This window comes from Babylonia areolata, chromosome 15 (genome assembly GCF_041734735.1).
Source record: "Babylonia areolata isolate BAREFJ2019XMU chromosome 15, ASM4173473v1, whole genome shotgun sequence".
NCBI classification, from domain to species: domain Eukaryota; kingdom Metazoa; phylum Mollusca; class Gastropoda; order Neogastropoda; family Buccinidae; genus Babylonia; species Babylonia areolata.
In genome coordinates, this window is record NC_134890.1 from 28,835,792 (window position 1) to 28,907,880 (window position 72,089).

A 72,089-nucleotide genomic window follows, 5' to 3' on the forward strand; every position below is an offset into this window, starting at 1 on the left:
TCTGGCGGAAATGAACGCAAATACAGGGTAGAAAGGAAACAGAATAAGAATAAGAATAACTTTATTATCTCCAACTGGAGAAATTTGGTCAGGTGCATTATCACAACATATACAAGTAAATAACATGGGAAACATAAATGTAAAAGTCAACAACAGCTTTTACGAATATTACGAAGACACAAATGTAAAAAAAAATATCACATACACCGTTTCATACATACATCCACACACTGCAGGTAATAACTGGTATTCTTAATGTAAAAACAGAGAGAATTAAGAAACATTATTTTGAATATAATTATAAGCATAGCCTACTATATTGCACATTGATTATAATAGAAAGGTAAGATAAGAATAAATTGCGGAAAACAACAACCAGATAATCAGCACACACCCGCACCCCCCCCCCCCCCCCCCCCCCCCACACACACACACACACACACGCGCGCGCGCGGTTTACTTGATTAAAAACATATATTCTCAAATAAAAGCACTGAGTTCACATATTCGCTTTTAAAACATTGCAATTAATTATTACATCGTAGACAATTAAGAGGCCATGGTACACACAACAGTCTGTGAGCCTTCATGTCTGCTTCACTGCCAGTGAGACCGAGAAAGCCTGTCAATGAGAAAATTTAATTAATGTATTTGAAGCATAATCAGATCAGCCGTGGGTGATTTTTCCCAGCAACTATGATGCCTGGCTGATGAACTGCCCGTGTTGGTTCACAACCTGCAAAACTGCCGGGACTCAGTGAAGTGGGAAAGTAAATCAGTAATAATGACTGACTGACGGACGTACTTAACGAAAAGAAAAAACAACAACAAAAAAACAAAGAAAGAAAGAAAAAAAGCAAATATAGGGATTAGGCTACCAACTTGAACCTTGGCAAGAGACATGGACCTAGAAAGCGGAGAAAGACGATATCACAGCATTCAGACCAAGAAAATAAAGTTAGTTATGGCTTGACCATTGTTTTTTGACATGGAAAGCTGAACGTCCTTGCCCTTCCCGCAGGCCTGATGCGAAACAAAAAGTATCCCCCAATGTATCGATTAATCCTCGTGCCAACATTGAAATCAAGCAGCCAGACTGGAGCGCGGTGACAGCGGGTGTCCGAGTTTATCCGCCACCATTGGTTTTGCTCTTTTTCAAGGTTGGCTGAATAACTGACCTAGTTAAGCTTCCCAGCGTGATGTTATATTCGCGATCTTATGCGAATATTATCGTTCATGTCATATCTTCCACAGCAGTGCTGATCGAGGCCGTTAGGCTAATAATGTGAAAACGAACGAGCTGGGGCTGTTTTTTGGTCCCGTTCCTTTGATAATCATACACTCGGTTTCAGGTCAACGCAACCTACAACGGTGCAACATGTTGTGACATAATTTTGGGCTGGGTATATATTTTTCTCCAAGCAAATGCAATGCTGCAACTGCCTGAGAGCGCGACTCTGACGCATGACGTCGTCACGTGATATGCATCATGCATATGAAATTATACTGTGCCGAAGGGGGTGTATTGGTCAACACAGAGGGTTTACGGAATGCATGCAAATAAAAGATATGCGTAAAGTTATCAAACATCAAGCCAAATGTTTTTAGTATGATACTCAATTCATTAAGTTCATGTTCTTATTATTAGTCAAGAAAAAGAAGAATTATTTGTATGAAGACCAGCCTGTCTGAATAGCTGACAGACAGTCCTTCCACCCCCATCTGAAACAATGAACCAATCCCAGTTATTCAGGAAGCCTTCGCAGCTTATGGGAACATGAATGGCGGTGGGCGACAAAGATCGCGACTATCTTTAGCGTGACTTATGCACATTATAACACGAAGAACTGTTTGATCAGTGTTGCTTTGGCAAAGGACAAATCAGCATTTCCTCGGCATTGGAGGTACCGATCTATCTGTTTAAGGTGAGTCCAATCTCCAGGTGAAAATCGCATTGTGCAAATTGAAGTTAAGAGAATTTGTACCTCTTGAAACTTAATTTAGGTTGCCCCGACGAAACACGTGCCTTGTTTTTGTTGAGGAGAGAGACATTTTGCCGAGGATGATAGATGATTGAACAAGTCTGTATTACATCGGCAGTATTGTTCATTATTGCTCAAATTAACGCCACAGGGCAGTGTTGCCAAGAGCCAAAAATAGAACAGTCGTCTGCTGCTTAGCGGATGCAGACGCACGATTTCAGTGAAGTATGACGTGTGTGGTTTGGTGTATAACTTCGAAGACTTGGTTCTTACCGGAACGAAGTTGAATCAGTTGAAAGCATATATATATAATTAAACATGATGCAGTTTGCTGGCCAAGTCAGCGTACATGGTCAAAAGAGGTGTGGGATTCCACATTGGCGTACCCTATTTGGAGTTGCATACACAGACCTGCACATGTTTTAGTTGTATATCACATACACAGACAGACACAGACAAACAGACAGACACACAGAGACTCACACACACACACACACACACACACACACACACACACACACACACACACACACACAGATTCTCTATTATTATTATTGTTGTTAAATGCAGTGTTAAATCAGAAGGGCACATGGTAAACTTTTGTCAGTCACTGTTCTCCGCCACATCAAATCTCTGGAGTCACATTTTCAAAGCCATGTGTAAAATCATAAGTGTTGTTGACTTGTAAGCTTGTTTGCACATGTTTTCCTCCATGCTCTCTCCCCCCCCTTCTCTCTCCCAGAGTCCCTCTCTCTGCTCACCCTGTCTCCCCTCTACCTCCCCTTCTTTATATTGCACAACCAACATCCAGTTGCTTTTGATTCTTGTTGGGGTTGGTAGATGCTGCTAATTTTGCAATTCCATATAACACCTTCAAGATCTTGCAGTCCTGACATGGATTACATGTTCTTTTATTGTTTTAATGTGTTTGCTTATTGTGTGCATGTGATTTATACACACAAAGGGGATTAAGGCATTAACATTACTGGGTGTGAACCCAGAATCTTTAGAAAGTCTGAAAGCCATCTTGGCCACATCAGTTGTTGGTCCATCAGAGTTGAATATGACCATGACTTAAGCATCAGATGGAGGATCTGTTACTGTGGGTCTGGAAATGACTGGTGAGGCCACTCCAGGCCTGTAAAGCTTGCCCACATGTGTGACACTTGGATTGGTGCTGCAGTGGAAGTGGAGGAAGCTTGTGCCTTGCATGTACCGCGTTTCTTCAGATCCTCTGCAGTTATCTGTTGTCATGCTGCATGTGCTCCTTCAGTGCTCTTGCTTCGCCAGGTTGGGCAGTCCAGAGCAAGGGATTCCAATCTACTGAGATTGAAGTTGAAGTCTTTGAGGGACACTTGGAGACAGTCTTTGAAGTGTTTCTTCTGCCCCCCAACTAAGCTCTTGCCATGGTTCAGCTCTCCATACAGCAGCTGTTTTGGCAGTCAGTTGTCAGACATCCTGACAACATGGCTAACCCATCTAGCTAGGGCTGTTCAGGACCTCTGTGTCTGGAACTTTGTCCCACTCCTAGCATTGTATGTTGAGAAGTCTGAGGAGGGAGCTCAACTGGAAGTGGTTGACCAGTTTCGCATGTCTACTGCAGACAGTCCAGGTCTTGCTGGTAAACAGAATGAATGAATGAATGAATGAATCTTTATTTTCCAACGGTGAAGATATTAGCACTTTGGCCAACTTACATTATATCTGCCGTTGTTCTAAGAGACACACAAACTTAGCCGTATGAAGAGCACAGGAACAGGATTCAAGATGGCTGCCGGAAAAAGAGGGCGCTAGTCAGGGATACACAGGGGAGGTAACCCACTTAGGGAGGTTATCAGCAGCAGCTACTTCCGTTTTCTCCGCATAGGCGGGTAGTAGTTTGCACAGGACAGGAATGTCAGACGCCTGCTGGAGTCTGTACTAGTGGGTCACGGTAAGTATGTTACTTAAACATAATTTTAGGAAGAAATTTCCGGTATATTATACACATTTAAATGTTGTTATACAATACATGTATACTATAATGTACAAGGGTAACACAGCGTCAAACTGGGAGAAGGGTGGCGAATACCACTGCTTGGTAGACTCAGTGCAAATGTCTGGAACAGAAGAGGCATTAGTCTTGAGACCAAGCTAAAGGTCTACAGAGCAGTAGTTCTCCCCACACTACTGTACGGCTGCGAAACTTGGACAGTGTACCAACGACATGCCAAGAAGCTGAACCACTTCCACACAACATGCCTCAGGAAGCTACTGAACATCAAGTGGCAAGACAGGACCCCAGACACAGAGGTGCTCGCAAAAGCCACCCTTCCCAGCATCTTCACCATCCTGATGCAGTCCCAGCTTCGCTGGGCTGGACACGTGGCGCGCATGCCAGACCATCGGCTGCCCAAAAGGCTCTTCTATGGTGAGCTGCAACAAGGGAAGAGATCACACGGAGGTCAGAAGAAGCGCTTCAGAGATACTCTGAAAGTCTCTCTGAAAGCGTTTGATATCAACCCTGACTCCTGGGAGGAATCTGCAGTGGACCGTAACAAATGGCGCGCTGTTGTGCACAAAGGCGCCAAGTTGTGCGAGGCCAACAGGACTGCTGCAGCTGTTCAGAAGAGGCAGGCCAGAAAGTCACGGGCAAACAAGCTCCCTGACAATGATATGCCTGTCTTTGTCTGCCCCAACTGTCAGCGAACATTTCATGCGCAGATTGGACTATTCAGCCATCTGCGCACTCACAGATAGACTCATGAGCATCCTTCCCCCCACCCCACCACCACCCTCCCCCCATCCCCCATCTGGATGACAACGATGGTCATCATCGATCTCGATGGACACACCACCACTATAATGTACAAGGGTAACACAGCGTCAAACTGGGAGAAGGGTGGCGAATACCACTGCTTGGTAGACCTTCAGCTAGGTGGTAAGGCTGAGTCCTCTCCACTCCCATACATTCTCAAGCAGTCTCCCAAAGGCGACACTGGCTTTAGCAATTCAGTTGCTGATCACAGCATCAATGTGTATCGCTTGTGAAAGAGTATTGCCCAGATATTAGACAGGTAAAGCTGTCAACTGTCTATAACTTCTGTCCCTTTACTGTGATATGTGGTTACTTGTAGGGCTTTCCAGGTATGGGCTGGTTCATAACTTTTGTCTTTTTGGTGCTGATTGTGAGACTAAAGTTGTCGCAGGCTTGTGAGAAGTAGACCATTTCTCGCTGCATTTTCTGTTCTGTGCTGGTATTGAGGGCACAGTCATCAGCAAATAAGTCTCTGATGATGATGAACTACTTTACCTTTGTAATGGCTTGCAGGCACCGGAGGTTGAATAGCCCACTGTCAGTCCTGTATTTGATGTTTATACTATCCTGGCAGGTATGGAAGATGTCATTTAGTGGAGCAGAGAAGACCATGGTAAAGAGTGTAGGGGTGAGAATGCATCCTTGCTTCACACCTTTCATCACTGGGAAGGCTTCAGACTTGTTGCCATCATTCAGGACATTAGCCATCATACCCTCTTAGAACTGCTGTGCAGTTGTGATGAACTCTCTTGCTGGGACAGCCAGACTTTTCCATTATCTTTCACATCAGTACAGCATGACTCGCACAGTATCAGCATGGGAAACAAGCTATATTGCAGAGCTTCAGTTGACAAAATAGCCATGGATTACAATAATTTAGCGTTACAAAACTTTAATCAATAGGGATCACAGTATAAAACTTAAATCAATAGGGATCACAGTAGTCTTCAGTTTTCCTTGTGCTCTTTTTCTTGTTATCAGCACAAATGAAGGCAGTGTAAGGTGAATAAATGGGAGAAGAAAAGGTTGATTATGCAATGATCAAGAGCATAAGAAAATAATATCAGTGTGAATGAACATAACATTTCTAGATCTATAGGCTGACTGTGCTTAACAAGCACCTCTAGTCTTTGTTAAGTTTGTAGAACGATTACTAGGTTAGTGTCTCTGTCTGTTATGCATAACAATTAAAATGGCTGTCTAATCTTCTGTCTACATTAGATTTTCTTTTCTCTCAATTTTTCCCCCTTTGCCCTCTTTTTACTTCTCTCTTTTGTCTCTGTTCTGCCTCCTCTTTCTTTGGCCATGATCCACAAACACAACATCTACCACACTGTAGAGAGGTTAATTTCTCTTTATCCATATTTTGCACCCCCTCACCTCCCACACACATGCACAATGTACACACACACACACACACACACACACACATATATATATATATATATATATGTGTGTGTGTGTGTGTGTGTGTGTGTGTGTGTGTATGATTTATGAGCTCTTATTTTCTTAAAATAATGTATTCTCATTGATACATTTTGACTCAAATTAAAGTGAACCTTTTTTCCTGGACAGAAATTTGTTTGTTGAATTCTGCTGCATCACCAGGCTTGTAGTTGTAGGAACTTCTCACAAGCATGGAAGTGGAGAGAAACTGAACTTGAGATCACTATGCATGACAGCAGGATATAAAATTTAATAGACCAGTATGTGAGTGTTAAACAGGTTTTCCACACACATGTACACACAAAAAAGGAAACTGTAAAGTTATAAAATTGAGAAATGTAAAATTAACAAGTGTAAACTGTATTTGGTGAATGAGCATGAGGATGATAACAATGCTAAGTACTGTGGAGGCCTGTTTCATTTTGGAACTGTGCAACAAGGCGTCCATTCATCAAATTTAAGATGTTGGCTCAAGCTAGGTGTGCTCAAGCTAGGTGTGAGGTCAAAGGTCAAGGTCAGTATTTGACAAAATGAAAAAAAAAGCCCATTGGAATGTCTCATGACGCTTAATCTCATTTTCCTGAAACTTCGGCTATGGTGACAGTAGAAATTAAAAGTCCAGGTCACAATACAGGATATGTTGATAATTCATATTAATTGGAAAAACTTGTGCTGTGAACAGTGCAGTTACAAATATATTTTTTGTGCAAAATCTTCATCAAACTGTGCAGTTTTCGTTTCATTAGTCACTGTCACAACTTATGACAATCACATATGGAATTTTTTTTCGAACTTGCCAGTCCCCATTTACTCTCCGCAACTGGCCTGTCATTTTTGTGTGTGTAGCTCCCGGTTCTACGTTTTCTCGTGTAAATTGTTGTCTTGTTTTTGCGTTCCTGTCACTGTTGAGCAGAGGTTCATGTCAGAGCTCTGTTCTGTCACTGACACTTTTTGAGGCTTTGCGCCAGCGGCCTTCTTAGACGAAGGTCGTGCCTGGTTGGATTGAGGGCTTTTTTGCCCGGTTGGCACCCTCATGTAAAGATCGCTTTTCCTCCGGGTGGCCATGCTCTGTGTTGTGTGCTCCAGCCAGGAGGGTAAGAGTGCCCTGCTGGACATGTGTCCGTGTTCGTTTCCAGCGTCAGGGTAGTAGTACCCGGTTGGCAGTTGGCAGCACTTCCACTTCCCTTCAGCCTGTGGGCCTGGTAGCGTTGGTGCTCCAGTTGCCTGTTGGATTGTGTATTCCCGCTGCCCTCTTCTCATCAGTGTCATTGTTGGCTTACGTACACCCAGTTTCGTCGTCTCCAACTTTCTTCAGTCTTCACCGGCCAAGTCGTCGTTTTCCACTTGTGTTGTGCAGCGCTTGTTTTATTAATTTAGTTATTTATGAAGTGTCCAAAGTTCACTGATAAGTCTCCGAACTGGTTGCTGCTAGACGGCAGTGTCTTCAAGTTTGTGTGGTTTGTTATTTAGTATGTGTGTTTGTTTATTCATCCAGTTGCTCATTATTTCAGTGTAACTTTACTGCTGCTGGGATTGTAGTTATTGTATTATTAATCTTGAACTTTAACTGGAATCAGACATTTGAGGCCTGTGAAGGCCTGTTCGTTGTTCAATTAGATACAGTATACCAGCATGCGTGGCCTAATGATAGCATACTGGATCATAAATACTTGGAGAGTTAGCCCAATGAGCGTCTAACCTAGTCTTGAAAGATGACATGGTTGGGGCAGTCACAACACTGTCTGGCAAACCGTTCCATTTATTAAAGTTTATGTGTGTGATTGAATAAATGTGTGATTGAATAAATGTTTGTGAACTTTGAATTATTTTAGTCTGTGCTTGTGTTGTCAGGGTGTTACTGCTAGGTTGGGTGGGGGTTTCCAGTCCGCTCAATTATAGAGCATGATAGTCACAGTAAGCAAACATCTCTCTAGAGTCTACAGAATCTTCACAATGATGAAGGCGGTAGTCATGGGGAAGAAGAAGAAGAAGAAGAAGAGTGTTAAGGTCAGAGCGCAACATGGCATCATGGAAAAAAAAGGAATTAGAAATATCCAAAATGATGAAGGATGTTAAGAAAAAAGCAAAAAAAAAAAAAAAGCTTTCATCAACTTTTGTACAATAATTGGTTGTGGCCAAAACAGCACTTCGATTTGTTTAAAAGGTCATGGTTAAAGGTCAAGGTTACTGCAGCTAGTGTATAATGAACATGCCCTGTTACAAGTTGAAATGATTTATGATGCCCCAGTTTTTCCATGCTAAAGAGTTTCTGCATTCAGTTAACCAATACTTATCACGTGTGAGACTGGAAAAAGTGCTAAATATGATTACAGAACAGACTGGAAATAGGCACAGAAACAGGTGAATGAGCAATAGATAATGTAGTTTTTTTTGTTTTTGTTTGCTTGTTTGTAAAACTAAAAGAAGAGAAAACTTTGCTCTGTCAATTTTTTTTCTGTGTCAAGATAGAGGAGGGAGCTTTTGACTACAGATCTTACAGTCACTTGCCGCATGAGGAATAAAAGAAGTTATTACTAAGTTGACAAATAAAAATGTATTTTTGGCTCTCTGTATGAAGTCATCATGAAGAAATGATGATACACCCACAGTCCACTCATATAAATCTTCCTCCACATGGCTGTCTGTGCCTTGGGCCTAGTTTCCAGATGGAACAGTTTAATACAGCCTTCCCTTCAGACCTGACATGGAGTTGTGTTGTAAGAAAAGGGGGAGGAGAAGAAAAGGGAAGGGGGTTCCCACTCTCAGGTCTTTGTTCACACACAAAGCCATAGTAGTGGGGAACCAGGGACCTATTCATCCAAACCATTTCACCTTCCTTTCTATTCAGTGGCCTGCATGATTTCAATAGCTCCTTTCTTTCTTTGACCTAGGTTCAAATTCCAATTCCCCTTCGGTCACAGAGTTTGAGGGGATGGGGAATGGTTTTGGAATAAACTTAAATGAGGTTGTGGAGAGTGTTTGTGTGTGTGTGTGTGTGTGTGTGTGTGTGTGTGTGTGTTGTAGTGTGTGTGTGTGTCAGTATGTGTTGCAGATGTAACACTCAAAAATCAGACAATTGTAGAAAAAGTATTTAAAAAAGATGAGGTATACATCTAGATGCAGCAGCCAGTTTGGATTGTGTGTCAACCAGCAAAAAGAACAAAGGGATACTTCAATTGAAATGAGCTGTTTGAAGTTTTATGCACAGTGATTTTGGTTAAAGTTGAATTAATAATATATAATCAAAACAAAGATAATAACAGTAATAACCCAGAGTGCTTGTCATGGAAGAGATACAAAGTACATGCTATAAGTTCAGGATATGTTTAAAAAAAAAAAGAGTAAAAAAAGACCATTGGCAAAGTAACCTCACCCACTGCAAATGCACACAAACACAATTTACAATTAAACACCACACATGCACAATACACATACACATGCTCAGCAATTGATAATGACAAACCCAAATGAATTGGGGGAAACAGAAGAAAATTTATAATTTTACCACATATTTTACGGACAGATATGAACCAGAGTGCTTGATTTGAAGAGGAAAACTTGATTCAAAGAATCAGAGGGTTTTGAAATTAGTGAAATTGTGAATTATTTCTTTTTCAACAAGAACCAGTGCAGGTTCAAAAGGCCAGGAGAAATTTTGTCAGACCTGGGTGCTGGATAATAACATGAACTGTATAAATTACATATTACAGTTGACACTCCTATCTTCTTACTGGAGTTGCTGAAGGAGCTGCCATGAGCTGCCATGTGATGTGGTACAAGTGAGTTGCAGTACTAGTAAATGAGTAATCTAAGCTCTAAGAGAATCAAGCACAGACAAGAGTTTTAGTTGTACCTTTGGGCTGAGGATGTGACAAAGCTAATCTTGCAGACCTTTTAGATAACAGCATCTGCACATGATAAGGAGTTTGCCATTGGAAAGAAAGATTTTGATAAAGAATCACACCATGGTTGCAAACAGAAGCTGAAATATGAATTTTTTAAAACCTGATTTAGACCTGTGATTAAAAAAGGAACAAGGTTACCCTGGTGTTTGGAAACTTTACAGTAGCATTTATTTTAGTTCTTTGTTTTGTTTTGTTGTTGTTTTTTGTTACTAAAAAAAAAGTAGCTGTTTGTTTTGGATTCACAACTGAACATTGGAGATGGGTGTCTGCATTGATGCTATGATGTCCTGCATCCATTCAGGATGAACAGACATAAATTATAAAGAGCTGGATATGACCAGAGTATTTGTGGTGAGCCATGGCATAATGAGACAGGACAAGTGAAGATAGAGGATGGGTCCCACAATATATTCAAGCACTATTGGACATTGAGAACCGCGGACACAAATAAACAGAAGGCAACCAGACCGGAAGTGAATTGTAACAGGAGTGCATCTGAAATGCAGAAAGTGCAAATGAGATGAGTTATAAGAGTAATGGTTTATATCAAAAGCAGTAATCATTCATGGTAGTGAGCAGATCATTAATTACCCTTTTGAAAAAAAGTTTAGGTTGATATGTGTGTGTGTGCGTGCGTGTGTGTGTGTATGTGTGTGTTAAAAAAAAAAAAAAGCCCACCTTCTTAGTCTTGACATGAGATGTGGTATTGAGTTCTGTCAGCTATGAACACTTAATTGGCTCCACACAAGCCTTAATCAAACAGAAGAAAAATCAAACAAAATGGATTTAATTCATCTTAATTCTTAGCCATGTTGTATGTTAAATCTGATGTCTCCATAACTTCCAAATGTCAATTCCAAACAGTTCAGCTCAGCATTTCCTCTGAGAAGTCCATAGCTAAATGGACCTGAAATTTTCAGTGTGCTGGAATGCCAGAAATAACAAACTGATTGGCCTCAAACCTGGACAAAACCCAAATTTGTCAAAGTGCCAGACTTGAACTTGTGAGGAAGAGGAATGTAGGAGGCATAGCGCCCTGACAGACAAGATGAAAATTATGTATTTCTCCATAACCAGGTATGTAAAGAGAAAACAACTGTGGACAATGATATGCAGCCTACTTCTTCACCTCCAGAGTCATCCATGATAATGTTCTGCTCATTGTTCAGGAGTAGGGTTGAGGGCAAGAGGAGTTGAGGGAAGGGTGGGGTGCAGCTGTGAAGAGAAGTGTGTACTCATGCCTGGAGATTGGGAAAGGGCTGAAAGGGCTGAATTGTAAGTGAAAATCTGGGACTGAAGTCCTGACTATGGGAGTTTGTCAAGCTATAGGTGCAAAGCAGGGGGTGGCTTTTATCTGAGCCAGTCTGTGTTTGGCAATTCATGGTTGGGATGAGAAATGGAGGGCAGGTGGTGAGTGTAAGGGTTTTGGGGTAACTGACAACACTTAACATGTGTAACCAGAACAGACGAAGGGGTAATGGTTTAAACGGGAAAGTTGAAAGTTTGAACATTTGTTTTGCTGTACATTATTGACACTGCTCTTTGGAAGTGCTCCAGATTAACCTGCAGTGATAGAAATGGACCAGAAGCAACCGAATTGAACATGTTGAATTAAACAAATCATAGATTTTAAAGGCAAAGCTGTAGAGATGGGGTTGATGTCTGGTGAGAATTCCTAGAAGTTATAGAACACATTCTGCAAAGGTATTTCATCAGGAAATTGCTCATGCAGAAGACTTCTCAAACATTCACAGGACATTCTATTGAAGCACTATCAGTTAAGTTGATGAATTGTCTTTCTGAGTATAGGTGAAGCTGATAAAGCTCAATTTATCAAGATTAAGATAAAAATTATAATAATTTACAGATTTTACTTCAGAAATTTGTATTTGTATTTCTTTTTATCATAACAGATTTCTCTGTGTGAAATTCGGGCTGCTCTCCCCTGGGAGAGTGTCGCTACACTACAGCGCCACCCATTTTTTTGTATTTTTTCCTGCGTGCAGTTTTATTTGTTTTTCCTATCGAAGTGGATTTTTCTACAGAATTTTGCCAGGAACAACCCTTTTGTTGCTGTGGGTTCTTTTACATGCACTAAGTGCATGCTGCACACAGGACCTCGGTTTACCGTCTCATCCGAATGACTAGTGTCCAGGCCACCGTTCAAGGTCAAGGTGAGAAAATATCGACGGCCGAGCCGTGATTTGAACCAGTGCACTCAGATTCTCTCGCTTCCTAGGTGGACGCGTTATCTTTAGGTCATCACTCCACTCAACAATTTGTGTTGGACTGAACATTTTAGAACTGAGTCTGAAATGAAGCTGTTAAGTTTGAATTCAAGCTGTTTTGTAAACTGTTTCAGAATGTAGGTTGAAATCTGAAAAGCAGTTCCCATCACATTTTCATGTTAGGGAAGTGTGAGTGTTCTTCAAATTGTGTTCCACCCTGTCTTCTCTGCTCTCGGGTTGAAGAGTAAAAAGAACACACACACCCAAGCGTGTGGGTCTATCATCTCCACACACATGCCTGCACACATGTATTATATATATATAAATTCATATTATTAGAATAAGATACTCTCAAAGCTCAGCAAATGATTGTATTTTGCAGGATTTTTATGTGGACTTGAAAATTTGACTGATAACAGAAAATTTTGCAGGAAATGAAAAAAGTCTGAAAGACAAACTCACTAAGGGAAAACTTAGCTTCCACTGCAAAGTTTCCAGCTTCAACAACTGTTGCCAAATGATAAAGGAAGCCTTGATACATTTTGACCATGATGACATCAGATTGCTAAGCTTTGCTTCTCCCTTTTCTTTGTTTCTGTCCCTAATAAAGTACAGGAGGAGGTACATCACCACATATGTATATCTGCATATTTATATAAAGACTTGCTGTAGCATGTACTTTTGAGCTCTATGTGCTTGCCATATTGATTTACAATGCATTCAGTACAATGGACAGCTATGCATTTATCTGACGTTCACACAGTCATGATTGTGGTATATGCAGGGTTTATTATTTTTAAATGACATGGCTTGTCAGGCAGGGAAAAGAAAGTATACAAAAAACCCAAAGCCCTCCCGGTCAAAATTTGTGTCATTATTAATGGTTTTCACATTCCTTCATATGTATAAACCACAAGGAAAGGGGACTAACATCTACAGTATTTCTGGATTTGTCCACACCTTTGTGGTGGAAAAACAGCATATATTTTCTGTGATTTTTCTGCGTCAGTATGGCATGGAAGCTTGCTGAGGCTGTAAACTACCCAGGGTGGAATAGGTTAAGAAATACAGAATAAGCAGAAGAGACTGAGAAAAAGACAGTCCAGTGGTTTGTGAGGGTTTAAAAAACTTTTTATATATTTTTTTAAAAAGATATTAAAAAAAGAGCTATATTGATAGAAGCTTTAACACAAAGATTTTTGTTCACCTGGTAATGGACAGGAAAACATTGGTGAAAAGAAAGATATGATTTGTTAATTTTTTCAGAGAGGCTCAAGAGAGTGTCTACCCATATGATTGTTAAAAACACTAAGAAGATGCTGTATCAATAGAGTGTGAAGATTTTTTTTTTTCAGTAAGAGAGAAAAATGTGAGGGAACACAACGCGCCCACACACACACACACACACACACAGTCTCACACAGTGTCCCCCCCCCCACACACACACACATGCACACGCATGCACACAGTGTCACACACACACACACACACACACACACACACACACACACACACACACACACACACAGAGTGACACACACACAGTCACACACACACACACACACACAGAGTGACACACACACATACAGTGACACACACACACACATACAGTCACACACACACACACTTGTATACACATGATTTGTGAGCTCTCAAAATTGGTATCAATAGATTTTGAGTGAATTGTTTTGACCACTCAAAATAATGCATGGTTTTATTTTTCCAGACAGATGTGTGTTGAATTCTGCAACCTCATCATACATCCTTTTCCATTTCCACACAGTGCGCACACAAGCAAACAAATTTTTTTAATGCTCGCACACACATGATTTTTGTACTCGCAGAATTCTTATTGATTCATTTTTAGTAATTATTATAATCACTCAAAATATTTTTAGATATTCTTTTCCCCGTTAGAAATGACTGTCAAATTCTGCTGCCTCAGCCTAAATCCACTTCCATTGCCACACCTTTTCAACATCTGCTATTTTCATATGGTCACTCACTCACTCTCATAACATTAACAGATAGAAACATGGTCAACCTGTTCAGCACTTTCTGCCTGTATGGCCATTTCCACTGGGTTTTTCCCATTCATCAGGCAGTTGCAGACACCTGCTCTCTCGTTCTCTGACCACCATCCATTGACCACTACCCCCACCTTCCTCGCACGCCTTCTCTCTCCTGTCTTGTCTCCCAGTCCTTGCAGACTGAGCAAACCAGCTGACTGACCACTGCAAGGACAGGGAAACAATATGTGTCTGCCACAGTGGTTGAGTGGCCCTGCTGCATCAGGCTTTTTTCCTACCTGCGGGTTCTGGTATGGGGTTCCAGTCCTGGCAGTGTGTGGTGGGGGAAAGGGGTGTGAATGGGCATCTGTGAGTGGATGGGCAGGGAGGGGGTGGGGTGGGTGATGTTTCCAGTCTCCATGACTACCTGCGTTGCACACAGCTAGCCCTGTCTCCCCCTCTCTTTCTCAGTGTCTCTCAGGACCTGTTTCACACTTGATCTCACTGTCTCTCTCTCTGCATTTACAGTTTTCCACCTTTTTAGAAGTGGTAAAATATTTGTGTACTTTCTTAAAGTAGTTATCAGCTTAGTTGTGTACAAGCCATAATTGACTGTCAGGCATTCCTGGATTAGAATGGTTGCTTATTTCATGTCTTTAAAAATGTCAGTGTTGTTGCACTCACAGAATATTCAGAAAACATGACAAAAGTGCATAGTGAAGAGGTTGCATGTCACAAATTGATGTATCCTGTGGGGAGTAATATGTTGAATGAGGTGTATGGAAAAGTGCACAGGCTGTTTGTCAATGGCAGGCGTGCAGCTGTGAGAAAGGGCCCATACAACTACAACATAATAAATGTCTCTGTGAAAGGCAAATCTCCTCAGTGATTCCTACAGTGGTGTGAAAATCTTTTTGTGAATGTGTATTCCCTTCATGTGTACAGGCTTGCAGAAGGTCACTTTAAAATCTGTGTTTGCTGGATGGTTATGGAAAGATATTGCTTGGCATGCAGCGCCATTGGAAGTGAAATATGGCTAACCTGTTTTAGCAGGGTAACAGGATATGTACAGTGTGTGTAATGTATTAGCCTATTCCTTGTCTCAGAAACTGCTGGTGATAAATGTGGGAAACTTGGCTTGCAGTGTGCAAACAATAGGATGAGGGAGTTTGGTGTCAAGACATAGTAACAAGAATAAGAATAATGGGTACTTCCAGCCAGGTACTTATGTATGATATATATATATATATATATATATATATATATCCAGAAAACTGCTCTGGATGCTTTACAAAACACACATAATCCAGATGTACAATGGGTCTAGCAAACTAAGCACACACAGACTGACAGAGGCATACACTGATACAGAACAATGGAATAAAAAAAAAAAAAAAGGCATTTACAACAGAACTGAAGAATAAAACAGGCATACAGAACAGAACTGAAGTAAAACAGGCGTTACAGAACTGAAGAAAAAACGGGCATACATAACAGTACTGAGGAAAGGAATAGGCATACAGAACAGAACTGGGGAAAGAAATGGGCGTACAGAACAGTACAGAGGAAAGAAACAGGCATACAGTATCAGTAGCTCAAGGAGGCGTCACTGCGTTCGGTCAAATCCATATACGCTACACCACATCTGCCAAGCAGATACCTGATCAGCAGCGTAACCCGACACGCTTAGTCAGGCCTCGAGAAAAAAACAACAACAAATAAACAAAAAACAAAAACGGGCATACAGAACAGAGTAAAGAAACATGCTTACAGAACAGAACTGAGGAAAGAAACAGGCATACAGAACAGAGTAAAGAAATAGGCATACAGAACAGAACTGAGTAAAGAAACAGGCTTACAGAACAGAACTGAGTAAAGAAACAGGCTAACAGAACAGAACAGAGTAAAGAAACAGGCATACAGAACAGAACTGAGGAAAGAAACATGCTTACAGAACAGAACTGAGGAAAGAAACATGCTTACAGAACAGGGCAGAGGAAAAGAACCTGTATACAGAACAGAGCAGAGGAAAGGAACATATGCAGAACAGGACTGAGTAGTGAAACAGGCATGCAGAACAGAGGAATAAAATACTTTAAAACAGGCATTCAGAACAGAACAAAGAAATGAAGTAGGCATCCGGAAGTGGATTCCAGGAATAATTTTTAGCTTTTTTTAATTTAATTTTATTTTATTTTATTTTATTTGTAGGATCATTGTCTGTAGACAAAGTAAGAAACAACTTCCACCACGCTTTCCTGGCAGCAAGTACACGAGTAGAGAATCGCTGTATCTCCGTTACTGTGGGGGACACAGAGCAATGCAGGCAGAGCTGTCTTGGGAGCAGTTGAGTTCTCTGTGTGCTCCTCTGTCTTTATGTCTTGGACTCAGAAAGACAGGGACCAGGCTTTATTGATTGCTTCCCTTTTCCATCACATTTTCGCCTGCATCCCTTGAATCATTCTGGTTGAACCAGCATCACCATTACTGAGAGGTAAACTGCACACCACACAACAGATCTTTTTTTCTTTTTTCTTTCTTTGTTTTCTTTGATTCGTTGGCTCATTGACTCAATTTACACAGATACGCCAGTCACATTTGCTGACGGTTTTAATGTCATCATTGTTATTATGTAATCTAGTAATGTCTGCTTCATTAAAAGGTGGGATCTTGTCTGGGTTACAAACTGGTATCTTTTTGTTTTTGTTGTTGTTGTTTTGTTTTTGTTTTTTAACCCTCTGGCTCTGTTCAGAAACTTTTTTCTGTTCTGATAGGTGCTGATGTCAAACTTTACTCAGTCTGTATCTGCAAGGGAAAAAGTACTTGAGAAACTTACTTTTGAAAATGTCAAGGGAAACATCATACTAATATTGTAACAGGAATAGGACATCACTTAGGGATTGTTATTGTGATAAAATAGTGCAACCTAACCCTCACCCCACCTCCCACCTTCCCCATCCCTTTCCATTACAAGGGCTTGTTAGTGTGAACTGATCCTCTGTGTGTCTATTTCTGTCCCTTCTCTCTCTCTCTCTCTCTCTCTCTCTCTCAAATTAGCAAGACGCAAGTGGTAGTGCTAACATGGCCACTTCATTATTGTGCATATATTGGTGGAGAAAAAAGTATTGAACAGGGTCCTTAATGCCAGGGATGAGTGGGAACTGTCAGTTCTGCAGAAAATATTGACCAGCAAGGGCTGTTCAGCCGGGCAGATGACCTTTTCTATTGATTTTAGATTCTGCAGGATGTGGAGGGAGAGGGGAGAAGACCAGACCACCTCAGGGTGCCATGTCATTCGGTTGAGTGAATGTTGGTAGTTATTTTTCACTGGGGAGCATATTTAGCCTGTCAGCATGTGCTGTTTTGAAAGACTTAAGATTGTAGGTTTCAGGTAAGGTGTCCATAAATGCAACCAGGGAAATAGGGGTGGTGGAGGATTATGGCAACACACTGTTTCTATGGAGAGCAGCCGCCACTCGGATAGGGACTTGCATGGACTTGCTGAATTGGACTTGGAGTGATGGATTTTGTTCTCTGTTACATACTTTTTTGAGTTGATGTGACTGAGAAATGATTTTTGTTTGGTGTGATTGTGTGAAAGAATTGTCTGGCATATCAAGTTCATGTGACTGAGAAATGATTTTTGTTTGGTGTGATTGTGTGAAAGAATTGTCTGGCACATTGAGTTTATGAGTGAGATTTTTTTTTTTTTTTTTTTGAAATGTGCTTGTAAGTGACAAGGTGTCAAGCTGTGTCACAAAAGCAATTACTCCGACTTGGAAGTTACAGAATTTGATATGGGCATCCTCTCCGCTCTTCTGGTTCAGGTGATTCCTCATGTTGACATGATATGTTGACAGGCATGTTGAGTCAGGGTTTGTAGACTCCTATGTGGATTCCAGGCAACTTTTTTTTGTGGGAATATTTTGACTAGTTGTAGTGACGGTTAGAGTTAGATTTTTTTTTTCACCATGTGATTCAAGATAATGGAGAACAAGGTTTCTCTCATGGTCTTACTTGGAGTGATCATTAGTAACAAATGAGCAATGAGGACATTCTCTTCACTGGGGAAAACAAAAAACAACAACAACAACAAAAAACAAACAAAAACAAACATGAGAAATGGTGTACGCTTGATATACTTGTGGTTTATGGTTTGTGAGCAGTCGTTCAGTATGTCTCCCTCATAAGTGTGTGTGTGTGCACTTGGACTGGCCCTGTCTGCATTCATTATATATATATATATATATATATATATATATATATATATATATATATATATATATACATGTACATAATTATGTACACGCACGTACATGAACTTGTATACATTTGAAAACATTGCACCTTACACACGCATACATGCATGCACAGGCATACACACACACACACACACACACACACACACACACACACACACACATATTCCAGAAATCTATACACTGTATAACTAGCCGAGACACTCAAACACCATTGCATTAAAAACACATACGATAAGTGTGCACAGTGAGATGGCTTGATTTTATTACTTATATCAATCATGAAAGATTGAGTTTTACAAAAGAGAAAAGTTAAGTGGAGAAGAAGGAATGGTTTAAGGTGAGGTAATAGCATTGACAGATGTTGTCAATATTATTATTATTATGCATCAGTGATCAATCAATCTCCATGTGTATTAACTCGGTTGGAGGGTGGAAAATGCTCAGACACTGCTTCAGGAAATATTTTAATCTCTCATTGCTTTCATGGAGAAAGCTTGCAGCAGGGCTAGGGACATTGCCAGTTGCCGAATTTACTTACAGTTGAGTTACAGCATGACATTAGTTTATACTTAACTTTGTTGAGTGATGAAAGTGCAACTGCAAATGATATTTCTTTGAAATTGTGATTTCTGATAGTGATGAGAATTAATTCCAAAATTGATTCCTACGTTCTCAGTGATCCAGGGCATGAACCTCTACTGTCAGAAACAAAAGTTGTCCAGAAAGAAGCACAGTCAATAAATTGTTTTCCTCAGTGGGTGACCTTGAGCAAAAAACAACAACAGAACAAAAAACCAACAATAACACAACAGAGCACCCAAAATTCCAAGAATGAGTGGATCCGTTGACATGTATCTGTTGATTTATTTTCTCTTCACATAAGCTTGAGTTATTATTTTCAGTTTTTCAGTTATTCCTGAAAAAGAAATGGGTAATTATGACAGGATTGCTTTGCTATTTATTTGTTGGTTGTGGTGTTTCTGAGTGAAGATTGTCCATGTTATTAACAAACCACTTTTAGGTCGGCTTTACTTTTGGATTGGTTTTCATAGTTTGGCTAGCTGTACCATGGAGCTGGTGACATCATTGTTGTAAGAAGTCAAAAAAGGAAGAGAGACCTGTACAAGTACCTTTCTAAAGAGGTAGTGTAGGTTCCACAGGAGGAAAGTTCAGAAGCTTTTGGGTCACAAACCCTTTGTAAATGAAGGAGTCTTGGTCACAGTCCAATGGTAGGTAAAGTGTAAACACAGTATTAAAAAAAAAGAAGAAAAAAGTTGACAGCTGGATCCAGTAAATCAGACCATTCAAAGTGGTGGCAGTGGATCCACATAGTTGTTAGACTTATCATTATATTATTGTCATTGTTGTTGCTATCATCGTAAACAGGTGTAAACACATGAAAAAGTATTGAGGTCTGTTAAGAACAGTGTTGATGTAGTCCATTGGTGGTTTTTTGTTGTTGTGTTTTTTTCTGTCTTCAGATGGTGGACTCCTGGTGGAAGAGACAGACACTTCCCGTCAGTACTGTGGACTAAACATGCTGTCGTCCAGCCGTCAGAGAGAGAAGCCTTTGTAACCACATGTTCCCACAACTGCCCATGCCTGAAGACTGGGCTTGCTGGGCTGTGTCACCTGCTGTGACTGCACCTTTGGAAAGCGACCTGTCTTTTTTCCACGTTCAGTCCCAGTGATAGTACTTAGAGACTGGATCGTGCACCTGCTGAGTGAAGGATACCCCTCGTGTCTTTGTCAAGAGATGGAGATGAGCGACAAAGAACAGTCTGTTGCAGAAACCTTCAGGAAAAAGTCAGTTCTTTTGGTGAGAATTTTGATGTCCTGTTAATTCAGTTAAAGTGTTCCTCGCCCTATGTCCTTCCCAGTGTTAAATCAGTACTACACAAATAGATAATGCCGTACTCTTGTAAGTTGTAATCTTGTATGGACATGTATGCATGGATGAAAACACATGTGCACACAACCTCTTGGATGTGGGCCACAAACTACATAAAGTATTTCCAGTTCCAAACGTGGAATGTGCTCAGCAGAAAATGGTTTCTTCATAAACTTGTGTAACAATGATATAACATAAGTATGACATTATTTTATCTGAAGTGTTGTGTCACCAAATATGATATTTTTGTGGCCTTCAAAGGTCAGAATCGTGAAAACAATCATGTCCTTGTGTGTTAAAACTTATTTCATGTGAACGGGATAAACAGTTGGAATGGCTTTACCATTTCAGTTGTTCTCTGTTGTATCTGAAGGCTGGTCAAAAGGTCCACAGCTTGGTGAGTGTCACCAGGACAACCTTCAGGCAGTTCTGCAGGTTCTGTTTTTTCTTTGTAGTCGATGAAATGAAACAGAAACAGCATTCCTGCATAATGCTGTACCAAGAAATTGATAATACGGAGAAGAAGCTGAATATAACAATTTTAGTTGCACCAAGAGGTTGTTTGTCCACACATGCATGTCAGGCTTTGTGAGCCTCTCCACATAATATGCCTCAAGTGGGAAGTGTAATATGCTGGATACTTGACATGCTGATAAAATCATTGGACATAATTGTGTTCAGTATGTACATCAGAAAATAAAAACACCTCCACCACCACCAACAGAATCACAAACAAAATAAAAAAAAAGATGAAACACAGGCAAACACATTCAAATAGAACACTCCTCCCTCCATCCCACAGCCCTGTTTCTTTACCTTTACCCTTCCTCACTCCCTTAAAACCTTTGTTTTGATCATATCTTATTCTCCCCTCCTGCTGTCTTCTCAGTAGTCACCCCCTTCACCTTCATGCATCATTCATTGTGTCAAAGCTTCTTGCTGCCCTGGAACACATGACATTTTGTGCAGAGCTGGGAATTATTTAAAGAAAAAAAAAGTAAGAAAAAAAGAGTGTACTGTTGAAGGGAAGGAAGCCACTGTACACTAATTTGACACCCTAAAAGTGCTCCACAAAAGTAGGCTTGAATTACAGAGCATCGAGCACTGTGATATGTTTAAAACCACGAGTGGTCAGACCTGTTGGTGAGAAAGGAAAGATAAAAGTGCAGGTTTCCTTAACTCGAGAAGAGGATCAGTTGGAGAGTACAGTGTAATGAAATCACCATGTTCCCATGGGTTGAGGGAGATAAATGGTTTAGAGACTGGAGAGGGGTTCATTTTTTAAATTTTTTATCGCGGATGGTATTTAGCTGTATTGTCAAAGATTGTGAAGAGAGCTAGGTATGCATTCACACATGTTTGTGTTGGTTTGATGGCTAGGATTCCACATCATGTTAACAGTGGTTGATAAGTGGAAGAGATGGTGGTGAGGTTGGAGGTCAAGGGGGAAAGAAGTCATTCCCAGGAGAAGGGGAATTTTTATTAGCTGCAACACTGGAGTCTGACACCCACTGAAACAGAAGAGGTGATGGGCTGAAAACAAGACCAGTTCCTTACAGTGATGGAAGATGAACAATATGCAAAACTGTGTACTAGCATGAAAGTCAAACATGTGTGCAGCTTCAATTGGTGTATATGTGTGATTCTCTGCTAATTATTTTTGTTTGGGATGACTTTTGGTATGGACCTGTTTACTGGGGATTAACTTGATTTATACTTGTGTATTGATTTGATAATTTAAGATAATGCTTACAAATGAATTTGTATTGTTGAAGTCATTTGAACAGTAAGTTTTTGTTATTTCTCAAAGGAAACAAAATACTGTCTAAGAGGGTTGTCAAAAGCAAAAGCAAAAAAAAAAAAAAAAAAAAAAAAGCAGCCAATTTCATAGATGAAATAAGTAAGCCAGCATAGTGTATAATAAAATTCTTCAGGAGTCATTCCACAGTTCTTAAAAGGATTCATTCAACCATTATGTCAAATTTCTTTTTTCAATGTCAACTGATTTCTTATGCAGTCCTTTCAGCCAGCATTGTGTATACTGGTATAGTTTATTGTTTTGATCACCTGCAAGATTGCCATGGTAATCTGTTAGAACTCAACCATGTACTGATGTAGAAGTCAACAGTTGAGAAAAAGCAGTAAAACACATGCTGCATGTGTTAAATAAATAATAGGAGAGGTAGAAATAACCTTTTGTGTTAACAGTTAAAAATATGAAACATTTTAGGAAACCATCAAGTAATGTATCCTTTGAATTATTAAGAGGATTAGTGGCAAGGAAACCCCCTTTTCCCCCATTCTCTATTCTCCCCTATCCTGATTCTGTATCCTATTGATATTTGATACCTGCCACATACTTGAATAAGAGCAAAGGACTTTATGGTCATGCAAGAATGATACTGTATCAGTGTGTTAATGCCTGCACTTTAACCACTCTGTGAAGGAAACCTATTAAGCAAAAGATGCTTGCACACACACACACACACACACACACACACACACACACACACACACACACACATATATATATATATATATATTCAAGTCACAGTGTTTGCCCCTCCTCTTCCAGTCTGCATACCACGCTGAGCACAGTCAAAAAGTGGCGTGACTATTGCAGTGATGTTAATCACAGTACATACCATACTTCACAAGATCTAGGCCAAGAGGGATCTGACTGAAAACAAGGTGACCTAAGTCATTAAACTTACAGCCAAGGGTACACCAGAACCAAGTGCAGTATACATGTCCCCACTGAAGATTATATATCCTGTTAAACACTACATTGTATATATCATATGTATATTTTTTTGTTTCTTATGCACTGCAGATCTTTGGACTACATTTTAAACAAGTCATAAAGGTGGTAAAGTAGACCAGATTATTTTCTGCACAAAATATGAAATAAATTTTTCTTATTTAGTTATTATCATTTCTTTCTTTAAACAGCATTTTGTGTTGTAACTAATTCAGAATAAATCTTATCATTTTAAACCCAGAAACTAAATTATGCTGTGTTACTCTAATGCATAGTTCAGTAATAGTTGCCACTTTGACACTGTCGACACTATCACTATGCTGTTGACAGTCACTATAGACACTGCTGCTGACAGTCACTATACTCAATAGACACTGTGCTGCTGCTGATCAGTTTTGACACTGTTACTGAGTCATAGACACTGTGTAGCTGACAGTTACTATATCACTATTCCCAGCAGTCACTATAAACACTGTGTGCTGGCAATCATAGACACTGCTGCTGACAGTTACCATAGACACTATTCTGTCAACAGTCACTATTGACACTGCTTCTGACAATCATTATCTAGACACTGCAGCCAACAGTCATTATAGACACTGTGCTGCTGACAGTCACTGTAGACACTGTTGCCAACAGTTACTACAGACATTGAGTGACTGAGGTGCTGACAGTCACTGTGGACAGTGTTTTGCTGACAGTCTCCATAGAAACTGGTGCTGACAGTAACCATTGATACAGTGTTGTTGACAGCTACTGAAATCACAGTTGCTTACAGTCTTCAAAGACACTTAACTTATGTTGCCAACATTCCTCCCTTAGTCTGCAGACACTGTTGCCAAGTCACCATTGGCACTGTAGTGTATACATGTGTGTGCAGTGATTGCTTTTGGTGGGAGGAAGGTGGCAGAATGGTTAAGATGATCATCTGCCAATACAGAGAGTTCGTGAGAGTCTTGAGTTCAAATCCCACTCATGCCCTTTCTCCTACGTTTGACTGGAAGATCGAACTCAGCGTCTAGTCGTTCGGATGAGACGATAAACCAAGGTCCCGTATGCAGCATGCACTTGGCGCACTGAAAAAGAACCCATGGCAACGAGAGTGTTGTCTTCTGGCAAAATGATGTTGCAGAAATCCACTGTGATTGGTAAACAGATATAGGCATGCACTCAGAGCCTGACTAAGCACATTGGGTAATGCTGCTGGTCAGGCATCTGCCTAGCAGATGTGGTGTAGCATGTATGGATTTGACCAAACGCAATGTCGCCTCCTTGAGAAATTAAAACTGGAAACTGCTTTTGGTTGAAGTTGCTGATTGCCTTTCTCTCAGGAGCTACTTGCCTCACAGACCTAGATTTAGCATGATTTGTTGATGGTAACAACAGAATTTGGCATAATAGTACTTTTGTTCTCAGAAGACCCATGATCAGTAAATACCCTTTTTTTTTTATCTTGTTTTAAAAAAAAATGTTTTAACCCTTTTATTCAAGATTTTACAAATAAAGTGGCAACAAAAAGGCATACTAGAAAGAAAAAAAAAAGAAAGAAAAATATACACAAAAATTCAGAAGAATACAAATGGAACACTTTTGCATAGCTTGCCATGTAGTTATGTAACCTGTATATCTCATGCATGTCCACATTTGCACACACACACACACACACACACACACACACACACACACACAAACAAACAAACAACCAAAAACAAAACAACAACAAACAAACAACCAAAAACAAAACATACTCACGCATGTATACAAAAAAACAACAAAAAAATTGCATCCAAATCATGCATGAATAATATGTAACCAATGTAAACACACATGCACACACGCACACACTAAAAACAACAAAAAAACAAAAACCATTCATTTCCAGAATTTGGAAAAAGTGAATCTTCATTAATGTGGATGATCTTAAGTTACAGTGTAATACAAATTAATTTTTTTAAATTTTTTTAATTGTATGGCCTGTTTATGCTGTGCAGGATAATTGTTTTGGTCTTGAGAGCTGCTTAGACTCAATAAATAAAGGAGAAATATATACTACTGTATTGTGTACAAGAGCAGATTTATCTTTGGTTGTCTATCAATGGCATGTAGTAAAACCACTTTATTCTAAATGATGTGCGACACATATTTATGAATGACAAATATTTTTCTAAGTTTTACCGTGCCTTAATTTGATGCAGAAAGGTTTCCTGTACTGGTGGTGTGCAATCTATTCTACATTTGTAGATATGAAATATAGCATGCAGGATTAAGAAATCCAGGATATCATCAGATGAAATTATTAAGCAATTACTGAACAGAACCATCTCTTCTGTTAATTTTAAGTTTGAAATATGTTAGCATTTTTCGTCCAAAGTCCGTTCAAAAACTGACCAAAAGGAATTTACAATATTACATCTCCAAAACAGGTGTTCGATATCCTCACTTTCTAAGTGGCAGAAGCTACATGTACCATCTTGCCTAATTTTCATTCTTTTCAGTATTCTGTTTATTGCTATTATCATGTGAACAAACCGAGCCTGAAACCATGGGAGTCTTAACTTCATTAATTTTTTTAACTTTGTGAAATGTAATATCCCAATTTATATCTGTTGGTAACTTATTGCTCCATCTTATGCAACAGTTCAGCTTCGTATAGTTATCATTCATTATTCCATAGTATGCTTTATTTCCTTTACTGACAGAATAAATAATCTGCAATGATTTTTTACTATGAAGACCTTTGAGTTCAATATTTGAGTTTAGAATACAAAGCTTTTGATTCTAAAGCTTTATTTCTTTGTATTCTAAAGTCAAACTTATCGCAGTATTTTTTGATAGCCTGGATACAGCCATGATAAGCAAAGAAATGTGTATTTACATTATATATTGTCTTAAATTGGTTAAAACTGAGGAAGTAGCCATTATTCTGTATAAGGTGGTGGATAAAATAAGTATCCTTTTCTGTCCATCCTTTTAACAATATATGTTTGTTTCCAATCTTAATGTTCTTGTTACGAAAAATAGGTTCACGTACAAGTTCTTTTGCATTTACTATCATCACTTTGCGTTCAAAGACCCCATATGCTACTAAGGCATCAAACACAAAAACGATTTACTTTCTCATTTATAGGTAAACAGTTACCATACGGTTCAAGTTGATTAATCATAGGGAACATGTTTGAGAGGATATTTTTCTAGTTATGACTGGTTTTTCCAAGCTTTCGAATCCAACTAAGTTTCAATCTGTTTATAAATGTTTTTAAGTTAAACATACCTAGACCTCCTTTCTCAAAACTTTTTATAATAGTTTTTCTACTTATACGATCTTGTTTTTTATTCCAAATAAATCTGTAACATAGTTTCTGCAAGTTACAAATGAAAGTATGAGGTGGATTTGGCAAAAGTAACCATAGCTGGATAATTTTAGATAGGATCAAAGATCTTAGTACAGCTATTCTTCCAATCGATGTAATCACTCTCTTAATCCAAACTCTATATAACATTACAATTTCAGAAAATTTCTCATTATAGTTAAGATCTTCATTATCTAAGTTGGCTGTCAACCAGATTCCGAGAATTTTAAATTTTCTGTGGATTCCATTCCATTTTTAAGTGAGGTAAGTATTTAACTGCTGATGATTTGTTACTTCCTAGCCAGATCTGTAAATATCTTAATATATAAAAAGTCAGTCACTCAACAAATTGGTTGGGATGGGTGGGGGGAAAAACTTGACAAGAACATAAATATTTACTTGAGACTGACCTGACCGCTGTGTATTCCAGAGCAGGAGAGAAACAACTTGGAGTGGAGAGAAAAGGAGGAGAATGGTATGGGGAAAGACATTAAGACATTTGACCTGTTCACAAGTTCAGTATGACAATGTCACAGACAGACTGATCCCATGGTGGGTTTACTTCACTTCCTTACATTGCTTTATGCTTGAGCAAACATGACCTGTCAGTTGACATGGTTTGGGAATACATGTTGTGAGGCAGGATCATTTTTTTTCTCTTTCTCAGTCTGCCCCTCTGCTGCTTATATGTCTCTCAGCTTATCTGTCTCACTTGCTCTGTGTCAGATTCTAATTTCTGAACCATTAGTTTCTCTCGGTCTGCCCCGCCCCACCCCCCTCATATTTTCTGTCTGCCCCATTCCACTTTACATACCACTGCCACCCATCTTTCCTTTACCCTGTCTTGCTTGCGCACTGCATAAGTTGTGACCTACATACCTACTCAGGTGAAGAATAATAATACAACTGCCAACTTAAGTTACTATTTTTGGGCCTCCAGGCCACCTTTCCTTGCCCCCTTTTCCTTCCCTCTCAGCCTCTCTCAATCATGCATACTAATCAACAGCAACAAGTCCAAAGTGCAATTTCATGTGGCAAAGGTGAATAGATATTGTAACACTGCCAGAAAACACACACAGGTAGTACATTGAATATTATAAAGATAAGCTTATCAACTGAATGATACACACTGAAACAGAATGATATATTTTGTGTCAGATACGGACAGATAATGGAGGTGGATGTTCCAAACCAGTGAGCTGCATCAAAGTAGTGTAGGCTGTGGAAGACAGTGTAGATATGTAACTTTCTTTCCACTTTGCTGTCTCATGGGAATTCATCCCATTACTCCCCCCCCCCTCCCCCACCCCCCTTATCTTTCTCCGCCTTTTGTTGTTCCTGAAGTTTCAGCTGGATTTATACACACCTTTTAGAGGGAATGGTGACCTTTGGTGGAAAAAATAGTTATATTTTTTTCAGATTTATTTGTCATTTTAATTAATATTATTTTTCCCCCTCAAGGCCTGACTGAGTGCTTCGGGTTACACTGTTGGCCAGGCATAGATCTGCTTAGCAGTTGTGGTGTAGCATATATGGATTTGTCTGAACACAGTGATGCCTCCTTGAGAAACTGAACCGTGCTCTGTCTCCCTTACATTCTCAGAGAGAGAGGGAGAGGGAGACCCTATACTGCTTCATCTTGGTGACCACAAATATGTTTCCTGACTTTCACTTTTACAACCACAGTTTCCAAGAGACATCTGTTTTGTCTCATTTGAAAGTGAAGTACTCTTTTTAAAAAAGGAAGTACATACAGGCTGTTTCACACAGTGTGCAACCCTGACATACTAGATCAGATTGAAAGACACACCAACCCCAAAATAAAAACAAACAGAACAAAATAAATAACCGAACAAATTTTGCAGAAACCAAGGGTTTGCATGTAGACCTTTAACTCAGCTGAAGTGTAACTTGAATTATGAGAAGGGTCTCTGCCACACTCAAGGTAGTTTCATCCAAGAATGCAGACATCCAAACCACAAGAATTAAAGGTGGGTTAGGGTATACATGAACCCTCTCAGTCGCAAGGCACTATCAACACAGATTACACCCAGGCACTATCAACACAGATTACCGCCTGTTATGTAAAGTTCTCTGGACGTGTCCTGATTGAAATCCATGTCACATGAACCCGACAGCTGTGGCAAAGGTGACCCTACAGGTACAATCAGTGACTGATAGGGCAGGTAGAGCCAGGAGCTGTGTGAACCACCTTGACCTGTCAGGTGGTGTGAGGGGGTTGGTAAGTGGCATTGTGATACATGTGTGTTGTGCTGGTTGTGGATGGGGTTCAACCTATCTGTCACCTTCACTCACTGTGTACACACTCTTGAAAACAAAGACACAGTTGTCTACAAATTTCCAATGTTTTATCCAGTCTTGTCTGCCTAATACCTGACATAGTTTTGGTGTAAATCTTGCTTGGAAGTCAGAATAATTGTTTTGATCTTAATGCTATCAAAACTAAACATATGTCAGTATTTTTCAAAACTGAAGTAACATCACAAGCATGGCCGAGCAATGAAATATTTCTGTCATTTGGTACATTTTTTAAACAATGGAAAGTGATGGGTATATTTTCCTTTTCGTTCTTGTCCATTTGTTGTCTTGATCTTTAATGTGTGTGTATCTGATCTTCTGCATGTGTACACACATAAAGGGGTTTAAGGCACTAGCACTAGTAGCAGGTCTATAAATTTGTTGACCTGGGACTGAGAGATTGGAAAAACTTCCACCCTTAACCCACGAGAGATTTGAACCCATGCCCCACTGATTGTAAGTTCAGTGTTTTAATCTCTTGGTTTTTTGTGCCTGTCATATACAGCAGTGAGAATGTTCCTTTCCCCCGTGTTGTTCAGGTAGACTGCTGGTAAAGGGGAAGTGCAGTGCCTGTTTGCCTAGCTGTGGCAAAATGGACAACTCTGGAAATGATACCAAGGATCACGCCCACACCCTTCCTGTCTCCCTACATGAAATGAGCTCTCCCAGACAACACCAGACCTTTGGAGAGATGTTGTTCATGTGAGTGTCACTATTCATTTATTATCACAAACCATTACTCCACAAGCATACAGTTGTATCTGTAATAGTTTGCTCTTCAGCATGATGACATGCAAATGACCATAATGATGAAAAAGCTTATGAATTTATCTCCTTGAACTTCAATCCAAAGATAAAAGCTTTCAGTGAAAAGTAAATTTCTGATATATTCAGTTCAAAATTTTTTTCTTTGACTGTCCAAATGAAGACTAGAATAGAATATTAGTTTTTACACTTTATTCGGGTCAAACTCAAAGGAGTATTTGCCTTTCAAAAGGAAATATGCCATCACTCGCCATCAGTGTTTAGTGAAAAATGATTGGTTTAGTAACTGGTGGGGATTATTGATGTGCCATTCAGACAGCATGCCAACAATAAGCTTGACCAAGGCAACAGAAAACGTAGCCTTCATTAAAAAAAAACAACAACAAAAAAAAACTGTTAAAAAATCCACACATTGCATTTTGTCATGAAGTCTAGTGCATGAGTGCAAAGAAAAACTGCTGTTCAACATTCACACAAGAAAAAATGTTCAAAGTGTGAATATTTCTGATAATGTCATTTGTCCTGTGATTGCCACCTCTAGGCTGCAGATACCATGAACTTAAGGGAAAACGTAATCTGTTTCATTGCTTATGAAGTTATGAAGATTAGCACTGGTCAGATCATTATGTTGCTTATGACCCAGTCAAGCACGGGGAACTGTTCAGAAGTTCATTATGATAAAGAAAAAAGAAATGCATGCAAACTTAAAACATAGAGTCTTCAAATAAAAAAGAATGCATGTTAAAATGAAACATTCATAGTGATTCATCAAGTGTTGTATAATGATTAATCAGATGGTGAGTCAGACTTGTAAAATTGTTGAAATTGAAACTTGGGTATTCTGTGTGCCATGATGCTTAGATCATTTTGTGTGCCTGGTTGAACATGATGTCCATTGTGTCTGCAGATGACAGATATGCAGAATGGGTCAGCACAACTCCCTGCCAGGCAAGGGGGGTGGAATCCCGCCTATGACCCCCGCTGTAGACAACCTTGACAACAGCCACCCATTCTCAACCAACCAGAACACAGGCCAGGACCACACAGCCTCGTCCAACCCTCCATCAGCAGTGAACAATGCCAGCAGCATTGTGGGAGGTGTGGAACAGGCACAGTCTGTGCGTGCTGCCATTGACTCTTTTATCGAGACTTGTCTGGCCGGCTCTGACGAGGGGCCACCTTCCCCCAAAGCAGGTCAGGGTCGGAGGACGCCAAGTAGTGTGGAGGTTATCACTGTTCCGGATGAAGATGAAAGTGATGGGGTCAGCGTGGATGGTGTGGATAAGGTCCATGCCAGTGGTGGGAACGGGGGCAAGGACAGCAGTAATGTAAAAATGTGTGAAGAACAGCAGGCAAAAGATGGCACTTTATCTGATAAAGTGACAGACAGTGCTGCTGAGAAAACCACAGAATCTACCCCTGTTGGTGATGCAGGTGGTTCTTTAGGTGACAAACTAGATAAGGAGTCCTCACCGCAGAGTCTTTCAGTCACTGTGCCAAAAAAGGACCCAGCGTCCGATGGTACAGAGACCAGTTCAGTGCCCTTTTCCAAGCCATCCCAGAATGCCAGTGGAGCCAGTGAGAAAGCCATCAGCAGCAGTAGCAGGGAAGGCAACGTGTCTTCCCACCCCAACGAAGGTGCCCACAGCTGCTTGGAGGGAATGGAGTCCATGCGACTGAAAACCATCATTGACCGCATGCTGGACAGTTCCCTGGGTGGGGGCTCAGAGATGAGCTCTGCCCCCTCAGAGCAGCACGTCCTGCCTCAAATTATGGTGAATGATCACTCAGAGGCCACCAACTCCACACAGCAACAAAGTGACAAAATCAGAAAAAGCGAAGCAGTTGGGAGCTCGGCATCGGGCAGTGTGGCTCGTCCCCCAAATTCCACGGCAGATCCCATGGCAATTTGTTTCATGGATCACATTGAGAAAGCGGTGGAGCGCAGTTTCTCCACCATCACTGAGGAGGAGGAGAGGAAGGAGAAGGAGAAGGTGCTGGCGGTGCCACTGACAGGCAGTACAACCAAAATGGTGGACAGCAAGAGCTCGGCATGGAGTATCCGCACTTCTAAAGCCAGTGACACAACGCCCTCGGCAGTGTCTGGAGGGGACGGGACCATTTCTGTGCAGGATATTGTGGACAGGGTCATCACCCAGACAGAAGTGGTGGCCAAGCAGCCCTTGCCCTCACAGCACTCAGACTCAAAGCCCACAGTGTCTGCCTCTGGAACCTTTTATCCTGACAAGTAAGACTTTTTTTTCTTCTTTTAAAAAACAAACAAACAACGTTTGTACATATTCTGTAGTAGCATTGGTAGGTCAGGTGTGTGTGTGTGTGGGGGGGGGGGGGGGGGGGGGCTGGGGGGTTGTGTGAATATGTGTGTGCATAATATAACTTGGCATTCTCAACAACTACAAGTATGAACCATTTATTTTAAAACCTAAAATTCACGTCAGCATATCAGACCATCATCCTTGAATGATTTAAACTGAAACAATACCATCAGTGGGAATATTTGATGTGGAAATTTGAGATGATTGTATTTTTATTTGAAATACCAATTATGTTGCTTTTTTTTTAATAATTTATTTGTTGTTGTTTTTTTACAAATACATGTTTCATTAAATTGATGTGCTTTTTTTTTTTTTTAGTGATCTAGATAAGTCTATATTTACTCAAGAGGAGTAGCCAGTTTTCTCCCTTTCAAACCCCCACAGACCATTTGTAAGGGTTAGGAAAATAAATCACAAAGAGTAAAAACGAAACAAAAAACAGCCAGGAAAACAAACTTTCTGAACTGATGATCGACATGCTGGCTTAGTATAATTATGAAAATTTGACCCTCTTAGCTCAGGATTACAGCATACTGAACTAATTGGACCCTTTTAGCTCAAGATTACAGTATACTGAAGTAACTTGACCCTCTTATCTCAAGATTACAGTATACTGTATAGTGAACTAATTAGACCCTTTTAGCTCAAGATTACAGTATACTGAAGTAATTTGACCCTCGTAATCTTATCTCAAGATTACAGTATTCTGAACTGATTGGACCCTTTTAGCTCAAGATTACAGCATGCTGAACTAATTGGACCCTTTTAGCTTGAGATTGCAGCATACTGAGCTAATTACATGTTCAGCATTTTTGGTCACCTATGAATTTTGATAGTGCCCATAGAAATACAGCAAGCAGGAACATATAGAATTTTTTCATGTGCTCTCTGGAATCTAGAGTGACTCATAACACTTATTTTACAGATTTTCTCATTGAAAAGGTTAATGGGACATTAGGAGTGTGACACTCATCTGACATCTGGCATGTGCAGACCAGTTGAGCCATAAAAAGGAGAAACAGCAGGAGAGAAAAACAATGCACTAGTGCCAGTCAGGGGTCATGAATTGTGAACTTTCGTCCTCATAACACAAATTGCATGCCATCGTATTTTCTGACTGGCACACCCAGACCACCCTTTGCTCACTGGCCTCCAATGTCGAGAGTGTGTCTGAATGGCCCAGCCTTTTGCTTTTGTCATTAGAATAATAGTTTAGAACAAATGTATTTTTGTCTTCAGTCCACCTCTTACACGTTAAAATCTTCCATTTGTAACATTTTAATGACTTCTGCAGTGGTTTAACGCTCCCGTTATCGCCTACCTTGTGAAGTTATCACTATCAGCAACTGAGGTGCTCACTTCAGACACCATTGGCGTTGTTGACACGTGTGAAGCAAAAGTGGTCATTGGACACAACAGCATATTATATTAATTAATAACCAGCAGGTGTTTTCCATCCACTGCAGAGAGGCTGGTGATCCCCCCCCCCCAAAAAAAAAGAAAAAAAGAGAGATGTACTGTTGTGGTGAGTGGTCAAGCACTTAATTAAGCAGGGTGCTTGTTACACATTTTCAACTGTATGGAGTGATTTTGCTGTTGGTTGTCTGAAAATGAAAGTGAAAGTGTGTCTTCTTGGCAGAATTCCATAGTGGTGGTTTGTATAAGGAGAGAGTTAAAATTAAAAATCAGGAGAAAAGTTTCTTTCTGAAATTTGTTGAATATGACTCATTGACTGTGTCTGAAAGGTCCAGTGAATTCAACAAAGACTCTTTTATCACATTTTTTTGTTTTTGTTTGCTCAAATCCTTTTACACTACCTCACTCATTCAGTCAGATGGAATACATTATTTCAGTGACGTGCCAAAGAAAATGGTAGTTTTACAACTGTTTATAACATAATAATTCTAGCAGCAGTGGAGAGCACAGTGAACATACAAAAGTGTTGGCTTTTTTCAGTTGTTGTCTCATTCGTCATTTATCAGATGGATTCCCCTGTCTCCTCGACAAAGGCGGCAGTATATCGCAGGTCCTCCAGTCCTCCGAAGAGCTTCCGGGCCGCTGGGATTGGGTTGGGCCAGGTTTTCTCTTGGAGCGCTTGGTGGAGTGGGCAGGATTGCAGCAGATGTTCTTTTGTCTGGCTGCCTGTTCTGCAGGGGCACTGCTCTGTGTCGCTGATACAGAGTTTCGTGAATAGGTAGTGTTTCATGTGGTTGTGGCCTGTCCTGAGCCTGAAAATGGCTACCTGCTCTCGGCGAGTCAGCAGGTAGTACAGGTCTGCTCTGTTGTGGCGTGGATGCTGCTGCTTCCACTTGTTCTGCAGCTTGGCCTTAATGATGGTCCTGGATTCAGAGTAGCTGGTAGACCTGTCCATCTGCTCTTTCATAGTGCCTTCCTTTGCCAGGGAGTCAGCAGTCTCGTTGCCAAGCACGTTGCAGTGGGGGGGAATCAACTGTAGGGTGACTGTGTGACTTGTGCGAGAGAGGTGGACAGATCGTTGAGTTCTGGATCTCTGTTGGACCAAAAGGCCTGCAAGATGGGCGTCAGTCAGGAGGACAACGTTGTGGCTGGCGTAGGGGCTGACCTCGATGTGGGCTGCTGCTGTTTTCAAGGCTTCTGCTTCGGCTCTGCAATTGGTGGAGTACAGGCTGGTAGCAAGGCTGATCTTTTCTTCTCTGCCTCCTGGATACTGAACATAGACTCCTGCCCCTCCATTCTGAATGGCATCTGCCGCAGAGCTGTCAGTGTAGACACGAGTCCAGAACTCTTTGGGGAACTGTGTTTGGAGGTGTTCAAGGGTGAGGGACCTTCTTTAAGGCCGCTTTGGGAATCTTTGGGGCCAACACCAGGGATACTGCACTGGATCAGGGGAGGGGTTCCTTCACTCCAGGCAGGGACGGCAAGACACCGGGATATCACTTTGGGGGCATGGTCAAGGATATCCTGATGTTGCCGTTCTAGGATCCTGCTCTGGTGTACGAAGCTCCTTCTTTTCAGCCGTTCTTTTGTTGGCTGGGACAGTCTGTCCTTCATGGGGTGGCCTTGCAACCTCTTGAACTTGGCAGCCTGGGTCAGGAGTTTGGCGTCTCTGCAGTCCTCAAGGGGCTGGAGCTCTGTGATAGTTTCAAGCTCCTGAATTGGCGTAGACCTCATGGCCCCTGTGATGATACTGGTAACTTGATTCTGAACCTTGCTGATCCGTTCAGAGTTGGACTTGGCCTTAGTGCCCCATGCAGTCATGCCTTACTCCAGCACTGGCCTGACTCTACCAGTGTACAGCCTCCTGAGGGTCATGTTGTCTGCGCCCCATGTTGTTCCTGCCAGCTTCTTCATCAGGGCAAGTCGTACTTTTGCTCTTGATTCTGCTTTCTCTGCTTGTTTTTTCCACGTCAGGCGTTTGTCAGAAGTGACTCCCAGGTACGTGGGGTTGTTCTCAGCAAGTAGAGTTTGTTCATTGATGTGCAGGTTGGTCTTCTGTTCTTTAGGTGAGAGGCTGAAAACAGTGTAAGTGGTCTTTTTGGCATTGTCACCAGCCACTGCTTTGTTCAGCTTTCGAGAACATTCAGCGCCTGCTGTAGTCTGTAGTTGGCAGTTGTGAGGTGTTCTTCCGAGCACCATAGGACAAGATCGTCTGCATAGCATAGATGGCTCCCTGGACTTTGCATAGCATATCTTTGACCATGTTGTTTATAAAGACGAGGAATAGTGTGGGGCTGAGGACACCTTCTTGAGGAACTCCTTCTCTCAGTGTCTTCTTCCGACTGTGTGCTCCATTGACATGGACTCGGGCCTTCCTATTGTTCAGGTACTGTGAGATCCACTGGTACATACAGCCAGTCACACCACTCTTCTAGGGCTTCTTCCGGAGGCCATCCTTCCAAAGTTTGTCGTATGCCTTTTCCATGTCTGTCTACACCGTCAGTGTATGCTGTTTGTCCTGGAAGCCATCCTTGATCTTCTGGGCAATGTAGGTCACTTGGTCCTCAGTGGAATGATGTTGGCAGAAGCCTGCCTGCTCTGGAGCGATGATGTTGTTCTTCTCCAGGTGCCAAACTGGGCGCAAGTTGATCATACGCTCTAGGAGCTTGCCCACACAGCTGGTGAGGCTGATGAGGTGATAACAATCAGCCCTGCTCTGTCTTTGCCCTTCTTGTGGATGGGCACCATGTCAGCTTCTCACCAGCTCTGTGGAACATGCCCCATCTTCCAACTGTTGTTGAAGAGAGCAAGGAGTTTGGTCTTTGCTTGCGTGCCAAAGTGTTTTAGCATTTCGTTGGTGACTTTGTCAGGACCTGGAGATTTTTTGTCCTGCAAAGACTTTATGGCTTCTTCAAACTCCTTCAGTTTGAAAGACCTGTCCATATATTCAGGTTGGTCTTGGTCATCCTGATGATTCTCTTCATTTCATCATGGACTTGTTGTTTTCTGTCCTCTGACACAGTGATGTTGCTGATCTGTTCATAGCTGTCTATGAAGCAATTTGCTGCCTCTCTCCCTGTCACCGTCTCTTGTTCTTTTTGAAGCGTGACAGACGCTGACCTTGTCTCTTCGTTGTTTATGGCTTTGGTGAGTTTCCATAGTTTGTTGCCATCTCTGTCAAGGTTCAGGTTTTCTGTTTTCTCCATCGAGCTTGTTCTTGCAGCTTGGATGTAGGCAGCTTGGATGTAGGCCTTTCTGTATTTGGCAGTGCAGGCTTTAAGAGTAATGTTGTTTTCTTGTGTTGGATTGTTTTCAACCTCCTCTCTTGTCCTTGTCACTTCATCTAAAAGCTCCTGCAGCTCTTCTGTCCAATATGGCCTGTAGTTCTTGTGAGCGCCATGTGGAATTCGAATTGCCTTTGAGGCTGTTTTCAGAATGGCTTGGTTGAAGTTTTTGGTGGCTCTGTTGATGTTGTAATTGTCCATTTTGATGGTCTTGCAGTACTTGTCAGAGAGGCCCGCGAACATCTCCCAATCCACCTTCTTGTAATTCCATCTGGGAAAGGACTTCACGTCGTTTGGTGTATACTGCAAATTGATGGCCGGTAGTACTGGTCTGTGGTCGCTGCCTGCCAACTGTCGTTGTACCTTCCTGCTGGTTTTTTGGGCAAGGTCTTCAGTGGCAAAGGCAAGATCTGGGGTGGTCGCGGTGAGCCATCGGCGAGAGAAGGTTGGTGGGTCTTCTGGATCATTCAGAAGAAGCAGATTGCTCTCTATCTGCCAGTCCTCCACTTCGTCTCCTCTTCGGTCATTCTCACTGTAACCCCAACAGGTTGAGTGGCTGTTGAAATCACCAACTACCAAACAGTTCTCTGATAGTATGTCCATTCTGTGTAAAGAGAGCTCTTTGTCTTGAGGGCAGTACACGTTGAAGATGGTGATAACAGTCTTGTCCACAGTAATCTTGATTCCGTGGATTTCAGCTTCCTGATTTGTATCTACTGTAAATTCTGAGGCTGATATACTGTTTTTGATGAGTATCTGCACTCCTGCTTTTTATCTTCCTTCTCTGTCCATCTTGAAGGTTTGGTAACCTCTGACTCTGAACCTGTGGTTGGATTTCAGGTGTGTCTCCTTGATACAGGCCACATCGATGTTTTCTGCATACAGTCTTCCAGTAACTGGAATCTTTTTGTAGTAGACGCCCTCTGCATTCCACTGGAGAATGTTGAGTGGTCTAGAGGTTTCTCTGGGGTCAGATGTTTTTCGGCCATTTGCAGTTTTCCTCTGCCTCCGAAGCCTGGCTCCTCGCAACGGGACAGGGTGACCACCAGTAGCATGGGGTGGGCCCTTTTGAGGCACAGGGTCTGGCACTCTACTAGCCCGGCGGGACTCCACTGGTAGAGCACCATCTCAAAAAGATTTGAGGTTTTCCATCCATGACGTAAATGCGTTGTACTGCCATCATGCGCCAGGGGCCCAGTACATCCGACTTCGGCGTTGGTTTTCTTGTCCGAGTTTCCATCTCGTGGGCAACTTGCCGACCAAGGCTTAAGAGCATCCCCTACCCTGGTTTGTTTCTCTGAGGTTTTCCTTTCCTGGGGCTGGAGGTTTTTATGTGCCTCTTACTCGCATGATGAACCCGTCATAGGACACATGGGGAATTTGTTATGGTGGAACAGTGCCACCTGTTACCCTACCCGTCCTGGTAAAAACATTGCCATTTGGTTCTGGACTGCTTATTTGACCAGGCAAGCCTGACTTACAAAGTTACATCACAGCTAACCCTCATGTCTGGGGGCTGTTCCCTTATCCACCACCTGGGGACCCTCTGGGTTGGGGATTGTCGCCCCGCCTGGGCTTTTTTCAGTGAAGAATGAGGTGTTTTGACAGTTTCAGTAAGAACAGTACACCTTCCTACACTCAAAATTTCAAACCAGCATTGGTTACAAAGTTCTACAAGTCTCCATGACTGAAGTTTGAATGTACAGCCAGTTCATCAAAGTTCATGGCACAGATCTTACACTTAAACATTCACCAGTACAGTGGCATGGAGACTTTAAAAAAAAAAAAAAAAAAAAAAAAAAAAAAAAGGCATTGATTGACATTTAGTTCCTGTTGTGTTGACCTTTTATTTAAGTGTTAAAAAGTGATCAAGCAAAGCATAGAATTTAGTACATTTGGCAAAAGGGATGAGCTAGTAAAATTTATGATTATCAGTTGATACATATTTTTATATTGCTTTTGATTTTTGTGAATTCCAGAAAGACTCCACTGTCTACAATGCTTAAACAGGATGAAAATGCCCTGTCAAACTTCAGATAGGGGGTGAAACCACCCTCTTCACCTGCTTACTCTTGTGTTTCTGTTGAATTGTGTCTAATTTATGAAATCTCATTTTGTATTATTTTGACTGACAGTGTCTGATTTTAGTGAATTTAGTGGAAATGCAACAACAGCCAAAAAAAAGAAAAAAGAAAAAAAAAAGAAGAGAAAAGAAAAATGAAACGCAATCATTTAAATTCTGATTGTATAATTTTTCATTTAATTGTCAAGGACAACTTTTCACAACACTCACCAAACACATGAAAAACCTCATCCCTGTGTGCAGGCCCTCTGTGGACTCAGCCAGCCATTCCAGCCAGCGGAGAGATGCCCACAAGGAGGAGGTGCCTCGGGAAACAGTGGGTCGTCGAGGTAGGCCCAGAATGCGCAGCCCTTGCCCAGAGCGGCGGGAGCCTGTGGCGGCTCCTGAGTACCTGCACGGGCCACGGGACCTGGTGCGTAGGGGGCCTGGGGTCATGCCTGGGGAGGACTACCTGCAGTCCATGCAGGCGGCGCTGGCCAAGTACGGAACGGTGCACCCTTCCCACCGCATGGCCCCTTTCCTGCCGGCTGCCATGCCCACCTCTGTGGCCCTCACCAAGGGGGGACTGCCGGTCACGGCCTCCCAGAGCGCCTTCATGATGGGCGGGCTGCATGCTTCCCCGGGCTCCCTGCAGTCACGCCTCCACAGCCCGCAGCATGCAGCCCTGGCTTCGCAGCCCCCGCCACTGCTCCGAGTGGATGTGATGGAGCGGGGAGACCTGTCCCACGGTGGCCAGCCCAAGCCTCCCCCCACCTCCCACCCCCCGTCCAGGTCCTGCATGTGCTCCGCCTGCTCTGTGTACTGGGCGCGCGAGGCTGAGCGTGTGCGCATGGTGCAGCATCAGCATCAGCAGCCCAGTCCTGTGGATCGGGGCATGCCCAGGGTGCCCTCTCAGCCTCACCACCCTCCCCACCCTGTCTATTCCAAGCCCATGCCCGCCCCCTCGCACTCTCACAAGTGGCCCTTGGAGGGCCGCCACCATGATGCCAAGCAGGAAAAGCCCCACCCCCATTACCCGTACCCCCTTGGTCAAGAGGCCTACCCCACTGGCCACCCAGCTTATGGCATTCAGACAGGGGTCCCCGTCCCGCAAATGGCCTATGCTGAAAAACATGCCCCTGAGGCCAGACATGTAGACACTCACTATCATAAACCATTTGACACTGTGGAGTATGCTCACAGACAGACAAAACCGGAAACTGTAGTGAGAGAGATGGGACCAGGAAGGCATGTTTATCCGGTCAGTGTGTCCTCAGCAAAACCTCCATTGGCACCTTCACATTCCCAGGCTCTTCCTCATGCCCACCCCAGTTCTCATGCTGTGGCTGGACGGAAACCCGATGGTCCTCTGTTAGATCTGAGCTGCAGAAAAGACACCGCTCCACCGGGTCTGACTCACGGGGAAGAGGAGAAGCCCCTGGACCTCTCCTCCAAAAAGCCTGCCCCCCCAGCCTATTATGAGAGAGTGGATGTTCGGCATCGTGGAGAGGGTGAGCACCGGTATGATGTAGGGGAGGTGGGTGTGGACCATGCGCATCACTCAGGCCTGCTGACGGACAGAGGCCGTGAGGGAGAGAAGTACATGTCGGCCAGTCAGCATCTGCACAACCTGGAGACCAGTGTGGAGACCCACTTTCAGAAGCTGCAGCACCCAGGGCACCGAGGGGTTGTTCCCCTGCACAGCATGCCTGTCACTGCCACACCCCCCGCCTTCTCCACAGGCATGCCCCCTCATGGCACATCACCTGTTGGACCCCCTCAGACTGTCAGCATGGGGCGGCCCCAGGGGAATGCCGGTCATGGAAACAGCGTTCCTCTTCCCCCGCACCACCCCACCCTCCCTCCGCCTCACACCGGTTCTGCCAGTGGTGCCATCCAGCGTGGGTACAGCCCCAGCTTTCAGCCAGTTCCTGCCTACCCCACAGAGCCTCTGCTCTCTCCTGGAGGTCGCAGACCACAGCTGCACCCGATCCCTCCTCCCAACCCCTCCACCACCCTGGGGTCAGCCCCTCTCCGCTCTACCCCTGCCTTTCAGAGCAGAACTGGGAGTTCCTCTGTTCATGGGAGTTCAGCTGTGCCTCTCGTCCCCGGTGGTTCCATAGCTGCTGGAACGTCTGCTGTGGTGTCTGGTTTGCCTGGTGCTACCTCCCCAGTGGTTTCTCTGCCCTCCAGCATGCCCAGAAGCACCCCTCCCTGTGTGCCCGTGTCCAGCCCCCAAAGGTCAGGCAGTGGGGGCATCACCCAGTTCCCCATGGACTACCAGCACCTGGGCTCCAGCAGGTCTGTGTCCCCACCTGTCAGCAGTGAGAGAGGGGAGGATCGACAGCGTGGCAACAGTGTGTCCAAACATGAGCCCATCCACAGTATCCTGGGCAACAATAACCCCCATGATATCCTCTACCTTATCTGTCGTCTCTGTCGCCAAACCTATGGCAGTCCCTATGGTTTCCGAAAGCATTTTCGGAATCAGCATGGCTTTGAACCCAAGGCAGAGCATGCATTGGTGCAGACAATCTCAGCCACCAAAAATGCTCGGCAGATATCAGGACCCTCTGGAGAGGTGACACCTATGCCTGAGCCTGAGAGCCCCTCTCAAGACAGCCACATACGTCCCAGCCGAACGTCCTCTGTGGAGGGTGCGGCTTACCCTCCTTCCCATCCTTCCTCCCCTCGGCCAGACATGGTACGATCCATGGTCACAGCCAGCCCAGGCAGTGCAAGCTGTGAGTCCATGAGTGATGCTCATTCTGCAGAGGGGATAAGTACAGCTGAGCACAGACATCGAAACAGTTTTTCTCGTACCAGCATGGACAGCAAGGGCAGGTCGCCATCTGGTGGGTCTGTGGGAGAGGAGAGAGAGGACACCAAGTGCCTGGAGTGTCCTGAGTGTGGACTCACCTTCCAGCTCAATGACTTTGGGTCCTACAAGCGCCACTGTCGCCAGCACAGCCACATGAAGGGTGTGGGGAGGGAGGGCGGTAGCAGACAGGGTGTGTACAGCTGCACAGACTGTCCGTGCTCCTACGCTGAGTCTCACCTGTTGCAGGAACATGTCCAGCGACATCACACCACCGTCACACCTGTCACCTGCCCTGTGTGTCGCACTTCCTTCTCCTCCTCTGCCGACTACCAGGACCACATGCGAACTGTTCACAACAGCTCTTCCCATGAGGCCACCTCCTCCTCCTCACCTGTCACCGTCAGTGACAGGGCCAAGGTGTCATCAGCATCGTCCAACTGCGACATTTCTTCCAGCAGCACGGCTGTGAAGCGAGAGGCCCCAAGCACATCGCTGACCAACTCTGCCTCCTCTTTCAACCTCACAGTCACCACCCCTTCCGACCTGGAAATCTGCCGACTGCCAGCAGACCCCATTGTTACCAGTGCCAGCCCTGACAGCAGCTCTGACAACAAGAAGGCACAGGACAACACTGCTGATGGCAAGAAAGTTCAAGACAGTAGTCCTGTGTCAAGCTCTGAACAGGTCAAGATGGATTTGGGGAAGACAGAGTCGTCCTCTGTGGATTCTCCGAAATCAGGTTCCTCAGATGGTACAGACACAGCAAGGACAACTGTGGAAGGTAAGGACAGTGTAAAAATAGACATGGATAATAAACAGCTGAATTCTGAAGGTAGCAACAGAAAGTGTAACCCTGTTTCTGTTGGTGGGTCGTCAAATTCTTCACAAGATGCAGACGATAACATGGATCTGTTCATGTACAAGCACAAAAAATTCAGTGCTCATCGAAAACGCTCATCCTCTAGTGTGAGTGAGACCTCGGCCAGTGAGGCTAAGCAAGCCTGTGTGGATGTGAACAGTGCAAAACTGGAGAAGACACAACAGAGTGTGGTCAGCTCTGCCACAGAAAAAGTGCAGACTAAAGGGCAAGATACCAAGTCCAAGACAGTGACAGAGGAGGCCAAGCAGAAAACAACGCCTTCGAGGACAGAAGCGCGCCATCCTTTGCCTTTTGTTTGGGATCGAGTCACACGCAGTCAGGCTGGCAAAAACGCACGCTCCTCTGACTGTTCTTAACACTACAGTGCAGTAGTTTTTTTTAATTTGCTTTAAAATTAAATGCTCTGTCAGTGATCGTCATATTGTTACAATAGATGTCATCTGAACAGTGCACTAATGGCAGTTGTTAAGAGAAAAATAGCTTGAAGCTGAACAAACAATGGCAGTTTTACTACAACGTTAATGGCAGTCTAAGTACTGTATATATGTTTAAGCCTTAGCCCTTCAGCAATGGTAGTCTTATGACGAGATATTGGATGTTGTGTGGATAGAATATAATGTCAGTGGTTGTATGGACAGAGTGCAACTGTTGTGGTGTTAGCCTCTCATTGTGTTCAGGTTTGTTTCATTGATACTCACATAGTATAACAGAGATGACCATCTGACTGTCATAACACAGTTCAAAAACTGAAAAGCTAATGTGATGTTCCAACAGTCATAGTGAGAAGCTGCTCCACCAGTCATGCTCTAAGCATGGTTTGGGATGATGGCTGTCTGAAGACGATCAACTGTACATGGCAGTCAGAAAGACAATTTACTGTGCATGGCTGGCTGAAAGATGATTGACTGCATGGCTGAAAGACGATTGACTGCACGGCTGAAAGACGATTGACTGCATGGCTGTCTGAAAGATGATTGACTGCATGGCTGAAAGACGATTGACTGCACGGCTGAAAGACGATTGACTGCATGGCTGTCTGAAAGATGATTGACTGCATGGCTGAAAGACGATTGACTGCACGGCTGGCTGAAAGACGATTGACTGTGCACGGCTGGCTGAAAGACGATTGACTGTGCACGGCTGGCTGAAAGACGATTGACTGTATGGCTGGCTGAAAGACGATTGACTGCATGGTTGTCTGAAAGATGATTGACTGTACATGGGTTTCTGAAAGACGATTGACTGTATGGGTTTCTGAAAGACGATTGACTGTATGGCTGTCTGAAAGACGATTGACTGTATGGGTTTCTGAAAGATGATTGACTGTATGGGTTTCTGAAAGATGATTGACTGCATGGTTGTCTGAAAGATGATTGACTGTATGGCTGTCTGAAAGATGATTGACTGTATGGGTTTCTGAAAGATGATTGACTGCATGGCTGTCTGAAAGATGATTGACTGCATGGTTGCCTGAAAGATGATTGACTGTATGGGTTTCTGAAAGACGATTGACTGTACATGGGTTTCTGAAAGATGATTGACTGTATGGCTGTCTGAAAGACAATTGACTGTATGGCTGTCTGAAAGATGATTGACTGTATGGCTGTCTGAAAGATGATTGACTGTGCATGGCTGGCTGAAAGACGATTGACTGTATGGTTGTCTGAAAGATGATTGACTGTATGGCTGTCTGAAAGACGATTGACTGCATGGTTGACTGTATGGGTTTCTGAAAGATGATTGACTGTATGGTTGTCTGAAAGACGATTGACTGTATGGTTGTCTGAAAGACAATTGACTGTATGGCTGTCTGAAAGATGATTGACTGTATGGCTGTCTGAAAGATGATTGACTGTGCATGGCTGGCTGAAAGACGATTGACTGTATGGTTGTCTGAAAGACGATTGACTGCATGGTTGGCTGAAAGACGATTGACTGCATGATTGGCTGAAAGACGATTGACTGCTTGGTTGTCTGAAAGACGATTGACTGTACATGGGTTTCTGAAAGACGATTGACTGTACATGGCTTTCTGAAAGACGATTGACTGTACATGGCTTTCTGAGAGATGATAGACTGCACATGGCTGGTTGAGTTTCAGATTCAGTTGCAGTTACAAGGTGGAGGGATCCAGTCCATATGCTCTACACCACATCTTGTGGGGAAAAAAAAGAGAGGAAAAAAAGAGCAGATGCCTGACCTTTGTATAACTTACACATTGATCAGGCCTTGAGAACCTTAGAAAAACAAAGAAAAAGAGAGGCAAGGCCTTCGAGACTCGCTTGTGATACACTTTAAAAAAATTTTTTTTTAAATGTAATCGTTAAAATGTGTTCTGTATTTGATGTTATAAAGCTTCGGGTTAAAAAAAAAGAAAAAGAAAAAAGTCCTGACGCCAGATTTGAACCCCGCGTGTTCGGATGAGAAGAAACTGTCTTACCCAATACACTATTGTGGCTCCTTTCCTATTTTTTTGCCAAATTTGGTGTCAACTGATAAAGTATTTGCAGAGAAAATGGCTGTGTTAAAGTTTACCACGGACACACACACACACACACACACACACACAGAGGCAACCGAACACTGGGTTAAAACATAGACTCACTTTGTTTACACAAGTGAGTCAAAAATTAATAGATGAATAGATTGAATAGTTAAGTAAATAAAGACTGATTGATGATAGACTGTGCACGACTATCTGAAAGATGATCGATTGTGCATGGCTGGCTGAAGGACACCATTTCTCTGCCAGAAAGTTACTGCCAAGAGCTGCAGGCAGAAGAGGGGGGAGGGTGGGGGTGTTGTTGATCCTGGGGAAGGTGTCACGACTAAAAGTATTGAGTTGGAACTGAGACAAAAGCTGAGACCATTATGAATGACTTGATGTCTTAGGTCTGAAGATGTATGACTTGATGTCATAAGACTGAAGATGTGTCTGAATGACTTGATGTCTTAAGAGTGAAGATGTGAACAGAATGACTAGATTTCTTAAGACTGAGGATGTGTATAAATGACTTGATTTATTAAGACTAAAGATGTGTATGAATGACTTGATGTTGTAAGACTGAAGATGTGTATGAATGACTTGATTTCTTAAGACTGAAGATGTGTATGAATGACTTGATGTTGTAAGACTGAAGATGTGTATGAATGACTTGATTTCTTAAGACGGAAGATGTGTCAGAATGACTAGATGGCTTAGACTGAAGATGTGTATGAATGACTTGATTTCTTAAGACTGAAGATGTGTATGAATGACTTGATTAAGATTCTTAAGACTGAAGATGTGTAAGACTTGATGTTGTAAGACTGAAGAGTAGGCCCCTATTTTCAGGACTGGGCTGTGTTATGTTGTCCTTTTTTTGTGGTGCATGGCTTTCTTCATCATGGTGCCAGTTCCAGACAACAAAGTGCTGTATCATGTGTCAGTGTGGTGTGGTGGTTGTTAAAATGGGAGTGGCTTGGAACCTGCATTGTGAGTCAGCCATGTATATGGTGCAGAGAAGTTAATGTGAGGCTTGGATATTAGTTTACTTCTTGTGCTGTGTACAGTTTGTGATTCTACGCAGTGAAATGTGTGCTATGTCACATCCTGATTTGAATGGGTTTTTTTTGTTCTCTTTTCAGTTGTTGAAATCACTTCTGAATGGACAGATGGTGCCTAATACCCCATAAAAAACTGGTAGACAGGTTTGAGAAAACTTCTTTTTGAATTGCGCTTTAAGAGTTTTCATCCAGGAAATAGTGTAAGGTGTCAGACAGTGGTGGTGGGGGGCTTTCACAAGAGATCATTGAACAATACTATCTCCTGCATTCTAGTGCAAAGTCATACCAGCTTCTTTCCAACTTTAGGTCATCACATGGATTCAAGAAAAATTGACGTGCTCATTTTGAATAGCTTATGACAAAAGACAATACAGGGTTCGTCATTAACATTTTTTCACATGAGCGCCTGCGCTCTAGTTTCAGAATTTTGATGAGCGCAAACTGAAAACTAAGAGCGCACACTAAAAACATAGAGCAACAAGTCTCAAACATAAACTCATTTTGATTTTGCACGGCCGCGAAATCGATCGTGTGCTCCACTTTTCTACTCTTCAAGTCTGAAGAGCGCTCTTTTGCATAGCCTCCCCTGATTCACTAGGCCTACTTCCGGTTGAACTAACAAAACGTAAACAGTCGGCTTTCAAACTTCGGTAAATGCAAAACGATCGCGCTTTTGACTCTTGTTTGTGATGGACAATGGAATAACAATTTAGATACAGTAGTGTATGCTTATGTCTTTTCAAAATCAAGAGCGCAAGCGCTCTGAGTCAAGGAATTTTCCAGAGCGCAATTTGTTTTTTCAGAGCGTTCCGCTCAGCGCTCCCGTTAGTGACGAACCCTGCAATAGTAGTCACAACATACATGTTGCTCTTTCCCTATTATTTTTGTTTGTTGCCTCCTGTCTGTTATGTTGCCAAGTATAAAGGAACCCACCCCCTAAACCCCCACCCCCCATGAAATACAGTTGCGGATTGATATTTCACGGCTCTTTCCAATTGTTGAGAAATTGATTGAGTACTGCTTGATTTTCATATTCTCTGACTGATTGTCAATACTGTCCCTCCTTCTGTCCCTCCCTCTCTCTTTCCCTTTGATTCTATCTGTGTGAGTGCGTTTTGTTGTTGTTGTTGCTGTTGATTTTTTGATGAAACTTAGAGAGAAAAAAATTATGAGAGTTATTCATCCAGTGCAGTTGATCAAGCTCTTTTTAAATGGGCGGCCTTGGGGAGCAATGACATTCCCACTTGACCCGCAGTTCCATTCATTTTATTATCAGTAAATCCTGAGGATCAGTTTTGATTGTATGTATTGTTAATGTCAGTGTGGTTTTAGGGCGTTTGTGTTCATTTTTAGAGAAAAATCAGGTTCTTTTCTGATTGCCTGAGTGGCCAAGTCTCTTTTAACAGTGTCAAGTTTCTCCTCCTTGATGGTCAGATTTATTGTTACTGCTTATTGGTTAGTGGTGGTCTTCAGTTTTGGGCATTTGGTATTGATTTTTGTTGTTATTGTTGATGGCTACCTCTGTTCTTGTTAAAAACATATTTCTCAGCCTTGATAAAGTAAGTCTGTGTACTCTCCATGTAATCTTTGATAATGACATTTTCTGAGCATCTATAAGAGCCAGAGGAAATTTTGTAATTAGTAGTGTGATAAATATTGATGTGACCTTTCTGGTCATCCTTGGAATTTAAGAAGATGATATGTGAGTTTATGTTTAGAAATTCTTTTTACGGTGTTGAACAGTTACTGAAATATTAGAAAAGTTTTCTCATAAACAATTGCCCACAATTAATTCTTTGCATTTGTTAAATTTATACATGAAATAATCTTTTGTAGTCAGGTACTAAAACAAGTACACACTGCATCTGATCAAGGTCTGGTGACATTATTCATGCTGTTGCACTTGAGTGTACATTTCCTGCCAGTGCCAGTTACAGAACACAAATATAAAGGAAATCAGTCCATTCTGATAATGCTAACAGCCACAACTAGGAAGAATTTACAAATAATGCAAACTGCATCACAAGATTATGGCTGTGCTCAGTGTCATTTCTTACTTGGACGTCCATAGACTACTCTTTAAGTAATTGAATAAATATTACATGGACTGAGCAGTATATATGTGAATGAACTGATCTCTTTAATGTTATTCCAGTAGATGTTTAAACATAATTTTGTTTCACTTTGGTTTTAAGAACTGATGGTGATCAGCCCTGAAATGGTCCTTTGTGGTTGGCTGGGCTGCTGCAGCCTGATTTGATATGATTTGATTTGATCAGTACAATCCAGCCAGTGCATTACCTGTCACCACAGGTGACTGATGATTAAGACACGCAGTGACACAACAGAGTGTACTTGCCCTACGTCTTGCAGTCGGTCATTGCCCTTGCTCCCTTCTTCCATTGCTGTGCTTTGCTCTCTGCCTGTCACCTCCCTTTATCCCTCTTTCCCCTCAATCTCAGCCTTCTGTTGTTTACAGCTTCCTCTTTCTCCTCATTCTCAGCCTTCTGTTCTTTACAGCTTCCTCTTTCCCCTCATCCTCAGCCATCTGTTCTTTACAGCTTCCTCTTTCCCAAGTCACCGCACCATCTGTGTTCATTGAGCAGCCTTCTTCAGGACTTGGTGAGGGTAATAATAATAATAATAATGATAACTGGACATTAATCAGCGCTTTCCTCATTGCACAAAGCGCTTTTCAGTCCACACACACATGCATATGAAACACACTCAGTCCTCAACTCACAATCACGCACAATAAACATATGTGCATACAAGCTCATGTACAATAGAAGCATACATACATACATACAAACATGCATACAAACATACATACTTACATACATACAAGTATGTGTGTATGTATGCTGTAACGCTGTATTGTGTGTGTTGAATGTATGTATGTAGGTATTGCATGCATGTATGCATCCATTCATACATACATCGATGCACACACAATAAAGCGTTACAAGTTAAAGAGTGAGTGCTTTTGATACATTGTTTTTTGGTTAGGGGAGGGGCCCGGAGGGGCGTGGGTCATCTTCAGTTCATGAGATAGCCATCGGCTTTTGATTGAAGATGGCAAACATGCAATGTTATGGCCAGCTTATGGGGGGTAGGGCATATGGATAAACTCAAAACAGGTTTCTCTGTCAACTGTTTTTCTTGCTGTTGCAAAATTTCATAACAAATATCAATTTACACACTCTTTTTCTGTTGTTTTTGATGGAATAAACAGAATGCTTGCATGGTATTGATGTGACAAATGGACATTTGTGCAGAGTCAGAACATGCGTGTGTGTGTGTGTGTGTGTGTTTGTACCTGCTTGCATATGCATGTGTGTGTGTACGCTATCAAAAGAAAACACAGAAACAAAGTAGCTTCTATTGTAAGCACTGGCTTTGTCCACCCAGTAACTTGTTAGACTGTTAAAAAAGTGAAGCAGCAGAAGCAGTCTCAGAGGGGATTTAGGGGGAGGAGTTGTCAACATGTGTTGCTGTTATGGTTCATTTCCCTGTGTTCCATTGCCTATTCTGGGTTCACGTGCTGTTGTGTAACGAATTTTACCCAATATTCTGTCACCATATTTTTTCTTCTTCAGGTTTTTTTTTCCTCCCACTCCACAAACGTGGCTGCCTTTTTTGTTTGTTTTGATTGTTGTTTTTCTGCAGTCTTTTGTGACTTAATTTACAGCCCTGATTTCATTGGTCTCTTTTTGGTCGTGCCCCAAGCCTAATTGATAAATGATCCCTTGTCACTGAGAAACGTGTTCAGGAAAGGTTTACAATTATTATGATATAAACAGGTAGCAATGTGGTGTTAGAAGTCTGAAAAAACAAGACTTTGGCTCTTCTTCTTCCATGGTTGTTCATGTGTTACCCTGTTCTCAGGCATTCTGTTGGATGATAAACAGCACAGATGTTTGCGGGATAGGATGCTGGGGAGCAGTGTGAAAGTGCAACTGTTCTGTAAGTGGGCCATCCGTCTTTTTTGTGCCCTTGATCCTCTGCCAAGTCGGTAACAATGTGTGTGTATGTGTGTGTGTGTGTTGGGGGGAAGGGGGAGGGGAGGGGGAGTGTACACAAACCAAGGCCAGTCAGCTGACAACACTCTAGAGAGCAGAGATCAGGGTGTCTGTTCCACCCCACCTCCACCAACCCTCTGCACCATCACCCCACCCTCCCTGCTCCCATAGCCTCCAACTCTTGTCATCCTTCCTTCCCCCCTCCCTCCCCCACCCCCACCCCACCACCCTTCTGTGCACCATCATCCCCCCTCCCTCCCCCACCCCCACCACCCCTCTGTGCACCATCATCCCCCCTCCCTCCCCCACCACCCCTCTGTGCACCATCATCCCCCCTCCCTCCCCCACCCCCACCACCCCTCTGTGCACCATCATCCCCCCTCCCTCCCCCACCCCCACCACCCCTCTGTGCACCATCATCCCCCCTCCCTCCCCCACCCCCACCACCCCTCTGTGCACCATCATCCCCCCTCCCTCCCCCACCCCCCCTCTGTGCACCATCATCCCCCCTCCCTCCCCCACCCCCCCTCTGTGCACCATCATCCCCCCTCCCTCCCCCACCCCCACCACCCCTCTGTGCACCATCATCCCCCCTCCCTTCCCCACCCCCACCACCCCTCTGTGCATCATCATCCCCCCTCCCTCCCCCACCCCCACCACCCCTCTGTGCACCATCATCCCCCTCCCTCCCCCACCCCCCCTCTGTGCACCATCATCCCCCCTCCCTCCCCCACCCCCACCACCCCTCTGTGCATCATCATCCCCCCTCCCTCCCCCACCCCCACCACCCCTCTGTGCACCATCATCCCCCCTCCCTCCCCCACCCCCCCCTCTGTGCACCATCATCCCCCCTCCCTTCCCCCATACAGTTCACCTCTGTCATCCTTCCTTCCCCCACCCCCACCACCACCCCTGTGCACCATCACCACACCCTTCCTACCACCCACCTTTCTGCCATCCGTCCTTACCCTCTCCCCCTGCCCCTGTGTCTGCCTCAAGTTTTTCTTTTCCCTCTGTCTCCAATTATATCTGACAGTGTATTTTTCCCATGGTTGGACATGTTCTGCTGCATTGTTGTTCCCATGCCCGTAACAGTTCAGTTCAGTTGGACCTCCACTGATGTCTGTCTTTGTGGTTTGTGACATTATGTCCGCTGGAATCACTTCTGTTTCAGTTTCAAACGTTCAGTGCATAGTATTTAAACTGAAAACTGTTCACTGGATTAATTTTGTGTGTGTGTTTGTGTGTGTGTGTGTGTGTTTGTGTGTGTGTGTGTTTGTGTTTGCACAAGCATGCAAATATATGTAAAAACTGTACTCAGGATTGTTTTGTTGTTGTTTTTTGTTTGTTTTAATGTGTCTTTGTATGTTTAAAACTGTTTACAAGTTTGTAATAGAATTATGTTTAATGTATGTGTGTGGCACATTTCATCATTGAATATGTATTGTAAAATAGATATGCATTTATTAATTTTATGAATGTGATCACTTTCAAAGTTTATATTTTGTTAGTGATAGTTTGTTTATATTTTTACTTCTTTGTATTTTGTATATTTTATTGTTTTCTTTATTTTTGTGCTGGTAGACAGAGTTGGTCAATATTGCACAGTGCCATTGGTCTGTACTGATTTCTATATTTTAGGTGATCCTTGGTGTGTGTGTGTTTTTTTGTTTTTTTTAAAGCTTGTTGTGTATGTGTGTGTGTGTGTGTGTGTGTGTGCGTGCATGCATGTGTGTGTGTGTGTTTGTGAGAGAAACAGTGAGAGAGAGAGAGAGAGATCAAAGGATTATACTTTTTAATGTTTTTACCATCAGCTTATGGGTTTCTACCAGCCCCTCCCTCCTCTGTGTGTGTGTGTGTGTGTGTGTGTGTGCATGCATGTGTGTGTGTGTGTTTGTGAGAGAAACAGAGTGAGAGAGAGAGAGAGATCAAAGGATTATACATTTTAATGTTTTTACCATCAGCTTACGGGCTCCTACCAGCCCCTCCCTCCTCTGTGTGTGTGTGTGTGTGTGTGTGTGTGTGCATGTGTGTGTGTGTGTTTGTGAGAGAAACAGAGAGAGAGAGAGAGAAAAGGATTATATATTTTAATGTTTTTACCATCAGCTTACGGGCTCCTACCAGCCCCTCCCTCCTCTCTCCCCTCCTACCCCCACCCTTACCCATAAAAAGCAAACAACAAAAACACTACAGATAAACACATTACAACAAGAGAGAAAGAGAGCAGAAAGAAAAAAAAACCTCATCCATAAACATTTGTACAGAGGCATAGATAGATTCAAATACACATGTGCTTCCACAGACACACAAGGTCAACACAAACACACACGCTTACACAAGCACATAATGCATTCCCAAAGACTTAGGCCCCCACACAAGTGCACGCAGGCACTCTCGCGTCAAAATCATGTCTGACAGACTATGGTTTTGTCCATAGTGGGAAAAACCAAGGAGCCCCCGTCTGCTTAATCCCACACATTGTCAACTTCAGCTTGTGGCTGAATGCTCGGCTTATATCAGAGATTGACTTAAGCTTACAGTTTAGCCAACAGCAAAGTGTGATCAGTGTGTTTTCCACCACTGTGGGAACTGTAGTTTGATTTTAAAAAAAAATTTTTTTTAATTTACACAAAAATAAAAAACACACTTACGTGGTGAATCTCAATGTGCTCTGTGCTCTGCTGGATTGAAAGCAGTGGGGATAAGATTGTTAATGTGGGAGTATGGAAAACAGATGTTTTGGTGTCATATACTGTACCATGTCAAACTGATGCAAACTAGGCCTATTGGTTTGCTCTGCTTGGCCAAATTTCGCGCGGCTAACAGTGAAAAGACGGGCCCACCCGCTCTCAGCCAATTAAACGCCTCTAAAAACTATAAGCGCTTAATCATTCCTTTGGCCAAGAAACAGATGTGTTCATGAGAATAAGGTACATGAAAAAAGAGTTTAAAAAAGAAAAGAAAACCAGAGATGTGAAATATTCAGAATGATATGTCAGTCCTTTGTGTGTGTTTTTGTGTGTGTGGAGTTAAGTAGTCACTCTGTGGTATCCACTGTATTGGTGTGCCAATAACTGTTACAAAAGAGATCTGGTTTGAATTCTTGTGCATTCATGAGCTAATATTTATACAGATTTTTTCCCCCCAGTGACAGCCAATGTGTTCTGAACATGAAGTTTAAGATAGAAGTTGTGATTAGATTTATTTATTTTATAAGTACATGTACAGTTAGCAGTATTTTGCAGTGATGTTGGAATGTAAGCCATTGTTGATTTGTCATGATTGTAATGACAACTCCAGCTGTGAGAGAAACATGTCTTTATCAATCACTGGATGTCTTGGAGAAGAGCAGTGACTTTGTTGTCAGTAGCAACTATATCTTATTTATACTTTTGAATTTATATAAGTCTACATAATGTATGCATGTTTGGATGGCGACAGATTAATGGCGGATTTGTCTACAGTGATTCCCAAGCTTTGAATTGATTTCTTATCTTGAATTCTACGTAATAAAGAACATTTTTACAATGAAATTCTTTGGAATAGTGATCGTTTTTACATATAGTAATTTTAGTACACATTTTTTGTTTGTTCCATCATGTAAACATGTTTGTGGGGATCATAGTTATGAGTGATCATGTTTGACATTGTGCACATATTCCACATATTCCCCAGAGGGTGGAGTGATTGATAATGATAGAACATAACATGGTGAAGTCTTTGTATATATATATTTGTATAGCAGTCTTTGTATTCAGTCTTGATCGTGTAACTGAGTGTTTTATTGTCATTTGAAGTTTATATGCTGATCTGTGTGATCATGCTTGTATCTTTGGAAAAGGAACACATGATGATAAAATCTGTGTTAATGTAACAGTTACATCTTGTATGTTTATTTGATAAAAAAAAGAGATAAAAATTCACTTGTAAAACGTGTGTTGTAAAATTGAATGAATGTTTGTTGGAAGACCGAATGTGTGGTGAAAAAAACTTGACAGTAGAATATATATATATATATATATATATATATATATATATATATATATATATATATATATATATATATATATATATATATATATATACATACACACAGAACTGGCATAGTAGGTGTTTTTGTATGGATGCAGGTTTGTTTGAAGACCGAATACTTGATGATCAAATCTGTGGTTGCAGGGTTGGCATGTTTGCTTGAGAAGTGAAACTAGAAGTTTGTAGTTTGTACAAGTGTTCAGAGGATAAAAGAATCGATGTGAGACTTCTCACAGTATATGTCTTAGTTCCTGGGGGGGAAAAAAAACAAACTTGTGTCATTATGTGACCCTTCATGCAGGGAATCTGTTCTGTGTTTGATGAAACAAGAAATCGGACATTGGGATGTAGTATCAAACCGAGTCAGAGAATAATTTATTTCAGGATTGACAATATAATAAACAGTGAGTTTGATTTTTTTTTTTATTTTTTTTTTTAACATTGATCCAAACATTCTTTCTTGGAAGGTGTAAACTGCAAAATGTTCATTCTTGCAAAAAATACCTGTTTACTTTTAACAAATGAAAGTGCTGTTGAACAATATAAAACTGGAGATATAAGGATGTTACAGAATTTGTTTATGTGGATCTGTCAGTTGATTCAGACCCATTATCTGTTCATGTGTCATGTGTGCAAGTGGGTGTATTTGTGTCAAAAGTGTATGTGAGCACACTTACGTATGCATTCACACTCATGCATTTGTGAGAGTGCACATGAATGTTAGCGCACTTTGTAAAAAGAGCGATCATAATTTCTTACTTCAGTAAAGAGTAGGGTGAAGTTGCTGCTTATTTTTTGTAAACCAAGAGTGTTGTGGACATAGAAAAAAGATAATTATGTACGGAATGTTATATGTAGTTGGAAATTGGTTACAATTGGTTACTGTATGAAATATTTCAATTGACCACTAGGTCATATATTTCTTGGCATCGAAATGAATAAATCTGATTTAAAGGTGTAACAGTTATCTTGGAGATTGAATATTGACTCAAAGTGGTATGTTGATGTGCCTGGGTGAGTACATGTGTTTTGATGAGGGGATAGAGAAGGTGGGAATGTATGAGAATATGTATGTGTGTGGGTACATGGCATTGCAGTTTTTAATGTGGTTTGTCTGTATGCAAGATAGCACCACCTCCATTTATAATCAAGAGATTAAGTGCTTGGACAAAATTATAATTGAGAGATTAAGTGCTTGCACAAACTTTCGTCCTTTTTTTTCTTACTTTTTTTCCCCCAGTCATCTGCACATTGTCAGTGGTATTACTCCCGTGACACTCATTCGAAATCTCTCACACAGAGCCACACCCAGGTTAGTTTGTCACAGTCCCAATGTTGGCAGTCCACAGCGAACACAATCAAGGTTAGGTCATCAGGAGGCCACTCACCAGAGGGGACCCTGCACTGCTGCTGAGTCAATTCTGTGCTGTTCAGTGGTGCTGCGCTTGTTCCAGTTTAATGTACTTACGGCACCATCTACTAAGCCCCCTACTGACGACAGTAATGGCTTGATTACGGAGTCAAACTGAGTGAGCATCCCCTCCAGAGTGGAGACCGTCACTATGTCCCTTCAACGACAGTCCCATCTGCCGACACTGAAGACATTGACAGGACTTACCTCATTGACAGGACTTACCTCAAGCATGTAAGTGGAGGGGTAGTCAAAAATGACATCACCACAAGAACAGAGCATGAAAAGCTGCAGAATTGGGGGGATTTTTTGTTTGTTTCTATACTGATGACAAGGGATGATAATGATGCAATGGAGGTCCATTTTTTAGGTTTGGGACTACATGACAAGGCTATACTCTACAGTTCCTATCATAACGATATCCCCATGTTAACCAGGTCCAGGAGAAGCAGATACTAGCAGGGTTGGTCAGGAGATTTGAGCAACACACCCAAAGACACATCCATGACGTGTATGATACTCAGCCATGTGGCCCCAGACTTCACATTTAAGCCAACAGCACAATTAACTCTGGCTTTTCTGGGAACCGAACCCACATCCTCCCAGCCCTCAGTCCATGACACTAACCACTTCACCATGGTGGCGGGTGGTAATCTTACATACATTGTTTCTGTCTGTTGGTCTGTCACACACACACACACACACACACACATGAATGTTTCAAAGTTCCTGTCAGGTAAAAACTCAAACGTCTCATGCTCAGATTGATTGGGTTTACCCTTTCTTGTTTTGTCCATAACACTTTTTTTTTATATAGTTTTCATGCCAAATAAATATTAATATAATGAATCACTCACACAATGCTCGCTCACTTGTTAATGTCTGGTATCTTTTTTTTTGTTTGTTTGCTGCCGAATCCCTTAATCCCTGACAGAGACACCCAGTGCAGTTGCAGTGACATTATGTCCATGCCACTCATTTGGAGATCTCATACACAGCCACACCCATGTTTATCATCACAGATCCTGTACTCCAGTGCCAGCAGTCCACAGGGAGCTAATATTGTCAGGTCTCCTATAGGTCACACACCAGAGGAGACCCTGCACTGCTGATTGTGTTCATTTGTACCAGTTCTGATTCAGCATACCAGGACATCACCAACAACAATAATTGCTAAATTGCAGAACGAATCTGAGAGATGCAGCCACCTACCGTATCATTCTGGGGAAATCATATAGTAACGCTCCCAACACTCTTTGTTGAACCTGAGGCCTACCAGAGCATTTTATTTGATGATGATGGCGATGGTATGGATACGTATACACCGCCTATCCTCGGTCAGAGACCAAACTCGAAGTGCTTTACAATACAGTCGTTTGCACAACAGGCTGCCTACCTGGGTAGAGCCGACAGACAGCTGCCTATGGACACTCGTCATTTGTTTCCTGTGTCATTCAATCAGGTTTCAGTCGCGCGCACGCGCGCGCACACACACACACACTTACACACACACACAAGTGTAACATTTTTTTTATGCATGTGACTGTTTATTACTCCGCCATGTTGGCAGCCATAATCTGTTTTCGGAACGCTGACATGGATAACTGGATCGTACGTATTTGATCTGCGTGCGTTTACACACGAAGGTGGTTCAAGCACAAGCAGGTCTGCACACATGCAGATATAGGAAAAATATCCACCCTTAACCCACTGACCGGGTGCGCCGGGGATCGAACTCGGGTATCTCGGGCATGAATCCAGCGTTCTAACCATTCGACCACCGGACCCGTCATTTCACACGTGCATTCGTTCATCACGCCCGTTTTGTTCCGTCAACGTAAATAGTTTCGGTGAAGAGAGGAAGACAGTGATGAAACCTCCCCCCCCCCCCCCCACCCCACCCCCCATTTTTTTGTTTTGTTTTTGTTTGTGTTTTTGTAACAAGGCGAATGAACCATTGAAAGAAATGTGTGTGCATGTGCAACAGCTTGTGTGATCATGTGTGTGAATGTAGGCCTGCCTGTGCATGTGTTTGAGAGAGAGGTTTAATAACGAAAATGGACGAAAACTTAAACTTATATACAGTGCTGACACAACACAAACTCTTCCTGTCCGTCTGTCTGTCTGTACGTCTCTCTCTTTCTCACTCGTACTTTCTCCCAACGGAGAAAAAGAGAGAAAGGAGGCAGGGAGGGGGACAAAGTGTAAGCGAGATTCAGAAGCGATCTCACCTGCCGGACCCCGCCCCCACCCCCCTCCCCCTGTGTGTGTGTGTGTGTGTGTGCTGTCTGCTTCTATGTAAAACTGTCTGTCTTACCGCCTTTTCTTCTATCTTTCTGGTTTTGCGCACTCCGAAACACCCGCACGTGTGCGTACAAACATGCGCGCATGCTCATTCCCTACAAGCGTGAATGGATTCAAAGTCCAAGGGAAATAATCTTTACGATGACTGACGAAGTGAACTTACTTCCCTTGCATGCCAACCCTCCTTTTCAGTCACACACACACACACACAGAGCAAACGTGAATGGATTCAAAGAATGAATGTGTGCAATAGTCATCATCAGTGACTCCAGTCACACAGGGTTATTACACTGCCTCACGTTATGTGCAAACAGACACACAGGGTTATTACACAGCGTCACGTTATGTGCAAACAGACACACAGGGTTATTACACAGCCTCACGTTATGTGCAAACAGACACACAGGGTTATTACACAGCGTCACGTTATGTGCAAACAGACACACAGGGTTATTACACAGCGTCACGTTATGTGCAAACAGACACACAGGGTTAGTATTACACAGCGTCACGTTATGTACAAACAGACACACAGGGTTAGTATTACACAGCGTCACGTTATGTGCAAACACACACACAGGGCTAGTATTACACAGACTCACTTTATGTGCAAACAGACACACAGGGTTATTACACAGCGTCACGTTATGTGCAAACAGACACACAGGGTTATTACACAGCGTCACGTTATGAGCAAACACACACACAGGGTTATTACACAGACTCACTTTCTGTGCAAACAGACACACAGGGTTATAACACAGCGTCACGTTATGTGCAAACAGACACACAGGGTTAGTATTACACAACGTCACGTTATGTGCAAACAGACACACACGGTTAGTATTACACAGCGTCACGTTATGTGCAAACACACACACAGGGTTAGTATTACACAGACTCACTTTATGTGCAAACAGACACACAGGATTATTACACAGCCTCACGTTATCTGCAAACAGACACGTGAACCAACAAAAGGAAAGCAAAGAGTATTTTTTAGAAACTCATCATCCTCAGAGTTGAAGGGAGATAATTTTACTAGTCACCGGCTGAAAATCATGCAGATTGTCTTCTCTAAAACCATTGTTGGCACTGCCGTGAAATCTAGAAAATATATCAACATGACAATCATACTGGTCAGTGATTGACATTTAAATATGTATTTCTTGATAAAATCTTAAAGATTTTGTTCCAAATCTCGGATGGATAAGATTTTTTTAACTACCTTTGTTACGCCCTCTTCATTGAATTTGGAACCATTGGTTTCTCCAGTGTGGAAGACAGCTTCGTCAATGTGTGTCGAAGGACGAAAATGTCACAGAAAAAAAGCGACAGGCAGATTGAATGGTTGATAGATTCATATTTCAGTTTCACTTCCAAGGAGACGTCAAAGCATTTGGACTGATACATACACGTAACAGTACATCTAGAGTGATGGCCTAGAGGTAACGCGTCCGTCTAGGAAGCAAGGGAATCTGAGCGCGCTGTTTCGAATCAGTTTCACCAATAGAAAATGTGCATGTGTTTGCTTTAAAAAAAAACACCCATCTTAATGTGAGTGCAAGAACACCAAATGACATGGTATATATATATGGTGAGATAGGTCGCTATGGGCTGTATGTATATTTCTTCTTGTCGTATATAAAATATTGCATCAGACTAAAATAGACTTCCTCTTAAATCTTACAAAATGCTTCTACGCCATGTGATCAAGATAAAGCGTGCTGGGCATTCCAGGTACGAAACACTTTATATAACTTTGGATTCGGCTTTGTTTGGGAGAATCTTGGTGTAGAAAACATGAATTCTTAAAACGATTTCAAACAGACTGATCGACTATCATAGTCAAAACTAGCACTGATGAACATCATCAGCAGCAAATTTTGCACATATCGTAATTTCAAAAGATCCATATCACGAAAATCATACTTCACAACAGTAAACAACAACAAAACACATAAGAGATGTGCTTATAAGGTTTAGAAAAGGAGCCTCTGATTTATGTGGACACAAGATGAGATTCGAGTTCCATCCTATCAGAGGGCGCCCCGAAAGAATTATGGTTTGAGTGTGCGTGCTAGCTGTCTGGGCAAACCAGTCTTAAACGATGCATATCCTGGCTTTCAGAATCTGATTGAATTTCAGGGCGTATCTTTTAACACGAAGGATGGGACCATTATTCTTTCGGAGCGCCCTCTCATGGGGTAGAACTCTGATCAAACTTCAACTTCCAGGTAAGTCTTGTTTAATCAGTCAATTCTAATAATGATAATAATGGATACTTGTTGAGCACTTTCCTCCCTTAAATGCAGCTCAAAGCGCTTTACAATAAACATTAAACATATACACACATACGCAATAACTGCAAAAGGAAGAAGAAAAAAAAGAAAGATTTAACGCACAAAAGCTTAAAACAGATTCAAAGACTACGCCTATAACATTACTTAATTACACACACAGAGAGAGTTTGCGTGGCTTATAACTGAATGTAGGTCGTCAAATGCAACTCTACAGAGACAACTAAACGTTATTTTTGGTGGCGATTTTGTTGTTGTTAGCCAGTAGTGTGTAAATGCAACTTTGTAACAAGAGACAGCTAACAGTTATTATGTTTGCCAGTAGGTTGTTAAATGTAACTCTATAACCAGAGACAGCTAAAAATTGTTATGTTTTGTTGGTGATGTTGTTGTTAACCAGTAGATCGTTACACCCAACTCTACTCAACTTTGTTATTTTTGATATTGCTGTTGTTTGCCAGTTGATCGTTAAATGCAACTCTACAATCAGAGACAGCTAAACTTTGTTACTTTTGTTGTTGTTGCCAGAAGGTTTGTTCAGTGCAACTCTACAACCAGATACAGCTAAACATTGATCAGAGTCGATAGGTCATAAAATGCAACTCAACAACCAGAGACAGCTAAACATTTTTTTTATTTTTATGTTAGCCAATATGTTGTCAAACTCAACTGCCAGACAGCTGGAAATGTCTTTGCTAGTATTGATTGATATGGATACTTATATAGCGCCTATCCTCAGTCAGGACCAAATTCCAAGTGCTTTACAAACACGGGGTCATTTGCACAACAGGCTGCCAATCTGGGTAGAGCCGACTGATGGCTGCCACTGGGCGCTCATCATTCGTTTCCTGTGTCATTCAATCAGATTTCAGGCACGCACACACACATTCATACACGTAACATTTTATGTGTATGACTGGTTTTTAAAATTTTATTTACCCCACCATGTGGGCAACCATACTCCATTTTCAGGGGACTGTATGCTGGGTATGTTGCCGTTTCCACAACCCACCGAACGCCGACATGAATTACAGGATCTTTAACATGCATATTTGATCTTCATGCGTATACACACAAAGGGGGTTCAGGCACTGGCAGGTCTGCACATGTTGACCTGGGAGATCAGAAAAATCTTACCCACCAGGCGCCGTCATCGAGATTCCAACCCAGGACCCTCAGATCTCAAGTCCAACACTTAAACCATTCAGCTATTGCGCCCATCAATATAGTACTGCTGTCAATGGGAACATTTTCTTGCAATCCCCATCACTGGGAATGTCTTGTCAGTGGGTGCAGACTGGAAACTATTCAGGCTGGTTTTAACTTAGCCTTTCCTCCATTCTTTCACACTGTCATCATTCAGAGTATTGTCAGAGATGAGATGAAAGACTTTCTACAGTAGTAGTTTGGTTTTATCTTCACGAGGTGAATGTGGGGTCATTTCAATAACTGCTGTGTTGTGATTTCTTTGTAATTTATGGTTTACCTTCTGATGTGTGATGCTTAAAGACTGTTTTTTAACTCACTTTTGACAACACAGTGCAAGTATGTTTATAAGGGTGACAGGGTGGGGTGTGTGTGCATGTGAGTAAGTATGAACGCATATTTGCCTATGCTTAAAGACAGAACAAATAAGAGATAGCTGCACCCCCCCCCAAAGACCAATGTTACTTGTGAATGTTGCAGACTTAAACAAAACATTTAGAAATTTTAAATCTATAGATGAGTTGGCAACACTGACACTGAGCCACTGAAAGCTGTCAATTCTTGGTGCGAGCTGAAAACTGGTGGAGATGGACAGAACCACAACAGTATAACCTGTCAAACTGCTCCAACCATCAAGACAAAACCAGGTAGTTCCTACTGTAGCAGTGGTATCTTTCCATTGCAGACAAATCTCAATCCCAGGAGACAGGTCAAATTAACAACCAACACAAGTCATGAACCAAATGAATGGAAAAAAAAAAAAAAAAAAAAAGACGCGTCACTTGAAAATTCTTTTGTATGTTACCATCTGCACCCAACCTATGACAAGTTACTGTCACAATTTGCAATCTGACAATTTGTATTTGGTTACACAACTTCAGGAATATCTTTTACAATGCATTTACACAAACTGGTAATTTTGTCATCAGCTTTCACATGACTATAGAAAATGACACCTTTCACAAAAATCAATGTAATTGTATGCATTCACACTTTTTTCCCAGTTGTATTTTATTCCCGTTTTCCACAACCCACGATAAAAACAAAGTTGCAAGTGGTCTTTTATTTCCCCCAAGAGTTCACAATGACAGCAGTATATTAGAGGCTGCCTTGGTTCATGCCTTCTTTTTTCACATCTGATGTCAGAAAAAACAACAACATAACACTGTGATGATAAACTGTTGTATCAAACAGATCAATGGGGACTCATTTTTACATACAAAACTGAATTAACCGTGAAAACTTTAAAAAGACAAAAGAAAAAAAGGCTGTTCTATCAAACGGGTATTTTTTCAACATTCAATCAAAAGAAAATTTCATTTGATACGTCACACAACTTCAATGATACGATAGTTATCCAATGACTAAAATAGAAAATTTACAAAATGAAAATTGCTGTAATATTCAAGAATATCTAGGTATGTTTGGCTTTCTGTTCAGTAGTCTTCAAGGATATCTGGGCATGTTTAAATGAGTCTGCAGTGACATATGGGCATATTCAACCAGGAGCCAAATATTAACATTAGAAAAACAACAAAAAAAAACACCCACCCACACACTTAGATGTTAAAATATTCAGCTAAAACATTCCCACAGAAAATGTCTAAGAATCCCTGATAAAAATTCTCAATTCTGAAATTGATTAAAAAAAAAAAAAAAATGTTTTCAATAAAATGCACATTCACATTGGTGGATGTCACAATACTTTTACAGATGTGGAGTCAAGCTTCATCTGGAGTTGAGCACAGCAATCATATATAGAAAACATACAAAAATAAAATGCATATAAAAACTGAAATGAAACTTGTGCTGGGGGAAAAAAAAGACAGATTGACCACTCAGAATTCAATGAAAAGGAATATGCAGATACAGTTAACAGTGTTGGAAGATGAAGACTCCTCTTTGGAAGCGTTCATGGTTAGTTGCCACATGAAGATGGTTGTCTATGCCTCCTCATCAGATTCTGTGCAAACACAAAAACGTGAATTGTTAGCATTAAAGCTGAAAACAACTGCAACATGGGTGGTGGTGTGTTAGACTGGACCACCCACTGACCAAAACATTCACATGACATCTCATAGCTACAACATCCACTGAACTACTGTGTAAGAAAGAATGTAGCACTCTTCTTTTTTTCCCCGTTTACATCAAACAAAAATTGAACAAAAGACCAATCTTCTGTTGCCATGGGGTTTTCCTTGCATGTTAGTGGCATACATGAAGCATATGCCTATAGACTTAAGACCAACTCTTACTCAGACTTTACAGCCATGAGTACAGTAAAGTCTTATTTTATACCAATAAGTATGTGTAATTAAAAGTCCATTTCATACCACATAAAACTAAATCTCATTATTCCAGGTCAAGAAATTCATCAAATGCTGAAGCCTGATCAAAAAGGGTTAAGTCTGAAAAATATTCAGTATAATTTTATTACAGAATGGACAGTTGTAAAATTTGGTGTGCTTGTTGTAAAACAATAATTGAGGCATGTGGAATATATAAACTGAATGAAACTGGTTTTGGTTTTCTGGTGTTTCTTAAAAATATTTTCTATTTTTCACTTTTGCCTCACACTGGAGGTTGTTATCTTCTGTACGCCACCAACACAATCCATTCTACATTAATAGTCTGCACTGTAACAAAAAAAACAAACAAAAAACAACAAGAACACACACACAAAAAAATACCAAAAAACAAAACAAAACAAAAAAAAGATGAAGTAGGGTTGTAAACACTTCCTGCATGTTGAGGACTAATGGCAAATTATCTCCCTTCCCAAAGGATTCCTCAGTAAACAAGACAAATTGGTTTCAAAGCAAGATTTGCAACAAAAAACAAAAACACCACAAAAAACACATCAATGAAGCCATCATTACCACTACAACTATCACTACCACCACTACTACCATTACCACTACTACTGCTAAGTAAATAAATAAAATAAGGAAGAAGAGAGAAAGGACAAAACACAATGTCACAACCAGAAAAACAAATAGAAATGATAAAACACGACACTTCACACAAATGAATGCACTTGCATATGCACAATCCCTTACAACAACAACACAACTATAATACTACTATTAATAATAACGACAATGATAATAATAATAATACTAATGAGAAGAAGCAGAATAAAAATAGTGCATGGCATTTTAACATTTCCTGTTTAAGCAGAATAGCATTGTCATTAAGGTTAACTTACATCATTCATATATTCTCCATTTTAATAAACAGTTTTTTAAAGAGCTTCTGAAGTTAACACTGGTTATCTGTTTTAAAAAGGAAGGCAGATTATTCCAGTATGAAACACCACTATATGAAAGGCCTGACTAAAAGAGAACAATTCTTGGAAGAGGTATTGTAAGTTTATGAAAGTGTCTATTGCTGTTTATTGGAAAGTTATCTACAATACCAGGAGGAGCTGCTCCAGTAATTACTTTGTGCATGAACATAGCCTTGTTGTATTCTAGTCTTAGATACAGAGGAAGAATGTTCAATGATTTATAATCAGCAGTGGTTAATGAGCTGGATTTTAAAAGAACTAGTTTAAGAGCACGTTTATACTATCTGTTTAAGGGTTTTAGAATGTTTGCACAAGCTGAATCCCATACTGTCAAGGCATAATCTACAACTGGTTATGTGCTTGAAATAACTTTTTATGAGCATGGATATTAAGAAAATGCTTAATTTGAGATAGTTGAAATACTTTGAGATGTAATGCACAGATAAGCAACATAATCAGAGAGAGAGCGAGAGCGAGAATGTGCGAGACACTGACCTTCCTCTGCGCTCTGCAGCCACTCCACAAAGCTCTTCATCTGGTCCAGGAAGACACTTTTGCCCTTGGCACCGTGGGCCTGCTTGTACCAGTGCAAGATCACCTGTTCCTCCAACACGTCCTCTGCACATATAGTTTCACTTGTACTGGCTGACATCTCTTGTCACAAGGTGTATGCCAACACCTGTACAGGCCCAGATTTTTGTAACATGGTGTTAGTTCAGATAATGGCACTTATCACTTGAACAGTAAAAATGTGTCAGCTCAGCTAACACATACCACATGTACATGCTAAAGTTTCTGGTTTCAAAGTGTTTGCTAACACCACATATGTGTTCAGGCTAAGGTTTTTTGTTGCAAAGTGTTGGGCAGCTAACAACACATACCACTACCACAGCCTAAGGATTCTTGTTGCAAAGTATTAGCTCAGCTAAAACCACATTGTGAATGGTCTAAGGTTTCTTGTGGTAAACTGTTAGACAGCTATCAACATGTATCACTTGTACAGGCTGAGGTTTCTTGACACAAAGTATTAGCTCAGCAAACACATTTGTACAGACTAGGGTTTCTTGTCACAAACCACTAGACAGCTATCAACATGTATCAATTTTACATGCTGAGGTTTCGTGTCACAAAGTGTCAACTCAGCTCGAACGGCAAACACATGTGCGCACAATCACTTCCCCCTCCAAAAGGCTCTGCTTAGTTGAACAAATCATGCCTTTCTGATCACAGACCGACTTACTGTTATAAAGCATGACGATGACTTTCTGGAAGGTTTTCAGGAAGCTCATGTTGTCATAGCAGAAGTCCTGGACCTTGAGCACGAGAGCCAGCTGGGCACGGGGGGTGGTGGCCACAGAGGTCAGGAGGGTGGTGAAGGTCAACAGGTGTTTCATGGCCTGTTCTGCCACCTGGTCTTCTTTCTTGTTCCACTCTACACCCTGCATCACCGCGTTCCAGATCTGAACAAAAATTTTTGTTGTTGTAAGTAGCAGGAAAAACCAAAAACACTCCAAGTATTAAAAGTATCTATTGCTTGTAAAATAAACATAGCATGAACACTGAAAGTCCACTTTCTTGGAGTACACCCAAATATGAACATTGTGTAACTTCACCTACTGTTTATAGCTTACCTAAATCCACCTAAGCTCACTTATTCTGAAGGAACACTCCCCTCTCCACCAAAAACTCACAATGAGAAACAAAATATTTCAGAACTGTGAATCTCCCCCACATATGAGGAAAACTCTGTAATGGATATGTACATATTCTCACTGGGTCTGGAGGGTATATGTTGTGTGTGCACAAACACACAAGCAGGCAATGACCAACAGAATGATGACAATATGATCAACAAACCAGACTAAAAACCACCACTAGACTTTCCCCAGTACTCACAGTGATGGTGACTTCTGTTTCTGTCATACCACGTGTCTTGACCAGATCCCGAGCAAATTCTGTCATCTGGAAGCATACACACAGAACCAATGATTTTCAAGAGAACTTAAAATGTCTATTGATGCATACAATGTACATTTTTTGTAAGTTTACATAAAAAAAACCCCAACATGTCACACAACATATTTATACATGCAAATTTCCTCCAAATTCCTAGATGTCTAGAGAAAGAAAAAAGTATCCCATGTTGCTTACAGCCCAGCCCACTGCGAAGGTCCCAGAGAAAGGAGGAGGAAAAAATCTGAAGATTAATCTTCCCCTGTACCTTCATTCTCTACTCAGTGATGGACCTTCACACACCAAAGTGCCACTGCACCAATAATACATTTCAGTTTCTTTTTGCTGTACATCTCTAAGAGGTGGACAGGTTGGGGATAGGCTGGATACATGGATGCTTATAATAATCTGAAAGTGCAGTTTTCAAATCATGCTGCCACTGAATTAATTTATTTCAGTACATAATGGTCACACGTAAGAATAAAAAAAATATGCTTTGCAAGATACTGCCAAATAATTGCTTGTGCATAAATGAAAATGAGTGCTTATGTATGACAGTGCAAGATGCTTTATTTTTCTTTACATGTCAGTATCACAAAATGTCAGAAACAGCAAAATTATCTTCAACCAGAGACAACACAAGGCCTGTGCCTGTACTGCAGACAGTAAAAAAAAACAAAAAAAAAACCGACTCACCTCAGACATTGGGCTGTCCTCGCTGATCATTTCAGACAAAGCTTTTTGAGCCTCTTTCTTAGCCTTGGTTGCCTGTGAGGATGTCTGCATGTCAGCGATGGCGCCCAGGCCTTTGTCTCGGAAGTAGGTGGCCATCGTCTGGGCGTTCCTCTTGTTGGCAGGGAACAGTTCCTGAACATCACCACAGGTAACAATGTCATGGAGCACATGACTTCAATGCACACAATAATGACGGAAAAACAGCAGGAACATGGCACATTTCTCCCCCTTTTTTCTCTCACACTAACAGTAACGCATTAAGAATTATAGACAAGGTAGGTGCATGCATCACAGAACAAAGCTGTAAGAAGTGGGGGGGTCTCTGGTTGACAAGGTATGTGCACAAATTGACAAAAAACAAGAACACCAGAGAATCGACACACAGAAAATACGAAAAAAAACTTAGCCGTATGGAGAGCACAGGAACAGGAGTCATGATGGCTGCCGGAAAAAGAGGGCGCTAGCCAGGGGGACAAAGGGGAGGTTACCTACTTCCGGGAGGTTATCGGCTGTAGTACTTTCGTTTTTTCCGCATAGGCTGATAGCAGTTTGCACAGGAAAGGAATGTCAGACCCCTGCCGGAGTCTGCACTAGTTGGGTCACGGTTAAGTATGTGTAATTAAATCAGTGTTAAACTTGAAGAGGTAGGGGTTTCTTAGACAATGTGTGTTTCTCACAGTGCTAAACTGTAAGATGTGGTGGTCTCTGATTCCACAAGGTTATGTATTTATATCAAAAAGCTATAAGAAGTGGGGTCTCCCACATGACAAGGTGCATTTCATGGCAATAAACTGTAGTAAGTGGGGATCACAGATCTGACATGGCATGTGTGCATTTCCTACCTGCAAACGCGAGTCGATGTGCACCCTCTTCAGAGCAGAAAACACCTCTCGCAGATCTTTTTCCTTCAGCCATACTGTAAAGATCTGGGATGCAGATTCCAAGGACAGACCTAGGTTTTCACACAAAACAACAAACAGTACAATGTCAGACAAACTGGTGAGAAAAAGCATACAAGGATTGAAAACCCACCACCAAAAATATAGCATACAAGAATTGAAAACCCACCACCAAAAACATCACCCAACTGATAAAATGCTCTGTATTTTAATGGAAGCTACCCATCAATATGAAACCAAATACACAGCATTTCCAGCGACGACTCTTATGTCTGCAATTAAAGAGACTACAAAGCAATCTTTTTCATTATTTCACAATTTCTATCACAGCACCAATATTCCACTATAGTCTCAACACCAGTTATCCTGCATCCTCTCCAGACAGCTTACCTTCCTTCACCAGGTGTTCTTCAAACAAGGCCTCTAGGACACGTGGAGAAGCGAGAGTGTTGGCGAGGATGTATCCTGTCACTATGGCCAATTTCTGGCGCTCCTCTCCCTGAAAGCCTTTCTGGAACACAAGCACCTGCAAGGCAAAAAGTTTTGCGTTGTAAATCAATATAGCTCCTTCAAGGCAAAAGGCAGGTTTAGTGACCTAAATAAATACAGCACCACAAGGCACAAGATGAGTCTAGTGATCAAAATCAATCAAGCACCTGTACAGCAAAAGACAAGTCAAGTGACCTACATCAAATAACATGTTATCAGTCTACATCCGTCTATCTCTTGGTATTTTAGTGATGCTCAGTAATGTACACAGGGTTTCCAACCATGCAAAAACCCCTCAAAAACACTGAAAAGTTTTCAAATGAATCCACAATACACTAAAACCTGACAATGGGTAAAGCCCTCATAGTTCATCATGACTCATGTGTAATCCTATTTCATACCCCCCCCCACCCCCCCAATTCAGACTCACCTTGCGAACTTCTTCCTCAAAAGCTTTTTCCAGGTATTTGTACCGTCTGATCAGCTTGTAGAACACCTGAAAAATGTCAACTTATTGAAAACCCACCATAAATAATTCTATACATCTGTGTCTCCACTCTGAACATTAGTCCTTCACACGTTATTTTACAAACTTTTTTTTTTCTCAAATGATGAACCGACTATGTCAGCAATATTGATAAATATCAATAACAATGCAATAGAAATTTAGCACAAATGTTCGAAATTTGTAGGTCCTCAATTATTCCCCCTAGTGTTAAATTCGCTTGAAATAGTCAACCTAACCCTACCCTCACCCTCTTCACCCATCTTTCAAGGGCAGAAATAAAGACAAGGGATTATATATCTTAGTAATCTCAGACATGTTATCTTCATAAACACAATATTAAATAATAAAATAATCATAAAAAGACAAAGCCTGCAAATCAAAACAATAGGTGTTTTAACTTATGTACTTTTTTTTTTTTAGTTTGTTTCAATAGATTTTTTTCTGAAAAAAGCCACTGCAACCTACCTCATAATATCCTCTGATTTTGTCAGGACTGGCCTCACACTTGAAGATACACACATCAGTTCTGGATGACTTTGGTTCAATGGCGTCCTCCACTATAAAACCTCCTGGGGCTGAAACATGGCAAGACAAAATCTACATTGTGGTGCGAGCATGATAAAGGAAAAGACAAATAAACCCAACAACATTTCTTAACTAGCTTCCAACAGTATTCCAGAATATTGTTAAAATATAACTTTGACACAAGTCTTACAAACTGAAGGGTATGCAAACTTTTTTTTCTTTTTTTTTATAATTTAAAAAAAATTTTTTTACAAGCAGTTTGAGAGAAAATATGTACATTATCCGTTCAAGACTCCAAGATGACAACCCCCGTGAGGTGTTTTTAGGTAAAATCAGGAAATTTGGTGGAAACATTTTGAATTTGGAAGGAACACTCAGCCTCTGAGCCACATCAGCAAACGCACACAGACGCTGTTTGAGACGTAACTCGATTTAGCCATATTCTCTCTTGTTCGGGCAAATGATTAAGCTGACTGGTCCACTCAATGCTGTTTCAATGTAAACACGCATGCAATTAAATGAGCATCATCACGTGAGACCAAGGTTAGTGACTGCCCTGGCCCCGTGATCGATAAGTCTGGGTAATGTTAGGACAGGAAATCATGTGACCATGCTATGTAGTCGAAAATGAACTCTTCTTACAATTTATGTGTCTGCCATGCAGGACAAGCACTTATCTTGAAAAGGCTATATTGGCCATTACCAAGTTGACATTTGAAAAGTTCACTTGCTTATAAGTACTCGAGTCATAAGAGAATCCAACTAGATTGTAGTGAAAACTGAAACTATAGCAATAGTGTGAATGAAATATATAATTCTAATTTTCTTACCCAGTATTCCGCCAGCAAACAAAATATCAAAGAGGACATCAGCATAACGCCTATAGTTCAAGCGTGATCCAGAAACATCCAGGAACTTTGACACCTACAAAACAAACAAAAAAGCCAACTGTTTTACTGTCTGTCCTTCACAATCAACAATGATAAAGGAACATAATCATAAATCATAGATTAAAACTAATTCTACGTTTACATCATATATATGTTTTTGTTTTTCTTTTGTAAAACTTTTCAAACACTAAGCACCCACACTGGAACATATGCTAATTTATTCTCCATACAAACCTATTCCATAGAATTAAAAAAATGCAAAAGTGAGTAAAAAGAAAAGAAAAAAGAAAAGAAAATATAGATAACACTGTGTATTCTGCTGTTCAGAGACAACAACATCGAGCTTTAATAGTCAGAGCCACAATGAACAACCTCAACATTACTTCACCATGTCCCCAATTCAAATTTCATCCTGTCCCATTTTCAAAAAAAAGTTCCAAACTGTGCTGCAGAAATGACATATACAATCAACAAACAGATTTATGCTAAAAAAACACCCCTCTAAACTGTGCTGCAGAAATGACAAATACAATTAAACTATGTTATGCCCATATAGACAAAATGTCTTTCCTAGTACATATACAGCTGTAGAACTCAAAACTGTGGACTAATAAGGTGAAATAGTCTGGCAAATTGCCAGTGTTAATCTGTGCCAAGATCGGTCACACACACCCACAATACAAGTCAAACTGCCACAGTACCTTTTCAAGGTCTCCCTGAGTTTCATTCAAGCCTTGGATGACTGCGTCTCTGAATGAGTTAGGATCGTACTTTTCTTTTTCATCTGAAAGAACATGGCAGAATTGTAGTAAATTTGATTAAAAAATACTGACATTAAAATGTTTATTCAGCTGGTGTCACAAAAGGCTTAATTTTTTGGGGGGGAGTGGGGGGATGCGCTTTAGGTCTTTCCCCACTAATCATTCCTGGTCCTTTTGAAAGCTCTACAATATCATTTTGAAGACAAGAGAAAAGTTATTCATGGAAATATTTCACTACCACTATGTTGTTCATTGTGCAATTGTACTTCCAGGTGTGCAAGCATGTATATGTGTGTGTGGGAGGGGTGGGGGGGTTCACTTGTGGGTGAGGCAGAGCAAAAAGACATTGGCTACTGTCTTCAACACATTATGAACATATTCAGGACAGCATAGTTAGCATCCATAACCTTGGCAGCACTGCACTCACAATACTTTCAGGTCAGAAAACTTCTATAATCTTGTTGTACTATAAAAGCTAATATTCCTACCACTACATGTCACAAGAAAACATTGTGTACCTACCCCTTTTCCGGGTCTTCAGACGCGTGCCTGATAGTGTAGGCTTTTCTACTTTATTATTCATATATCTGAAACAGAAGACAGCATTTAGTGACTCACATTAGTAGTTCTGAGCGACTCACATTAGCTTTGAACAGATTTACATTTGTGAAATTTGTGTAGCTTTGTAACACTATTAATATTGCA

The 72,089-nt window shown here is 41.6% G+C and overlaps 2 protein-coding genes and 1 long non-coding RNA gene across 5 annotated transcripts in view; 1 reads left to right on the forward strand and 2 right to left on the reverse strand.

Annotated features, from left to right (window-relative positions):
- Positions 1–1,753: 1,753 nt before the first annotated feature.
- On the forward strand, positions 1,754–45,378 carry LOC143290534 (uncharacterized). 2 transcript variants are annotated; one of them, XM_076600059.1, is made up of 5 exons: positions 1,754–1,925; positions 20,111–20,448; positions 29,490–29,652; positions 30,623–31,963; positions 39,078–45,378. In XM_076600059.1, the coding sequence occupies exons 4-5, from the start codon at positions 30,639–30,641 to the stop codon at positions 42,868–42,870; spliced, it is 5,118 nt and encodes a 1,705-aa protein (XP_076456174.1). In that variant the 5' UTR covers positions 1,754–1,925; positions 20,111–20,448; positions 29,490–29,652; positions 30,623–30,638; the 3' UTR covers positions 42,871–45,378. The 2 variants fall into 2 exon arrangements, with proteins under 2 accessions (XP_076456174.1, XP_076456173.1); XM_076600058.1 differs by having other exon boundaries at positions 20,111–20,435.
- Positions 45,379–47,135: 1,757 nt separating this feature from the next.
- On the reverse strand, positions 47,136–50,512 carry LOC143290535 (uncharacterized). The gene is made up of 2 exons (XR_013056406.1): positions 48,565–50,512; positions 47,136–48,523 (listed from the first exon to the last, which is right to left on the reverse strand). It is a non-coding gene; the product is annotated as an uncharacterized LOC143290535 (long non-coding RNA).
- An 11,813-nt stretch (positions 50,513–62,325) lies between these two features.
- The window catches only part of LOC143290537 (eIF5-mimic protein 2-like), an 11,075-nt gene continuing 1,311 nt past the window's right edge, over positions 62,326–72,089 (reverse strand). For both annotated transcript variants that reach the window (XM_076600060.1, XM_076600061.1), the window contains exons 2-13: positions 71,907–71,971; positions 71,325–71,407; positions 70,564–70,657; positions 69,674–69,783; positions 69,131–69,196; positions 68,602–68,737; positions 68,155–68,264; positions 67,274–67,444; positions 66,521–66,586; positions 65,865–66,084; positions 65,120–65,242; positions 62,326–63,298 (exon numbers count right to left, since the gene is read on the reverse strand). In XM_076600060.1, the coding sequence (XP_076456175.1) occupies positions 63,279–63,298; positions 65,120–65,242; positions 65,865–66,084; positions 66,521–66,586; positions 67,274–67,444; positions 68,155–68,264; positions 68,602–68,737; positions 69,131–69,196; positions 69,674–69,783; positions 70,564–70,657; positions 71,325–71,407; positions 71,907–71,967 (1,260 nt within the window). In that variant the 5' untranslated portion in view covers positions 71,968–71,971 and the 3' untranslated portion in view covers positions 62,326–63,278. The remainder of the gene's footprint in view (positions 63,299–65,119; positions 65,243–65,864; positions 66,085–66,520; positions 66,587–67,273; positions 67,445–68,154; positions 68,265–68,601; positions 68,738–69,130; positions 69,197–69,673; positions 69,784–70,563; positions 70,658–71,324; positions 71,408–71,906; positions 71,972–72,089) is intronic.

What these genes read in the sequence shown, in the direction of transcription:
- LOC143290534 (XM_076600059.1), top strand. Translation starts at nt 30,639, where the DNA reads ATGGGTCAGCACAACTCCCTGCCAGGCAAGGGGGGTGGAATCCCGCCT. An exon ending in GGAACCTTTTATCCTGACAA is followed by an intron (nt 31,964 to 39,077) that starts GTAAGACTTTTT and finishes CCCTGTGTGCAG; the next exon opens with GCCCTCTGTGGACTCAGCCA.